A 72,089-nucleotide genomic window follows, 5' to 3' on the forward strand; every position below is an offset into this window, starting at 1 on the left:
ACCACTGTAACGCCCCACTTTCCCGGGCTCGTTATAAATTGGGACAATTCCGGGATAATATTTTTTTTTTTCGAACACTAAAGCTAAACCACATCATTCCTCAAATCCATCCCAGAATTCCCATACATTAATCTCGAAAGAGAATCACTATAAACATCAAATGCGGAAGCAAAGATCGAAACCTGATATCTTAACATTAATCATAAGTAAATGCTTACATCTTCAACATTCCTCAAAACTTTCAGAATCTAAAGTAGCAGAACTTAAATACAGGGGCTACGTAACATACATTCCATTCTTCATGCACTCTGATAAGTGCCATTTCATGCCTCAATTATCCTCGTATCTGCTACAATCTCCACCTGGATTGTTTGAATATTCCAGGGCAAAGTCCAAATTAGATGATGAATCATCTAAGTAAGGGTACATAATGCTATGTCATGTGTGTATGCAATGTCTTACCTCGTAGGTGTCAACTGCACTTCTCATGCTACCTACCATTTTAGCGGCCCCCTCTTTCGAAGCCGAGGTGTATGGGTGCACCTTTGGTAAAGTAGCGGTGCTAGTTCGTATTCCTTACGGCCTCAAATGCGAGTGATCAATGATATCAACGTGTATTCATGCATTTCATAGTCATGTCATGTATGCAGTCTACGTGATGGATACATATCAGTGCATGTCAATATGATGAAAACATTTTCGAGGAACATAAACCACTTACAAACTAAGTATTTTTCATAAAACTAACTTCAATTGAGGAGTACCACTTACCTTCTTAAGCTTATCGGGCTACCTCGATATCCGTGCCTTGCCTCGTGCATCGCCTCGATTTGCGTGTCAACCTCAAAATTTGCACCAGTCACTTCAACTTAAACTTCAAAGCATCCTAATCACCATAGGTATTTAAATAAATATTAAAACCTATTTTTCCATAATTTCTGGCATTTTCTTTAATTTTCTTTCTATTTCTTCCTAATTTTCCTCAATAAATCCAAACTAAATATTTCTAAAATATTTTCTCAAATATTCTTCTACGACAATTCATAAGATAATATTCTTTAATTTCTAGAATTTTCTAAGAAATTTTACTTACCTTAACTTAGCATCTCTGACTTCCTCGGTATGCGTGCCATATTCTCAAAATGCGCGCCCGAACCATTTTCTAGCCCAAAAACTCCGGGATATTACTGAAACATAATTTCCTATCTTTTGAATTTTTCTAGAATTTTTTTGATATTTTTTCCCCTTTCCTTTTTCCTTTTCTTTTCTTTTCTTTTTCTTTTATTTCTTCATCTTCTTCCTTGCTACTCCCCGCGTCTTCTTCCTCCATGGCTGCGTGAACCAGCCATCCCAGCCGCTGCCTGGCCCAGCTTTGCCGCACACTGCCACCCTGGCCAGCACCCCCGGTCGCCTTCGACTTCTGCCATCACCTTCGACCTCCCGCGCACAGCATCGGTGCTGCAGGCCGCGACCCTGCTCGCTGAACCGCCATGGCCGCCCCTGCAGCTTGCGCCTCCAGCTGGTCTTAGCCATTGCTGGCTACAACCGTCGACGCCTTTCCTGACCTCGCAATAGCTGCCTGCACGGCTTCCTCCACCGCCGCCATCCTCCCTACGACGCACCAGCTAGCTGGAGCTCGCGGTCGTGCTGCCACGGCTGCCATTGCTGACCTTCAGCGCCTCCAACAGCATCGCTGCGTCTGCCTTCGGCCATCGCGGCTCCTCGAACTCTCTTCCATCTCTCTTATCTTTCGGCTTCTGCTTCATGATCCCTTCCTCATTTTTGTTGCCATGGCCGATTCGGCCATCTCTCGCTTACTCTGCCACTCTCTAAATCTCTATTCCCTTAATTACTTGATTCTGCCAAGCTTTCCAATTCTTTTTCCTATTTATAACCAAGGAAGCTTGGCCACCACTCCAGCAAACTTGTCGTAAGAAACACTCAAATTGCTGCCATTCCTCTCTGCAACTTGGCCACCACGCGCACATAGCCACGCCTACATATACATATATATAATTATATATTACACTTTTAATTAAAGAAATTTACATATTAAACCCCAAATTTCGCCCCTATTACACTTGTAATTCCTTAATTGCAACTAGGCCCTTAAACCTCAAATTAATTTACATTACAATACCGAAAAATCACAATTAATAACTTTAATTTTACTCGATATAGATGATTTTGCCATTGTGTCCTCTCGGGACCTTTGTTTCTTCTCAAAACCACTGAAGGGTTGCTCATTACGCAAAATCGGACCCCCCCTAAGGTTTCGTTGATTTTTCGGGAGCCTCCTACGACGATTCGATTTTACAGCCTAATTAGCAGTTGTATTTTAGCTGTACCAAAAACTGTTCCCGATTCGATTTCTTTTGATACCATAAATCCTATCTCAGAACGCTCATCGAGACCATATAATTTTCCTTAGACAATTTCACTCCGAGGCATTCTCTATAATCAATTTGGTACGTATAACTGCTATCAAACCAATTTTTCGGTATTGAAATTACATGGCAATCTCATACAAATATGGGGTATTACATTAAATAACCCAAAAGAAGCGCTAAAAGTTTAATCTAATAGCAGTCTTATAAATTAGAGAGATCGATAAAACTAAACTACACAAGCACAAGTGGTTGCATTTAATTTAGTCGAGCGTTCTTTCTAAGATCTAATAATTTCTGACGCAACAAATTATTAAATCTTAGTTGCTTTACAAATTAGAGAGGTCAAACAATTACGGATTTGATATCTAACTTAGTAGTAGATTGCAACGAATAACAAACTAGTAGGCCTCCTAGTAGTCAAATGAAACAATCATGAAGATAGATACAGAAGAACATCTGATATTTAAAGTATAAATTGAATGATAAAAAGAAATTAAATCTCACAGCTTTATTGATTCTGAGGCTTCTATTTCCTTAAACGAAGTATAAAAACTTAGCCACACATGGCCATGAATTAAAACTCAAAAAAAGATAATGAAAATAAAAGGGAAAGAAAACTTTCGTGCGCCTCTTATGCGTCATTCCTGCGCGCCTGCTTGCTGCCTTTGTTCATATATAATATATTTACATTGCAAGCACTGATAGAGCGCATATTTTCATATTATTTAGCCCTCATATTTAGTCTTTTTGCACGTTAGTTGTGTCATTTTATTCATCTTGATTTTGTTTTATTTTATTTTATAGGAATTGGGCTTTACACTATTTTATCTTATTTTGGACAGATTAGGGCTTCCTGGGTCATGAGGAATTTTGATGGCAAGAAGGGAAACAAGGAGATTGGAGACAAAGAAGCAAAAGTGTGCTCACAGATTTGACCTTTTGTGCTTCTTTCGAGTTTTTGGCCAAGTTATAATCCCAGAACGTGAATGATGTCTTCAGAGATATTGTAGAGGACTTCTTGGTCTTTCCAGAATGGTATGATTTGTCAAATCCGAGTTCGTTTGGGCCTCCAAATATTGCTTCAAGTTAGGGCCGAAAAGCTAGGCCAAATCCTAATTGGATTAGAATTCTGCACAAACATGGAATCTTTAAAAGGCCATAACTTGATCTTCTTATGTCCAAATCAAGTGATTTAAAAGCCCAAATTCATCTACTCTTCCTGATGCACAATTGTTATGAAGGGGACGAAACCCAGAACGCACGTTATCCTATTCGAAATCGGCTATGAGGTGGCGGTAACCTAGGGTTTCCTCCCTAAGCTCTATTTAAGCACATTAAGTGGCCAATTTTGGAGAGCTTCTTTTCTCACGTGAACAGTAGCCAATTTTTCTTTTCTCCATTATTCTTGTCAAGATGGAAGGCTAAGGATTTTGTAACCGGTTGCATGCCATACTCCTTATTCGGTTTGAATCTTTGGACGTTTTTGTATATTTGTTTTCATCTTTAATCTTATGGTTTTGTTTCTTTGCTTCTTCTCAAGTGTGTATGTATTTTATGCGATCGTACGAATGCATGCATGATGCTTGGGCAGATTTGACTAATAGGCTCGATTGGGGTATTGGTTTGCAAGAAACAACATAAACTTAGTGGGCGATTGTTCATGTCGGTTTTAGATCTATGTGCTAAAAGAAATTGAAACTTGTATATTGATCAAGAAGATCTTCTGTGATTTTTATATTTGTTTCGATTTAGTCTTCGGCGATTGTCAAGCATATTTTGTTAGATCTGGGGATTAAAGATAAATAGGTTCTTTATATGGTGGATGATGATAACCGGGTAGGGAGGAAAGGTTGCAACTGGTTGCATCTCGGTTTACTGTTTTCGTGTTTATTTTGTTTTCTGTTTTTCACCAAATCCCCCCCCTCCATTTAGTCTTGTTTTGACAAATCCGTTTGAGGTTCGTTGGGAGACGACTTTGGGTTTCCCCCTTGCTGCAAATCAAAATCATTATTCATCTAATCTATCGGTGTTCGACAGCCCGATCAGATTTTGACGTCGTTGCCGGGGAACCGTTAAAACTATTTCTGTCATAACATAATACTAATTTCTAACCCTTTTCCTTTTTTCCTTCACTGATTTTCTTCTAATATTACTAACTTTCATTTTTTTTTTTGTTTCTGGTTTCTTTTTAGGTGATCAGTTGTGCGACACAATATAGAAGAACCGTCAATCTGTTCTGCCATAACAAGATTTGGTTTCTGTCTTTGGTTTCTTTTTAATTCTCTTTCATTCTTTGTTACTTTCTTTTGTTGCTTCTTTGTGTTTTGATCTTTGGTTTCTCTTATTTATTTGTTCATCCTTTTCGATTTTCTTTGTTCTTCTTTTCTTTTCTGTTCTCGGTTTTCTTGTTTTCTGTTTTTGCCATAACCAGCACTGTTCACTACCGACGACTATCTCGGAATGCCCTGATTTTTGGTGTCCAAAGGAATGGGGGTGTGGGGAGAAATAGTCACTGCAATGCAGTGAGGAGGCCGTATTTTGGCCAAAATTCAACGTTTATACCATTTTTTGGGCCATTTTGTGTTTTCTTGGTGTGTTTATGTGATTTTTCCTTGTGTGTTTTGTTTTGTTTTTTTTCTTGTTGATACTTAATGCATGACTTGAGGAATTGAGGTTAGAGGCATATGAGAACTCCAGGATCTACAAGGAAAAGACCAAAGCTGCACACGACAAATTGATTGCCAAGAAGGAGTTCAACGTTGGCAATAAAGTCCTCCTCTACAATTCAAGCCTAAAGCTGATGCCTGGTAAGTTGCGGTCTAGATGAGTTGGTCCTTTTGTGGTTACTCATGTTTCTCCCTATGGTGTAGTTGAGATCATGGACGGGTCGACTACGAAGAAATTCACAGTTAATGGGCAGAGGCTTAAACATTTCTACGAGGGCTTTACAGAACACACAGTGGAGGAGCTATCTCTCTTGGACCTTCCTCCGACTTGATACCACCAGGCTGTTTCTCTCTCCTTACTTTTCTTACTTGTCCTATACTTGATTCTTGTTGCATGCTTACATTGAGAACAATGTAATGTTTGAGTGTGGGGGGGAGTTTTAGAATAGAAGTTTCTTTTCAAAAAAAAAAAAGATTTTTGGCAAAATGAGGCAAATTGAGTTTGAAAGAATTTGGTATGATTAGAAAGTCGATCTTATCTTTTTGGGCTCTCAAGTAAATTGACAATGAGTTTGGCTTGGTGCGTTGATTGAGGTAGTCTTTGTGAGGATATTTGTGCTCATGCTTGTTCTTTCTTATGATATGCGTGCATTCACTAATTATGGGTATCACTCCAGAGCTTGTTTTGAATCTTTATTGAAGCTATCAGTGCTCGTGCATGTGAAAAGATGATTAAGGCATTCTTTCATTTTACTCGCAATTTTTCAAAAAAAAAAAAAAAAATGTCTTTCCCTTTCTTTAGGTTGAAGAACATTCATTGCATCCCTTGATTATGACAACATATTAAGCAAGTCCTTTGGAATCAAAAAGAAAAATAGATAGAAAGGCCAAAGGCCAAGGTGAGATGGAGCGTAAAACGCACTCGCCAAGGTGAGATGGAGCGTAAAACGCACTCACAAAGGTTGGGATGGAGCGTAAAACGCACCCACCTTTCAAAAAAAAAAAACAAATTGTGTCTATTTTCTGCTTGCTTAATAGTTCTTCATTGATCTTGGGTTGTCTTGAATGTTTTCTTCCTAAGGTTTACTTTACTTTTCATTGTTATCTTCCTATCCTTTTCAGAGCCATGAATAAAAGTCCTTTTGATTTGCATGCAAAAAGCATTGAGAGTGGAGATTTAGAAGATGAGCATATCTGGTAGTGGAATTGTGATTGAGTGGAGTGAGGCATAGCATTTGAGGAACTCGAGAGCATATTCTTATTCTATGAGGGTCTGCTTATTTTGACTTGTCTTGCCAAGTAAAATTGCCATGCTACTTGTTTGTCTGGGAAGTGTAAGAAAGATGATATTTGAGTGTTGAATTCCTATAAAACTTGCCGTGCCTCTCATTTTTCATTTTTCACATCCATTTTGTTATTGAGTGTTAGTGTCTAGTGTTTTGCCCAAGAGTGCAAAAGTCTAAGTGTGGGGGAATTTGATAGAGCGCATATTTTCATATTATTTAGCCCTCATATTTAGTCTTTTTGTACGTTAGTTGTGTCATTTTATTCATCTTGATTTTGTTTTATTTTATTTTATAGGAATTGGGCTTCACACTATTTTATCTTATTTTGGACAGATTAGGACTTCCTGGGTCATGAGGAATTTTGATGGCAAGAAGGGAAACAAGGAGATTGGAGACAAAGAAGCAAAAGTGTGCTCACAGATTTGACCTTCTGTTCTTCTTTCGAGTTTTTGGCCAAGTTATAATCCCAGAACGTGAATGATGTCTTCAGAGATATTGTATAGGACTTCTTGGTCTTTCCATAATGGTATGATTTGTCCAAATCCGAGTTCGTTTGGGCCTCCAAATATTGCTTCAAGTTAGGGATGAAAAGCTAGGCCAAATCCTAATTGGATTAGAATTCTGCACAAACATGGAATCTTTAAAAGGCCATAAATTGAGCTTCTGATGTCCAAATCAAGTGATTTAAAATCCCAAATTCATCTACTCTTCCTGATGCACAATTGTTATGAAGGGTCCGAAGCCCAGAACGCACGTTATCCTATTCGAAATTGGCTGTGAGGTGGCGGTAACCTAGGGTTTCCTCCCTAAGCTCTATTTAAGCACATTAAGTGGCCGATTTTGGAGAGCTTCTTTTCTCACGTGAACAGTAGCCAATTTTCCTTTTCTCCATTGTTCTTGTCAAGATGGAAGGCTAAGGATTTTGTAACCGGTTGCATGCCATACTCCTTATCCGGTTTGAATCTTTGGACGTTTTTGTATATCTATTTTCATCTTTAATCTTATGGTTTTGTTTCTTTGCTTCTTCTCAAGTGTGTATGTATTTTATGCGATCGTACGAATGCATGCATGATGCTTGGGCAGATTTGACTAATAGGCTCGATTGGGGTATTGGTTTGCAAGAAACAACATAAACTTAGTGGGCGATTGTTCATGTCGGTTTTAGATCTGTGTGCTAAAAGAAATTGAAACTTGTATATTGATCAAGAAGATCTTCTGTGATTTTTATATTTGTTTCGATTTAGTCTTCGGCGATTGTCAAGCATATTTTGTTAGATCTGGGGATTAAAGATAAATAGGTTCTTTATATGGTGGATGATGATAACCGGGTAGGGAGGAAAGGTTGCAACTGGTTGCATCTCGGTTTACTGTCTTCGTGTTTATTTTGTTTTCTGTTTTTCACCAAATCCCCTCCCCCCCGTTTAGTCTTGTTTTGACAGATCCGTTTGAGGTTCGTTGGGAGACGACTTTGGGTTGCACCCTTGCTGCAAATCAAAATCATTATTCATCTAATCTATCGGTGTTCGACAGCCCGATCAAGCACACCATATACACCCTAGCCCATCTCCAATTGCTCCATGGCCCACTTCCATTCCAAATGCACGCAGCTTCACTGGGCCTTTAATTTCCAATTGCAAGCAGCCTTCATAATATTACATTATTATATATACATGGTGCAATGCGTGGGCTTTGTTCTTCTTTTCCAATCCTAGCCCAATTTTACTTCGGGCTCTCACTACTTCACCTTAGAATTATTAATATATTATATATATCATATAATATTATATTATAAATACTCTTATATTTTGTCATGGCCCATTATTCAAGAATTTCTTTTCCAACTATGCAACTACAGTAAATTCAGGCTCCATTTCGTCCTTGATACAGATAGAATCTCTAAAAACTCAAATATGAAAGCTCTAGATCGTTTTCTTGGTTTTTCGTAGCATCTTGAATCATCTCAATCGGAGCTTGTACCAGAGAGTTATGCCCGAATTATGGAACAGTGTCGAAACTGTCCAAAAAAATGCAATTATCTACGTTTGTTCATTTAATGCCTCATTTTGCTTCCTAAATCAAAATATAAGAATAATGAATATATTTAGACACCAAATAAATATAAAAAACTAAACATTAATGGAGTAAAATATAACATTTTACATTCTCATCAAATTAGCCCGCACTTAACCTTTGCTCATCCTCGGGTAAAACTCAAATTCATTTCCCAAAAACACAAAAGTTGTAATGCCTTCAACAAAGAACAACTAAGCTTTTCAAAACTCATAACATATCATGAACAAACATTCTTAAACAACTTAAAATCACTCGGTAAGCATTTTCACCCGATGATGGAGTAAACTAAATACGTAGACTCTCACGAAAATAAACACTTGACTCTCATGTGTTTGAAGGATATGTGTTTCGCTCAAATTCATTCCAATGAAAATGATCTACCATAGACTTTCATATCTTCTCATTCTCCATCACTGGGATCACATGTATAACACAAATCATAAGGACTTTTCAAGGGTTGTAACGGGGTTTAGGACCAAGGTGGGAAATCTTTGGGAATGTAGCTCAAAAGCCATCGAAACTAGTGGAGTAAAAATGAACCAACTCAAGCTCAAACATATAAGACATGTAAAACCAATCACTCCAGCGGCTTCTTCAATTTGGCTTTAAAGCATTTAAACTAGTGTTGTTGCTATAAGCTCATATATTATTGTCCTTAAAGGTGGTTACTACTGTTGGATCTCAACTGTACCATCGACCCTTGATGATCTACTGCATTGAGTAGCAGGCACCTACAAAACTTCATTTAATCCCTTAATTGGAAGGGAATGGGATTGTAACGACCCGTTAGTGGGTCTAGAAGTTTATAAATATTTTTAATTGTGAAAATTTGGAGATTTGCCCTATTAAATTGAATGTTGAGAAATATTCTTATGTGTCAAAAATTATTTATTTAAATTCATGAATTGGGTTGCCCATTTGAGCCAAGTGTTTAAGGTCAACGAATGTGATGGGTTTAGCAATGACCCGTTAGCGGGTCTAGAAGTTTATAAATATTTTTAATTGTGAAAATTTGGAGATTTGCCCTATTAAATTGAATGTTGGGAAATATTCTTATGTGTCAAAATTTATTTATTTAAATTCATGAATTGGGTTGCCCATTTGGGCCGAGTGTTTAAGGTCAACGAATGTGATGGGTTTAGAGAAATCCCATGGGCCTAAAATGAATTGGGCAATTAGTAAAGTGGGCATGAGCATTATATATATTTATATATATATATATGTGTGTGTGTGCATATCTTGATGTGGCAAAAAAATTATATAAATAAATGATGTATTAAATTTATGGATTGGTCTTTGGAAACATGGGTTGAGCCCAAGGGGAGATTTTGTATATTGCAAGTGTTGTATGGTTGTGAAGCCCATTGGGCTTAATGTTATGTTGAGGCCCTTTTGGTGGGCTAATGGAAATGGGCCATTATATTTAATTGAGCCAATGAGTTGGGCTTGAGCCCATGTAAGTGTATGAGTGGATTTTTGAATTGGGCTTAGGCCCATGTGTAAAATATGAGAGATGGAATTTATTAAATGAAATTATATATATATATATTTGTATTTTGTGGATTAAAAGAAAGGAAGAAAAGAAGTGTAAAATGCAAAGTGACCAAATGGTCCTTACTTTATTGAAAAAGGTGAGGGTGAAATGGGAATTTCATAAATGGGTATTATTATAAATGAATTTATGAGTATTATGGAGTAAGAAAAAAAATGAAAAAGAAAAGAAAAAGAGGCAAAAGACCAAAATGGGTTTAATGAGTTGTGGTATGTTTGTAAAGGAGAGGGGCAAAGTGGTAATTTGGCTAAGGGGGTGGTTGGAAAGCTGGTTGGCGCCCATCCCTCCCCCATACTTCTTTCTTTTCCTTGTTTTCTTTTCTCTTTCTTCCCTCCTCTCCCGATGGGCCATTCTCTTCTTCTTTCTTTCTTCTTCTTCTTCCATTTTCAATCTCCATTGAAGCTTCAAAGGTGGGAGTTGCAGCTGGTTGTTCTTCTCGTTGGACCAAGCATCATTAAGGCAAGTTCTTCTTGCATTTCTTCTTGGTTATGCAAGTTCTCTTTCCTCCTTGTTTCATTTTGGAGGCAAGTTCTCATTCTAAATACAAGTTATTATTCCTTCTATGTTGTTTCATTGCAAGTTCACGTTGATTCTCCTTGATAATGTAAACTTTGGTTCTTTTTCTCTTGGGTAAAGTTGGTTTCCTTCTTGGTTCCCTTGCCTTCGAATCTTCCATTTTATTAGAAGATCAAATCATGAGTTTATATTAATTGGTGGATTATTTCCTCATTTCTTTAACTCTTGTGTTTTATCATTGATGGGTCTTTTTGAGAGTTTTCGTTAGGGTCTAGCTCACCCTAAATTCTTAAAGGAATGACACTTAATTGGTTAGGAATGTTAGAGAAGCAAGGTTTGGTGTATCTTGCTTGGGATGTTGAGTTTTGTGGGTTGTCGTTGTTATTTTTAAGTTTCAGGCCTCTGTTGGTCGACCAAGTATTTCTATCGGTCGACCAAGTATGTGTTTTGTTCTTCAGTTGGTCGACCAAGTAATAATTTAAGCTTCTGTTAGTCGACCAAGTGTTTTAGTCGGTTGACCAAGTGGGCTATTAGTCGACCAAGTGGTTTCAGTCGGTCGACCAAGTGATAATATAAGCCTCTGTTAGTCGACCAAGTATTTCAGTCGGTCGACCAAGTGTTTTAGTCGGTTGGCCAAGTGGGCTGTTAGTTGACCAAGTGGTTTCAGTCGGTCGACCAAGTGATAATATAAGCCTCTGTTAGTCAACCAAGTATTTCAGTCGGTCGACCAAGTGTTTTAGTCGGTTGACCAAGTGGGCTGTTAGTCGACCAAGTGGTTTCAGTCGGTCGACCAAGTGATAATATAAGCCTCTGTTAGTCGACCAAGTATTTCAGTCGGTCGACCAAGTGTTTTAGTCGTTTGACCAAGTGGGTTGTTAGTCGACCAAGTGGTTTCAATCGATCAACCAAGTGATAAAATAAGCCTCTGTTAGTCGACCAAGTGTTTCAGTCGGTCGACTAAGTGATTTCAGTCGGTCGACCAAATGATAATTTAAGCTTCTGTTAGTCGACCAAGTGTTTTTACTCGATCGACCAAGTCCCTATTTAGTCGACTAAGCCATTTTCATCGGTTGACTAACTCTTTTATTCGGTCAACCAACAGAATGCAATGATTCTTTCTTTTTGGTCCGATTCTTTTCTATTGCTTGAAATTCTTCCCCAAAGCTCTTGTGATGTTATAGTTGGCTTCAAAAATCATCTCGTGGATATGTAAGTGTCCAAAAAATGGGGAAGTTAATTAATGGTGGGAATTAAAGATGAAAATCATGAGTTTTTAAATGGTAAATTCATGTAATCAACTTGTTTGACCTTGAGAAATAGTATGAAATGAATCCCAATGAATAATGCTAAATCGCGTGGTGAAAATACCATTAGCTCATGTGAAGATATAATCTTGAAATGTCTAAATGTGCATGATGAGAATATTTCTAATAATGAAGCATGTCGATATGTTTACTTGAAAACCTTCATGAGCATTGCATAGTATTATTATTTATGGTATGGAAATGAATCTCAATGAATGATGCCAAATCATATGATGAAAATATCATTGGCTCATGTGTGGATAAAATCTTGAAATGGCTAAGTGCGCATGATGATTATGAGGAGAACATTGCTAATAATGTAACATGTTTGATATGTTTACTTGAAACCTACATGAGCATTGCATGGTATTATTATTTGCGCACTTATTATTTTGCGCGGCGGTTATGTACCGCAGGGTGAGAAAAGGATATCCTAAAGAGCGCCTGACGCGGGAAAGGTGGCCATAGACCCGGTAGGCGATGCTCAAGCCAAATGAATAGCTAAATGATTTTTCTATGTATATGTATGCATGCACGTGAATGAAAGGCCTTGAGGGCTGATATGCTGCATGGAAAATTATATATATTCATGAGAAATGAAATGATGCATGAATTGCATAACGCCAATGGCATGGAAATGATCATAATGATTGAGAAATGAAATGATGCATGAATTGCATAATGCCAATGGCATGGAAATGATCATGATGATTGAGAAATGAAATGATGCATGAAATGCATAATGACGATGGCATGGGAATGATAATAATAATGGGATCTAATGGGAAATGTTACTCGTACTTGGGAAGTCGGGTCTATTCCATTTTGGTTTATGCATGCCTTAACTCTATTGTCCTTATTGTTGTAATATATATATACTTGCTGAGCCTTGTGGCTCACCTTGCTTATTCATGTCATTCCAGGTAAGGGATAAGCTATTGCTAAGGGTGAGTCCAATGAGACTAGAGCCAAGGTTTAGTTGTGTACACAGATGTCCCAGCCTCAAGATCTATGGGTGTAATGTTGAGGGCAGAAAATAGAGGGTTTAAATTGTTGTTAGAACCTTAGTGCCCTTTATTTGAAAAATGTATGGGCGGTAAGCCCAAGATGATAATGTAAAGGGTATGTAATATTTATTTTGAGCTCCTATCGATAGTGAGAAAATGTAGAGATGTTTTATTTTGGCTCCTGATGATCAGTGAGCAAGTAAAAAAAAAAAAAGAATTGGTGAGAAATTCGAGTTATTATTTTTGTATCCATTTTGTGATGACTTCCTTTCGGATTTCCTATGCTAGCAGGATGATCCGGGAGAGTGCTGCTACAATATTGGTAACAGAGCAAAGGTTGGGACGAGAGAAGTCTTTGTACACATAGGAATGTTGGGTAGAGTTAAGACTAAGTTTAGTAGTCCGAAGTAAGGATTTAATTTAAGATTGTACTCTAAGTATGTAATGTGATATGGCTTGTTTAGGCTTGTATTAGCAATGGAGCATATGTTCCCAAATTCGGTGCTTGGGTGAGGAGTGATTTATTTCAGTAATTTGGTTGATGTTCGGCTTTGTATGTAGACTCCAAAACACCTTTACATGGACCCTAGGGGATTGAGTTCTTGAGTGCCAGACCCAAGTTTGGGGGAGCTAGACTGTAACACCCGGTGTTACAGGTGTTAAAAGAATAGGAAAGAAAGTGAGAAAAATTCTAAAAATGCCCTTGAGAAGGTGTTGGATCCTTGAGATTGAGGGTGCCCTATGAGAGGGGCATTTTGGTAATTTGGATAGTGAAGTCCAATAAAGGGTAATTTGGTACATTGGAGATAATTCCAAGGTGGAATTGAGTATGGAAGTGAATTAGTTCCCATTTTGCATTATGTGGAGATAAATGGGATTGAAAATTCACAAAGGGTGTTTTGGTAATTTTGGAGAGAAATTCCATAAAGGAATTAATTATGAGAAAAAGAGGAAATTAATTATGGGAGTGGAAATAATTAATTTTTCCTAAATTGGTATATTTATATGGGGGTGCCACATGGATGGTTTAGATTTAGTCTTGGAAGCCAAGGTTGGTGGCATGGAGTGACACTTGGCAAAGTGGTGTCCAAGATAAATGGAAGATTAAATTAATTACAAAAGAAATTGGAATATGGTCATTCTTGCAATTAATGGGAGACATGATTATGTTGCATAAAAAGGAAAATGCAAAAGAAATGGAAAATGGTCAAGCATTAATGATGGAAAATGGACCCATTAAATTAAATGGGAAAGAAATTATATATGTCTCTCAAGTGGTCACTCATGTGATGGGGTGAAATTAGTCAAATTAAATATATGAGAAATGGCTAATTTTGGTATTGGAAGACTACATGATCCAATGGTTGGGATCAAGCCTTGAAATATGGGGATTTAATAAATTGGAAAAGCCTTGAATTATGTCTTTCAAGGTTGATGGCATGAAAATTTCTCAAATTAAATAAATAGAAAAGAAAATCTATTTATGGAATGGAAGACTTGATCCAAGGGTGGAGATTAAGTCTTGAAAATCTAATGGTTGAGATGATTCAAGAGAAGTGGCATGGATTGCCACATGTAAAGGGATTTGAATGGTTGAGATCTAGTCTTCAAAAGTAAAAGAAATCTAATGGTGGAGATTAAAGAAGACAAGAGCACATGGATTGTGCTTGTTATGGAAGGCTAGGATGTATTCTTCCAACTTAAGTGAAATCCTAGGGCTAAGATTTATTCTTGCCATGGAAATAAAATAAGTGAATTAAAAGGGAATTTTGGCTATATAAAGGGAGGTAGAGAAGAAGGCTAAGCTTTTTGGCCAAATGCTTAGAGGAAGAAAGGAAAGAATGGAGAAGAAAGGAAGAAGGAAATGAAGAATGCAAAGGTAAGGTTTCTACCTTATAGTAATAAAGAGAAATCCTTTTATCTTTATTGTATGGTGGCTTAGCTACCTTATTTTTTTTTTAAGGTTTCTTGAGAAAGAGCAAAGGTTGAAAGCAATGAAGGCCTTGAAGTTAAAGCATGTGGAAACTTCAAAGAATGGAAAAAGGTAAGGGATGGCCCCATGGGATGGTGGCCTTGCATGGTTGTAAGTATGTTTATAAACTTTTCATGTTGTATTAAGCATGCTCCTTATGTACATAATAGCTATGGCCATAGGGATTGTTAAGATACATGGTGGAAAGGGGTAGGTTAAGGCTTCAAACCTTGAGAGGTTGTGAGAGCATGGAAGACCTAACTACATTTGCATGCACATGCCATTACATGATTTATGTTTATGTTAATACTTATTGCATAACCACCCTTATTGAGCTTAATGGCTCATGAGGTTTTTACCCTCATATGTAGGTTGTGAAAGCATGGTAAAGTCAAGACAAGGTGAAATAGCATGGGAAAGCATGGAAGAAGATTCAAGTGTATATTTTGGCTTGTGGAAACTTATGTGTTTGATTTGTGTAATGTAAATTTGTTGTTAGTTGAAGTGTATGTTGTATTTATACAATGAGATAGTGGCTTATGGCACGTTGGTGCCTAGGTCGAGTGAGGTCTCATTTGGTGTGTATGGTGGGAAGCACTAAGAAGTTAAATCCTATGATTTATGGTTGGAAAATAGTGGGTGTTTGATGTATGTTGTGGAGATATCAAGTATATTGTTTAGGCCTTAATTATGGAGAATTAAAGGCAAAATTTGGATGAAAGTGAGGCATTTTATTTAATTTATTTTCCTGGAAAGTTTGGGTTTAAATGCCCAAGAAAAAAAAAATGCAGAAGCAGCAAAAGGGGCAGCCAGCAGCAGCAGGCTGCTGGGCGGCCGCACGCGCGGGCTAGGGCGGCTGCGCGCGCGCGGGCGGCCGCGCTCGCGTGCGGGCAGGCGCGGCCAGCCCGCGTGGCCAGCACCAGCAGGGCCCCGAGCGGGCCCCGGGGCTCGTCGTGGGCCCCGCCGGCCAAATTTTTAAAAAAATTGAGAAATTTGGGGCATTTCTTAATTGAATTTGGGCCCCAGAGGAATTTTCAAAGTAAAGGGATTTTTCGAGCATTTTGAAGAAAATGCCAAAATTTTGGAAATTTGAAAATGATGAGTTTTTCCTCCAAAATTGGTGATCCATCAATGGATTGGTTTAAATGGTGATTTTTGGAGCGCGGTAAAATTCTTGGTCGAAAAAGAATTAAATTCAAATGAGAAAATAATGATTGGGCGTCTTCGCGAGATTTCTTTTTAACCAAACGCGGTGTGGTTTAAAGCCCAATCCTACTAGAAAATCCTGGGGTTTAAGGGAAGGGAAGGACGAGCCTAGTTCCCACCTAGGGCGTTTCTTCTTGAAACATAGTCCGCCCTTCATCTCAGACCGGGCAGGTGGACAATTCGGGTAATTGTTCGCGAGTAACACCCGTAAGTGGGAGCGGGGCGTTACATAGACCTACTTTGGTATCGCTGGGAAAAAAAATTGCTCACAGTCTGGGGAGGAAAACAACTGGAAAGAGAGCAAGTGGTGGACTATCTACATCAAGTGGATTCAGTGTTCCACTTTACCATCAGTGAGTACATGTGGAATGTGTGGGGCCTCCCAGAAAAACAAGTGTTATTCGTGAGAAAGTTCATGAATGAAAAATGAAAAGAGCTTACCCGAATGTTGATGCAAGATATGCACCTTTGGTTCTATTATGACGCTTTTGTCGATGCTATAGAGCGACAGGCGGAGGTATGGGATCCAAGTCAAACTGTAGCTTATGGCTCCGAGGAGGAAATAGCAATTTCTAGGAAATTTCCATCTGAAGTTGTGAAGTGGGAGCCAACTGATCGAAGAGAGGAGCTCATCGGGCTTGAGTCAAGTGTGGGCAGCGATGGAGGTTTGGGTTGCCTGGTAGATGAGGCCACATCCCATGCTGAGAGGGATGAGAAGAGTAGCACTTAGTAGAAATGTTATACTATTAAAGTTGTAAGTGCTGGCATTGTACTTATGTAGTAGGTGGAGTATGGATGAAATGTATTGTATATAATGGTGAAATGTACAAGGAGTTTTATTTTGTCACACATGAGGACCGTTTATAAACATTTGTGGTGTGAAATTATCTTACATGCTTGGCAGGGTGAGTGAATGATGTGACAGGGTATTGAATTGAATAGCTACAGTCTTGATAGACCCGTACACGTTGGAGTAAGCATGACCTATGGGTTTTTGTTGGATCCTTCAAGGCCTTAAAAAGGGAAGAATGTCTCCATGTGAGGGAAAGGCTTGAGGATTGAATTGTCATTGACCTATTGGTAAGAGTTAAGGATCACAATTTATGTGTGGTACGATGGCAATTAGTGAGAAGTGTAAATAGTTATGGCAGTGTTCATGTGAAAAATGTGAGCTAGGGATATTGCGGTAGCAAATTGTGAGAGTTCAAGAAATGTGTAGTACTCACAGGTGAGTTGATTGGGTGAGTACGCAACTGAATTAATGAGGAATTAAGTTGGGATTATATGAAAGACATGTGCAGATACTTGCCTGAATTTTTGGTTGGGTCTTAGGATGAGGATGTGCACAGTGAATTAGAGGAAGAAGAAAGAGTAAGAGCTACCATTTGAATGCATGCGTATGTATATATGTAACACCTAGACTAGGGTAGTCCATATAGAAATGTAATGTGATTCTATAGGCTAATGAGGAGCTAAGGGAAAGCAAAAAAAATGTGAGAGCCTATCTCAGCAGAGCAGCTATTGACCGATGGTGAGGAACTGTTGACCGATCGCGAACGGTTGCTCGTTTTCTTTCGTCTTTCGATTGTGTTTTTTCTTAATGTGGTTTTCTAAAACCATTAAAATAATAATACAGTCAATATAAATATATATGTATGTGTGTGTATTCTTATTCAATACGTGGTATTAGTATATATTGATAGCGTTTAGATGATCATGGATCAATTCATGAAGAAAGAAAGAAGTGTGGCAGAGTAAGGGAGTGCACAAAGAGTGGTGCCCGATATAAGTTATCATGACAAATAAGAACCCCGTCAGGAGTGGATGATTATGGGAATAGTTATTGCATTGGGCATTTTTCAAGATTCTCATGTGGTCCAAATGGTATCAATGAATAGTGAGATGGGGAGGTAGCCATCTCAAAATCAATATTTCAATTCTCGCCGAGTGAAGAGACCCGCCAGGAGTACCTGTGGATTACCTTGTCCAAGTTGGGAAAATCAAGAGGTATGCTATGAGTAGCAAATGCGAATGTTGGTCAAAAGAAGTAGTCATTGTGGATCTTGCTCAGGTCAGAGTGGTAGAGAAGTGATCACTATTTATGATCATTTCAAAATAAGGAGTCTCTTAGACAGCATGGTGTACCGTAGGGTACTAAAGAGAGATTTTGAGCATTGCTGCTCCGTTGTCTTGAATGACTTGGAAAAAAGGGTTAAACTTATTTGGAAAGACCATCAATAAAGAGTTTTTAAAACCTGAAGGTTGAGTGGCATGTGCTTGGGTATTAGCCACATCTATGACCTTGAAAAACGACTGTCACTATGACTTAGGGTCCAGGTTGAAGTCCAATGTTGTGTCTCATTCGCAACTATCAAGCAAATCATAGGGATTATTCGGTCATTAGAGAAGATTGTATATGAGGAGATGTCTATCTCTTCTCCTGAGGAAAGACCCGTTATGCATTGTATGTATATGAAGGTGTAGTCAGATTTGATTGAGCAAATTTGGGGACAACAGTCTAGAGATGAAGGACTAGCATATATCATGGTAGATTTGGAGAGATTCGCATCGACAGGATTCAACTGGAGGAATGATGGTTTGTTGATGTTCTAGGGACGGGTTTGCGTTCCTAATAATGCCAAGATAGATGAGAGATTTTGTCTGAAGTCCATAAGTCCAATATGCCATCCATCCTGGTACAATGAAGAGATATCAGAAACTCAAGCGACAATTTTGGTGGGACGGCATGAAGCATGATGTAGCTAAATTTGTTTTGATTTGCATAATGTGCAAGCAAGAAAAAGCGGGATATTAGAAGCCGTGGGTTTATTGCAGATGTTGCCTATCCCGGAAAGGGAGTAGGATAACATTTCTAAGGATTGGGTATCGAGCTTTCCTAGAACGACCAAGAGGAATGATTCCATTTGAGAGTTGATGGATAGGATGATGAAATCGGCCCACTTCTTGTCTATTAAAAGGATATATCCCTTGAGTCGTTTGGCAAAGACGTATATTGATGAAATAGCGAGACTGCACGGTATCCCGTCTAGCATTGTGTCGGATCAGGATCCCTGATTTACTTCTCATTTTTGGGAAACCTTGTATGTTGCTTTGGGGACCAAGTTGAAGTTCAGTATTGCATATCATCTGCAGACTAATGGACAAGCGGAGAGAATTATCCAAGCATTGGAGGACATGCTTTGAGCATGAGTCCTGGATTATCATGGCAATTGGGACGATTACCTTCCATTAGTGGAATTTGCCTACAACAACAGTTATCATGCATAAATAGGAATGCTGCCTTATGAGGCATTGTATGGCAGGCCATGTGGGTTGCCTATGTGTTGGGAGAAAGTCAGAGAAGATCAAAACCATTAGGGCTTGAATGAAAGCAGCCCAAGATAGAAAAAGAGTTATGCGGGCAAGAGACGGCGTGACTTGGAGTTTGATGTGGGCGATAATGTGAGGATGAAGGTAATGCCCATAAAGGGCGTGCATCGATTCAGAGTTTCAGGGAAGCGCAGTCCCCGTTACATTAGACCCTTTGACATTATGGAGCGAGTTGGGACTTTGCCATATAGGTGGGTTTTGCCATCTCAGTTATCCGGTGTTCACAACGTCTTTCACATGTTTATGTTGAGGAAGTACATGCCGGATCCCCAACACATAATTGATTATCAGACCATTGAGGTCAGGGTGAATGTTTCATACGAAGAGATGCCAAGTAGTATTTTGGAGCGAAAAGAGAAAGTTCTAAAGAATTGTTCATTTCCATTTGTAAAGGCCCAGTAGCAACGTCATTCTCCGAGCAAGGCTACTTGGGAGCATAAGGATGAGATGAGGCATTTATTTTCCCCCAGCTTTTTGATCGACCAGGAATGAATTTGGAGGACCAAATTCTTTTAAGGGGGGAAGAAACTATAATGACCCATTAGTGGGTCTAGAAGTTTATAAATATTTTTAATTGTGAAAATTTTGAGATTTGCTCTATTAAATTGAATGTTGGGAAATATTCTTATGTGTCAAAATTTATGTATTTAAATTCATGAATTGGGTTGCCCATTTGGGCCAAGTGTTTAAGGTCAACGAATGTGATGGGTTTAGAGAAATCCCATGGGCCTAAAATGAATTGGGCAATTAGTAAAGTGGGCATGGGCATTATATATATTTATATATATATGTGTGTGTGCATATCTTGATGTGGCAAAAAAATTATATAAATAAATGATGTATTAAATTTATGGATTGGTCTTTGGAAACATGGGTTGAGCCCAAGGGGAGATTTTGTATATTGCAAGTGTTGTATGGTTGTGAAGCCCATTGGGCTTAATGTTATGTTGAGGCCCTTTTGGTGGGCTAATGGAAATGGGCCATTATAATTAATTGAGCCAATGAGTTGGGCTTGAGCCCATGTAAGTGTATGAGTGGATTTTTGAATTGGGCTTAGGCCCATGTGTAAAATATGAGAGATGGAATTTATTAAATAAAATTATATATATATATATTTGTATTTTGTGGATTAAAAGAAAGGAAGAAAAGAAGTGTAAAATGCAAAGTGACCAAATGGTCCTTGCTTTATTGAAAAAGGTGAGGGTGAAATGGGAATTTCATAAATGGGTATTATTATAAATGAATTTATGAGTATTATGGAGTAAGAAAAAAAATGAAAAAGAAAAGAAAAAGAGGCAAAAGACCAAAATGGGTTTAATGAGTTGTGGTATGTTTGTAAAGGAGAGGGGCAAAGTGGTAATTTGGCTAAGGGGGTGGTTGGAAAGCTGGTTGGCGCCCATCCCTCCCCCATACTTCTTTCTTTTCCTTGTTTTCTTTTCTCTTTCTTCCCTCCTCTCCCGATGGGCCATTCTCTTCTTCTTTCTTTCTTCTTCTTCTTCCATTTTCAATCTCCATTGAAGCTTCAAAGGTGGGAGTTGCAGCTGGTTGTTCTTCTTGTTGGACCAAGCATCATTAAGTCAAGTTCTTCTTGCATTTCTTCTTGGTTATGCAAGTTCTCTTTCCTCCTTGTTTCATTTTGGAGGCAAGTTCTCATTCTAAATACAAGTTATTATTCCTTCTATGTTGTTTCATTGCAAGTTCACGTTGATTCTCCTTGATAATGTAAACTTTGGTTCTTTTTCTCTTGGGTAAAGTTGGTTTCCTTCTTGGTTCCCTTGCCTTCGAATCTTCCATTTTATTAGAAGATCAAATCATGAGTTTATATTGATTGGTGGATTATTTCTTCATTTCTTTAACTCTTGTGTTTTATCATTGATGGGTCTTTTTGAGAGTTTTCGTTAGGGTCTAGCTCACCCTAAATTCTTAAAGGAATGACACTTAATTGATTAGGAATGTTAGAGAAGCAAGGTTTGGTGTATCTTGCTTGGGATGTTAAGTTTTGTGGGTTGTCGTTGTTATTTTTAAGTTTCAGGCCTCTATTGTTCGACCAAGTATTTCTATCGGTCGACCAAGTATGTGTTTTATTCGGTCGACCAAGTAATAATTTAAGCTTCTGTTAGTCGATCAAGTGTTTTAGTCGGTTGACCAAGTGGGCTGTTAGTCGACCAAGTGGTTTCAGTTGGTCGAGTGATAATATAAGCCTCTGTTAGTCGACCAAGTATTTCAGTCGGTCAACCAAGTGTTTTAGTCGGTTGACCAAGTGGGCTGTTAGTCGACCAAGTGGTTTCAGTCGGTCGACCAAGTGATAATATAAGCCTCTGTTAGTTGACCAAGTATTTCAGTCGGTCGACCAAGTGTTTTAGTCGGTTGACCAAGTGGGTTGTTAATCGACCAAGTGGTTTCAATCGATCGACCAAGTGATAAAATAAGCCTCTGTTAGTCGACCAAGTGTTTCAGTCGGTCGACCAAGTGATTTCAGTCGGTCGACCAAATGATAATTTAAGCTTCTGTTAGTCGACCAAGTGTTTTTACTCGATCGACCAAGTCCCTATTTAGTCGACTAAGCCATTTTCATCGGTTGACTAACTCTTTTATTCGGTCAACCAACAGAATGCAATGATTCTTTCTTTTTGGTCCGATTCTTTTCTATTGCTTGAAATTCTTCCCCAAAGCTCTTGTGATGTTTTAGTTGGCTTCAAAAATCATCTCGTGGATATGTAAGTGTCCAAAAAATGGGGAAGTTAATTAATGGTGGGAATTAAAGATGAAAATCATGAGTTTTTAAATGGTAAATTCATGTAATCAACTTGTTTGACCTTGAGAAATAGTATGAAATGAATCCCAATGAATAATGCTAAATCGCGTGGTGAAAATACCATTAGCTCATGTGAAGATATAATCTTGAAATGTCTAAATGTGCATGATGATCATGATGAGAATATTTCTAATAATGAAGCATGTCGATATGTTTACTTGAAAACCTTCATGAGCATTGCATAGTATTATTATTTATGGTATGGAAATGAATCTCAATGAATGATGCCAAATCATATGATGAAAATATCATTGGCTCATGTGTGGATAAAATCTTGAAATGGCTAAGTGCGCATGATGATTATGAGGAGAACGTTGCTAATAATGTAACATGTTTGATATGTTTACTTGAAACCTACATGAGCATTGCATGGTATTATTATTTGCGCACTTATTATTTTGCGCGGCGGTTATGTACCGCAGGGTGAGAAAAGGATATCCTAAAGAGTGCCTGACGCGGGAAAGGTGGCCATAGACCCGGTAGGCGATGCTCAAGCCAAATGAATGGATAAATGATTTTTCTATGTATATGTATGCATGCACGTGAATGAAAGGCCTTGAGGGATGATATGCTGCATGGAAAATTATATATATTCATGAGAAATGAATTGATGCATGAATTGCATAACGCCAATGGCCTGGAAATGATCATAATGATTGAGAAATGAAATGATGCATGAATTGTATAACGCCAATGGCATGGAAATGATCATAATGATTGAGAAATGAAATGATGCATGAATTGCATAATGCCAATGGCATGGAAATGATCATGATGATTGAGAAATGAAATGATGCATGAAATGCATAATGACGATGGCATGGGAATGATAATAATAATGGGATCTAATGGGAAATGTTACTCGTACTTGGGAAGTCGAGTCTATTCCATTTTGGTTTATCCATGCCTTAACTCTATTATCTTTATTGTTGTAATATATATATATATATATACTTGTTGAGCCTTGTGGCTCACCTTGCTTATTCCTATCATTCCAGGTAAGGGATAAGCTATTGCTGAGGGCGAGTCCAATGAGGCTAGAGCCCGAGGTTTAGTTGTGTACAGGGATGTCCCAGCCTCAAGATCTATGGGTGTAATGTTGAGGCCAGAAAATAGAGGGTTTAAATTGTTGTTAGAACCTTAGTGCCCTTTATTTGAAAAATGTATGGGCGGTAAGCCCAAGATGATAATGTAAAGGGTATGTAATATTTATTTTGAGCTCCTATCGATAGTGAGCAAATGTAGAGATGTTTTATTTTGGCTCCTGATGATCAGTGAGGAAGTAAAAAAAAAAAAAAAGAATTGGTGACAAATCTGAGTTATTATTTATGTATCCATTTTGTGACGACCTGCTTTCGGATTTCCTATGCTAGCGGGATGATCCGAGAGAGGGCCGCTATAGGGATGCTCTTTCCTTTTTTGGGAGACACTTCCACAGTGGAATGCAATATTGTTGTGTTTTAATTGACCTTTGTTAATGGGTATTTCAAAGCTGTCTAGTAAGAGGATTTTGGCTAGGAATAGTTGGAGCAACTGACTTGGTAACAACTTGCTTACGACTGACACTTTTGTGGGCTCGATGATTTTCCATACTTGTTTGCCTATCTTGCAACATTGCTAAAGAAATTGCAACAATATCATAATGTGTGGTTGGTGTAATACCCAGGAATGATTTGAGGTTATAAATAATATTTGATGAAGGGTACAAGTGAAATTTTTGAAAAAATGAGGCTATAGGGTACACAACGCAGCTTTAGACAACCGAATTAGACGAAGAGAGTACCCCGGACCCTAAATAGCCAAGGAAAGTGGTATAGTATTATCGAGTGATTTAAGTTATGATTTTTGGTGATTAAAGAAATTGGATCAGGAAGAGTTTTCGGTATAACTGTCGACTGGGCTGAGAAAATCGAATCGACGTAGGGATCATCCGAGAAATCAATGGAGTGTCTTGAGGACCAATATTTTATATATAGAACAACCCTTAAGTGATTTTGGGTTAAAACGATCAATCGAGCTTAAGTGCAATTTTCTAAATTTGGCTGAGGGAGGTCAAAACGGTAATTTTTCAAGAATTTTGAGGATCAAATGAGAAGTACTAATCTTGTGGGTCTTAGTGATATAGTTGGATATGTCAGGGGTATCATAGAAAGGGCAGAAAAGTCATTTGAAGAAAATAGGGGGCTAAAGTGCAATTAAGCAAAACTTCAAAGTGTGAACGCAATGGAATTTCGGCCGCCGCACTGTCACCGCACGTGGAGGCTGGTTCCGGCGATGGGACGGTTGAGGGTGGCTTGGGGGAGGTCGTATACAGCGGTAGAAGGCTTGGGGAGCAAGGCTTGGCCACTGATTGGCTGGAATTTAGCTGGATTTTTGTTATAAATAGCAAGGGTTTTGGCCGAAAGTTAACAAAGAAATTGGCCGCGTTTTGGTGCAATTTTTGGAGCTTTGATAAAGGGATATTGGTCTCGAGGCATCAAGAAAGGTTTCTGGAGCATTTGGAGGGTTTTCATCAAAGTTTGGAGGCTGTTTCGAGCTTCGTCGGAAGCAAGTAGCGGACCGTCTAGGGCTGCCTGTAAATCGACTTTTAGAGGCTTTTCTGGTGGCCTTTCGACCTGAAACCGGTGGCGTTGTGATCGATTCTTCAAGGGCTTCAAGAGGGTGTCATCGTTTTGGCCATCGAAGTCGTCGTCGTCGGCCGGATATTTAGAGAAAATGGTGGTGCGTGGCTGCACGTGCCAGCCTTCACTCACACCCACGCGCTAGACGCGTGAGGGCGCGTCCGATAGGGGCAGTTTTGGTATTTTCTTTTGATATTTTTCTTAAATTATTTTAGGATTTATCATGTTGAAATATTTGAAAAAATATTTGGGGAGATAATTATTTTGGAATTATCAAGGTGAAAATTGGGAGAAAATAAAGAAAATTATGGAAAAATTAAGGAAAATGGATTTTAATGCTTCTTTAATTAAATATGGTGTTTAGGGAATATTGTGGCTCGAGGTTGACTATAAGTGCAAGAGTTTGAGATTTGGCAGGCAAATCGAGGCATTGCATGAGGATCGAGGCAATCCGAATACGTTCAAGTGAGTGGTCTGATTCTAGCTTTACCTTGTCTTGATAATGTGTTGGAATGTGTGTAATGGGTTTCGGTGAGCGGTTTTACCCTCCCAAACTTAGGTTACATGCCATTGGACCAGTTCTAGTGAGAGGTTTTACCCTCCGAAACTTGGGTTGTTTTGCAAATGCGTTTTACTTATGCATTTGTGGCATCATTTGCATATTGAACATGTGGTATATTGCATCAACTATTTTTACTTACAAAAGAGTCGGTGCATAGTGTGTGATTTTCATATCATCGGGGTGTCAATTTTAGTGTCGTTGTTGAGTCCGTATGGGATGGGATGGGGTCTTCTTGAGAATGGGACAAGGTTAATCCAAGTAAACGAGTGATACGGTAGGGCACTCGAGAGATTAAGTATGTTGCGGAAAGATCAACCCCAATGGTGTGTGGAATGGATTTTTCACGGGAGGTTGAGTATGTCAGGGAGATTTCTCAAGTTAGACGAGTTGTAGAATAGTCGAGCCGTAGGCTCCATCGGAACAGTCCTCCCATCTGAGACCTGTGAACTGTCGATAACCATACAATGCACATAAAAATGTAATGGTGTAATAAGCATCAACGTGATACATCGGTGCCCATACATCCAGGCATCAGGCCATACTCTGCCCACATAGTAAACCACACGTAATGCATATGCCCGTGCCAAATGCAAACTAACCACGCTAGAATGTCCGTGTCCAAGCATACTCAATAAATGAATACCCCAACATGCATCCCGAACCCATGTACATATCAAACCATAAACGGTAACACAACATATCAAATCATGCAGTAAAACACATAATGACAGAGCTAGTCAGTAGTATCTGCCACCGGTTAACGGTCAGTGACTAGGAATGTCCGCCCAATGGTCTACTTGAGGGCCATACAATAGTCTACTCCAATGTAATCAAAACAGTTGACCCCTGCCCCACTGCTCGATAGCTCTAGCCTACTCACACCTAGGAAATCCATAATCAAACTCGCACATCTAGGAACTTAGTCTCCAAGTTGGGTTCAGCATCATTTTGAAAAAAATGGGGGCGGTACAAACCCCTGTGAGTTTTCAACAACTAAAATTCTAGAAGTCCCGGATTTAATATAAATTATACTAAATCAATAAATAATGCTAGGCGCTGAATTAGCAAAATGGAGGGGATAAAATACGAGAAACCACGAAGACTCTCACATGAAATTAAGAACATGAGGAGAGAGTTAGGAGCTTGCCTTTTAATAGAAGATTCCCACCTCCTTGCTCTGTCGCTGCGCAATTTAATAACTTTTACTAATTACACAAAACTTCAATACAAGACCTATATGCGTATCTCCAATAATCTAGCTAAATCGGTATAAAATCAAGGTTATTACGGGTATAAGAGGTCACTAAAAATTAGAAAATGAGGAGGGCTTGCCTTATTTCACAGATTTTTTGCCCTAAATGTCCACGCACTGCGAAATAATAATAACACTAAAATAAGCCAAAATACAGCCTAAAAATAAGATTTAATTAGTTGAAAATGTTTAAAACTAGCTAATTAACCTACCTCGCCCTTCAGATCTTCACTTGCAAGGAATAAAAATCAATTTTTTGAATTTTCTCTTTATTTTCTCCCTTCTTCACGCTGTCTTCACGCCTGTTTCTTCTCCATTTCACTCTCTGTTTCTTCCACCAATTTAGCCTCAATTAAAACATTAAATAACAGCCTAAGCCCAAGAAAAATCGGCCAAAACACATGGCCAATTTGGGCTTAAAATTCGTGAAAATCAGAAGGCGTGGAAGCAGTAGCAGCATGGGCGCATTAGCGCGCGCCACATGGCCACGAATTGGCTAGCACTGGCGCCCCAAAACGGCGCCCTTTTGGCCCTCCTTGCTATCCAAAATAATTTCCTTCTCCCAGCACATGCATGCCAGGACTCAAACCCGCGTCCCAGCCTTCCTCCTTGCACCCGCATGCCAGCCACACTAGCTGCTCCTTCATACATATAATGCATTAAATTAAATTTAAAGTAACTCTCAGCCACTTCTAGAATTTACATTTTAACCCTATAACTTTCAAAAATTAACACACACACCCTACATAATAATAACTCTTTTAGCCCGAATTTGCAACAATTACTTGCCCATCTCTCTAACACCAAAATAAATTAATATTTCCTTTTAACCCACAAATATTCAATAACCACCACAAATACAATAATTAATAATGATTAACCATTCCCAAATAATTTAATTACTTACCCTTAATTTCTTATTTCCTCAAAATAACACAAATTATTATTTTTCCTTAAATCTCCAAATACCCAATAATGACCGCAACACTGAGATTTATAATTATTTGTTCTTATCTCCAATTTTTGGGATATTACAAACACTCTTAAACTCTCCAAGAGTCGATGTGCCAAAGTGTAAAGTTATGGTTCAGTACATAGTCTTGGTTCTTAAACTGTTGCCTTTGTTCTATTATGCTTGCTGGACCTTGCGGCTTACGTTTGCTTGCATCATTCCAGATAAGGGTAAGTCACTGATGATGGCAAGCCAGGTGGTGCTCGAGGCAAGGGTTTACGCATGTATCCAGCGATCCCAACCACAAGGTCCTGTTGGTTATACCTCGCTGTAGATATTTTGTAATTGGGTCGTATGTTAGCTTTTGTGTTGCTCAGTGTAATTGACTTGAATGTATGCATAAGAATGTGATAGATGATGTATGAGGCAATAATGAAGCTCTGTTATTAGAAATGCATATGCTAGCTGGGATATGTTTATTAAGACTCTATCATGTGCCAATCATTCTGACGCTTCCCCTTGAATTTCTCGGTCGGGGTTTTCAAGGAAGAAGTCTCCATTAGTTTTTGGTAACCGTGTCAGCGTTTGGTCTCCAAAAAAAAATATAAAATATATAGGTAAATTGGGGACTTTACAATCGGGGAAAGGCCCCGATGGCTATTTTCAAATGGTCCCAAAGAGGGTTTCGAGGTCACCGGATTGAATCGTGAGCCCAATGAGTTTGAATTCTTCAGGAGAACCCACACCAGGAAAGATAATCAAGGAGAAGAAGTGTGAGTCGATGACAGATCTAGGGCCGTCGCTGTAAGTGTGTTTTATAAATTAAATTAATTTTTTTTAAAATAATTTCTTAATTCATTTACATGAATGTTTTAATTTTATAGGAAAAATATGAAAGATTGAGTGCGGAGGCATCTTCATCATCCGCAAGTACCGGAGAGTCCTTATCGCCTACAGTTAATGAACACGACATCTTTTATCAAGCTGTTAGTGGTCGGAATAGAAAGGGTCGAATATACGGGCTGGGCTCCCAAGCTAATTTGTTATATCCATCTACCGTCAATCGTTCTAGCCAATCATCTTCAAATATGTCACTAGAGTTTGAACAAATGAGACTTAAAGTCACCAATTAAACGATGAGTTACTTGAATCTCGGGCTGAGAATCGGCAATTACGATAGTGGCAAGAACAAGTGACAGCGTGGCAGTCAGAAATGAATATAGTAATAAGTAGATTGACAAAACAATCTATTGTAGATGCTGGACCGTCGACTGTTCCAGGTGGATCTGACCCGATAGCTGATCAAGACAAGGGTGACAATGATGAAGATGAAAATGATAATAATAATGACGATTGATTGTAATTGAATGTTGTAAACATTGATGATATAAACGTGGTAATATTAATATTAATATTAAATTTTAATTTTCTTTTTAATGTTAAATTTGTTTTATTTTTAATGTGAATGTGAGTAATATTAATTTTTTTAAAGTTATTTTTAATATTTTATTTAAATTTTTAAAAAAATTCTTGTTATTTTAAATTATTTTATTCTTATAAAAGAAAATATTAATTTTAATTTTAATAAATATTAATTTTTAAAAATATTTTAATATAAATTTTAATTTTATAAATTTAAAAATTAAAAATATATTTTTTGAAATTAAAAATATATTAATTTCATAAAAATATATTATTGATTTAAAATATTAATATTAATTTTAATATTTATTTTTTAAAATTATTATTTTTTATTTAAAAATATTTGCGACAGGCTGTCTCGTCGCAGATTGGTCGTATTAATTTTATTATTTTTAAATAAAATTATTTATTTAATATTATTTTTTTTATTTAAGAATATTTGTGACGGGAGTACTGCCCGTCACAGATCTGTGATGGGGTACTACCCGTCACGAAGCTCGTCGCAGATTTAATTTTATTATTTTTAAATAAAATTATTTATTTAATATTATTTTTTTTTATTTAAGAATATTTGATCTGTGACGGGGTAATTCTCGTCACAGATCTGTGATGGACAGGACTACCCCGTCACAGATCTGTGACGGACAACACTACCCCATCACAGATCTGTGACGGGTGTCCCGTCACAAATCTGTGACGGAATTGCTTTCCCGTCACAGATCTACGACGGGTTACCCTCACCTCGTCACTAAAATTTTGTCACGCCCTCTTTTGTGACGGATCGTTACCCCGTCACTAAACTCGTCACAGAAAAATTTAATGACGGATTTTATGTTTTTAGTGACGGATTTTTCCGTCACTAAAACTGATTTTTCTTGTAGTGAAAGGTGTCTTCAAATGAAGGCTAAACCATTGCTGGGACCCAGGAGGCTATTGTCCTAGAAACTCTTCGGGGAAAGACTTATCAAGAAATTGCTTAAGACTTAGAAAAAATTTAAGGCACCCCACAATAATATTATAGCATTAATTTTAGAACAAATCATAAGTTAATTAGCAAACTAAAGTTAGTAATTGCTAAATTTTGTAATATTCATTGAATCTTGAGAATTTGGCAATAATTTAAGTGCAAGATTTGATATCGATATCAATCGATATATATCACATGTACCTGATAGGGTGACATAAATTCTTAAAGAATTATTGGTAATTTAAAGGTACTAGCCAACACCGTGAATGGAATGCATCCATTTTTCATTTTTTTTTGTCATCTTAATCATTTAAATATTTAAATTATGATATATGTATATGTATATGTATGTGCGTGTATTACCAATAATAATAACAATTATTATTTTATTAAGGTAAAAACTCAAATGTCGAAATAAATTACCAATAACGCTTAGACCCACTAACTAGTCATTAAAAGAAACCCTACAATAACCCTTTTTATACCTTGCCCCAAGGTAGTTATCGATTGTAGTACTTGATCTCATTGGATAATTTTTTTAATTAAATTTCAAAAATAAAAATGAAAAAGTGTTTATAAAAATTAGAAAATGTGGAATTTCAATAGATACACTACAAATTCAAAACGCTCATGTTGAAACAAGTGTATAAGTCGATAGATTTTGAAGAGTACAAATGCAAATTTTGAGATAAATATAACATATCGTATGTTTCTTGAAATTCCATATTTCCTAATTTCTATATCTAAATTCTCTTTTCATATTTTCTTAAAATTTAATTTAATAGATTAAAGGTAAACATACGTGCCAGGACCACATTAATTAATACTTTTACTCTTTTTACTATTTTATCCTAATTATTTTTGTAAAAATTTTATATCCTTTTTAACCTAAAAAGAATCTTATGATTAATTTTTTTATATAGTTTAACAAGATATATTTTGTGCAAATATTAAAAATAATATACATGATATATATATATATATAACATAGTCTAAAGTTTATTTAAATCAGATTGTTCCCATCCTATGAAAAAAGAATAAGGGTAAATTGACACATACCTCTTAGGTTTTGGGTTTTTGACCCAGACACTATCTGAATTTTATATTTCGTTAAATTAATTTCTAAACTTTCTCGAATTAGGTACGACACACTTCCAGTGTTAATGAAATTAAATAAATTGACTATATACCTTTTTGGTCTTTGGTTTAGACACCCCCACAAATTTTATTTTTCACTAAAGTAGTCCTTGAACTTTCTTGAAATGACCAGGATGTGCCCTATAAGAAATGACTGTAATTAAACTAAAGTAAGTTTAAATTATTCTTAATTTCTATTTAATTAAGTTAAATTAAATCAAATTTAATACCAAAAAAATTCAAAAACATTGGCTATGATTCGTTGGAATCCATAGATAGCTGATAACTAGTCTCTCTCTCTCTCTTCCTTGGTTTGTTAGAACATTTTCCATCAGTTAGAGATAATGACTGATTCGTTTTATTTTGTATTAAATGTTACTTAATTTAACTTATTTAAATAAAAATTAAGGATAATTTTTATTTAAATTATATTAGTTCCATTCATTTCCTACATAAGGTTCAGGTGTCGTCATTTTTTGGGGAAAGTTCGAGAACTAATTTGACAAAAAACAAATATCAGGGAAGTCCAAGCCAAAAACCAAAAGTTAAGAGGGTATATGAACAATTTAATAGCATATCGTTAATATCATGTAATGATTTATTTTAAAAGTTCATTGACTAATTGAGTGAATTTTAAAATTAAAAAATATTTAGATTAAATGACCAAAGTTTTATGATCTATTTATTCAAAGAATAAACATATTTTATATCATGTAATGATTTATTTTAAAAGTAAGGTATAGCTGCCACTTTGTGTTATTATTTTATCATTTCTTCTTGTTCTATTCTTTTTATCCAAACAAATTAAAATTATATAACATTCAATATTTTTTTCAAACAAGAGGAAAGGAAGATTCAACTATCCAAATAAGTAAAATGAAAATATCTCTTAAATCAATTTATTTACAATGATCTAAATTAATCCTTTTCACTTGCAATTCTTTAAAGGTACTAGCCAACATGGTGAATGGAATGCATCCATTTTTGTTTCTTTTCGTCATCTTAATCATTTAAATATTTAAATTATGATATATGTATATGTATGTGTGTATATGTGTATATATAAAAATGGTGGTGCCATTTGGAAATACAACATATTTGTTATTGTCAAACTATAACAATTAAATTTATTTGTTAAGGAACACACAAAGCAGAGTTATTTTTCAAAATTAAGGGTCCAAGATGCTGCTAACAAGGTCAACTAGGTCAGAGTCGGGGTCCTAAAGGTCGAATCTGGATGAACCCGAATAAGGGGTCTTCGGGGCCTTTGGGGCTATGTGCCTGGAAGGGCCTTTAGGGTGGTGGAGAAGAAAAACGAGACCCCGATGGATCTTCAGGGAAGCAGGGCTTACGGATCTTCGGGAAGGTAGGGTTGAGACTTAGCCTACGAGCATGAAAGATATTAGAAAGACACGCGGGAGACTCTCCCACGCAAGCCCTCCGATGTCTAAGTTAGACAATAGTCCATGAGAAATGTTCAAAATATGTAGATAAATTAATGTCTAATGTCAAATATATGTAACATGTAAATATTTTTTATCCCAAAGAATGTTTAGGTTCCTAAATGGGTTGTAAAGAGAGAGAGAAAGTTGGCTAAATGGCTTGTCAAGGTCGGGAAAAAGATCCAATTGCCTTCGAGAAGGCATGTATTTATAAACGAATGAGTGGGTGAGGGGCCAGCCAATTAACTCGGGTTCAATGGAGAGCAAGTGCACATGGAAGGGAAAATGGATGGAATTTTTCTAGCAAAAAGATGCTCGAAATGGCGTCGTTTCGATGAGGCAGTGGCCTCTTCCAGTGGTGGCTCCAACGGCCGCCACATGGTCTTCTCCTAACTTTTCATTTTGTCTATTTTAAGCCTCAAATCAGGCAGTTCTCGAGTAACCAACAGAAGGGAAAGATTGGAGGAAGAAAACAGTGCGACTAATGGCGAAAAATATGAAGAAAAGTGGGGAAAAATTAAAGAAAAATAATGCAATTGAAGTTTAAAGTAACTAGGTAAGTGGGAAAAATATTTATTTTGATTCCTATATGATTGGATTTAATTGCTGAGTTGTAACCTGATTGTCTTGGGTAAGAATATTACTTTGCAACATATGACCAGAACGATTGGTATATTTTACAAAAAAGGCAAGCTCCTAACTCTCTTGCGAGTTCTGAGTTATTCTTTCTCTCAATTACAGCTGCAAGTTTCCGTTGCAAGTCCTTCTTGCACTATCATCTTCAGTATTGAATAATCTGATCTAGTTTATTTATTTGAACTATAATATAAAATTCGGGTGAGTATTGCTCGTAATCTTAATGGGTTCTTGAATCACCCTTAGGTTTCTGAGGAATGATGCATTATTGTTAAGTTCAGATTATGTAATGATTTGTATCTCCTTGCGAAGGGATTGTTATGGGGTGTCTAAGGGTGTGGGGTACTAAGCTACTGGCTATCGACCGTTGAGTCATGACAGTCGTTGATTGGATGTATGGGCACCAGTTATCAGCTGTGATGACAAACGACGGACGATCCAGGGAAGCTGGTATCGCTAGTCACTCGTAAGGGTAATATTTATTAATACGTATGTGGAGATGGTTTTCGAAGCATGAGAAGCGACAAGAATGGTATTTTGACTGTTATATTTCTATGTGTGTGAAAAGCCATGGGAAAACTTGTGAAATGCTAAGTTTAACATTATATGTATGTATTGGGTGTGTCATGCACGTGCATTGCGTTAGATGTGTGTGTCTATATGGGCAAAACATAGCCTGATGTATGGCTTATGGGGGTCTTCGTATCACGTTTATGCTTACTATTAGGATTTGTGATTCAAAATATATTGATAAATGTTTGCATTTGATTTCCATTTTATTTTCATTACATTTGGCCTTAATTTCATTTGTATGTGGATTAGTTATTTGGGTTATGTATAATTAAGCTGGGTTGGGCCGTTGGTGTCTGCAGCCCAACAAGCCCAAGCTTATTGTGAAACTCATTAATCCCAGCCCTATCCCTTGGCCCGCATATATATATATATATATGGCTTTTGTGTAATCCTCTTCATTTTCTCTTCCTCCTTCTCTCGATCCTTCTTCTTTTTCTGCTCCATCAGCTCCTCTTCTCCATCTCCTTCCTATTGAAGCTAAAGAAGAGGTCGGTTGTTAAGGTTGAGGACTTGTTGCGAGTCTCAGAAGCTTGGTTGTGGCTTGTCTTCTTCTTCGGATTCATTCAACCATTGAGGTAAGTTCTTGTTCTATTTCTTTTCCATGTCAAGGGCTTCTTGTGGAATCTTGTTGATGTGTGCGTGACCCTCTTCTTCCTTTGTGATTCTTGAGTAAACCATTTTCGGGTTAAGTTTTCATAAAACCCTTCGTTGGAAGAAGGTTGTGTAAAAACCTGGTTGGTTGCGATTCGTGTCATTTTTCTTGTATTTTCGATAAACCATGCCTAGCATCTAAACGGGGACTTGATTCACCCCGTATTTCCTAAAGGAATGGCGTGTTATTGCTAGGGTATAGTTGCATGCAAGAATTTGGTGATTGCTTGCATGTATTTTGGGTGTTTTGGGGGTTGTTTGTGGCTTTTCGGGTACTGTTGGTCGATCATTTTCCCTTAATCAATCAACATATGGGTGTAGAGGGTTCTTCCGGTCAATCGTTGCCTTAAACAATTGACAGTTTGGGTGAAAAGCTCCTGTCGGTCGACCATTTCCTTCTCACCAGTCGACCATTTTTGGCCTGGTAGCCTGCGCATGCTCCACGGTTTTGGGCATAACTTCTTGTAGAAATATTGAATTTACGAACCGTTTGTTGATTTTTAAACTAAACTCGATAGGATTTGATTTGGTTTATATTTGAAGCTATTTGGATAAGTTTTGAGTGATCTCCTATTATTTCCATAATATATCTAGATGTTCTTGGCCAATTTGTGTATAATTATTAGCGTGTTTGCGTGTGGGGGACTTGGGTGCATTAAATGCATAGTGATAAACATGTTAGATGAAGAATATCTCATAAAAGCATCCTTGAATGGGACAATGATCACCAATACTTTGAGAATGCCTAGTTGCATGTTATGATAGAAATGAGAATACATATTTCATGCATTGATGTGTGTGTGCAAGTTATACTATGGCGGTGTGTCAGCTGATACTATGACAGTGAGTCCGTTAACACTATGGCGGTGTGTCTACTGATACTATGATGGTGAGTCCGTTAACACTATGGCGGTGTGTCCGTTGATACTATGGCGGTGTGTCCGTTGATACTATGGCGGTGTGTCCGTTGATACTATGACGGTGAGTTTGTTGACACTATGGCGGTGTGTCCTCTAACACTATGGCGGTGTGTCTGCTGATACTATGACGGTGAGTCTGTTGACACTATGGCGGTGTGTCCGCTGATACTATGGCAATGTGTCCACTGATACTACAATGGTGAATCCGTGACACTATGGTAATGAGACTGTTGGTGATACATTTGCATATTGCTAAGACAGTGAGTCTATTGATATTTCCCCTCATGGTAGAGATCCCTTCACACTATCTTATCTCTTTTATTAGCACTGTTGTTCCATCTTGGTGAGACAATCTTGTGAATGATATATGTTCATGCTATTTTTACTCCTGTGACTTATACTTGCTATTAGCCACTATGATTATCTTTTATTCATTTATGGTTATTGTGTTATGGTCCACTTTGTTATGATCCATGTTTGTTTCATAGACTTGCTGAGCCTTGTGGCTCATGTTGTTTCTTGCGCCATTTCAGGTAAAAATAAAGAAAAGCTAAGGATGGAGGACGGGTATAGCTGCTGGTGAGTCTTGTAATAGATGTGTATAGATGTCTTCCCAACTTGTAGATCCTTGGGGGTTGTTTTGAGGATAGGGAGCCGAGTTCTATTTTGTACTCTCCTTTAGCCCTTTTCTTATTTTGTAATGTATGGGCAGATGGGCCCGAACATAACACTATATTAACCTGGAGATGTATATGTGCATTAAGTGAAGTTTTATGATTTCTGTATTGTTTATGTGGTTGGCTCTTATTGGAGTATGTTATGTGCCTAACATTTAAAGACTCTCTCATGGATCTTCTTTCCTAGTGGGAGCTCTGGGAGGCGGGTCCAAAGGAAAGGAAAGGAACATTCAACTATCCAAATAAGTAAAATGAAAATATATAATATTCCTCATCGAGCGATAGAAAGGATCAGAACAACTTACCTTGATGGGTCTACGCGAACTTCCCAGGGGGTCATCCATCCTTGAGCTTCAACACGTTTAACCCGGGAGTTCCTTGCTTACATTCAGCCCAAAAGGTATCCAGCTAATGTTATTTTCTTCCTTACTTATCCTCGATATATACTACTCTTTTCTAGGCTCTTGGAGTATTACAAAATATCTCTTAAATCAATTTATTTACAATGATCTAAATTAATCCTCTTCACTTGCAATTGTAAAAAGGTACTAGCCAACATGGTGAATGGAATGCATCCATTTTTGTTTCTTTTTGTCATCTTAATCATTTAAATATTTAAATTATGATATATGTATATGTATGTGTACGTATATATAGAAATAGTGGTGCCATTTTGAAATACAACATATTTGTTATTGTCAAACTACAATAATTAAATTTATTTGACAAGAAACAAACAAAGCAGAGTTATTTTTCAAAATTAAGAGTCCAAGATACTGCTGGCAAGGTCAATCAGGTCAAAGTCGAGGTCTTGAAGGTCAAATTTGGATGAATCTGAATGAGGGGCCTTCAGGACTATGTGCCTGGAAGGGCCTTTGGGGTGTTGAAGAAGAAAAAAGCACCCCAATGGGTCTTCAGGGAAGCAAGGCTTATGGTTCTTGGAAAAGGTAGGGCTGCGACTTAGCTTGCAAGCACAAGAGAAGTTAGAAAGACATGTGGTAGACTCTCCCACCACTATAAGAAAAAACCTTTTTAACAACTGAATTTAAGAACAAATTAGCGACGAAATAGACGGAATTTAGTGATAGTTATTCCGTGGCTAAATGTTTTAATATTTTTTTAACTTAACAACGGAATTAACGATGAGACTTTCTGTCGCTCAATAATTTTTAATATTTTTAAAATTATTAAAAATTAGCGACAAAATAGACGTCGCTAATTTTTAACAACTGAATTTAAGGACAAATTAGCGACAGAATAGACGAAATTTAGCGACAGATATTTCATGGCTAAATTTTTTTAATATTTTTTAACTTAACAACGGAATTAGCCACGAGTCTTTCCGTCGCTAAATAATTTTTAATATTTTTAAAATTTAGCGACCGAAACACTCATCGCTAAATAATTTTCATGATTTTAATTTTAAAATTAATTTTTTAATTTAAAATTTTTATTAATTTTTTTATTTAGTGACGAAATAAATTCGTCGTTAAATGGGAAAAAAATTAAATTAAAATTAAAATCTTATAGCGATAGAATAATTTCGTCGCTAAAATAAAATAAAAATAAAACTTAATTTAAAAATATTTAGCGACGAAATAATTCTGTCGCTAAAAGAAATTAAAATTAAAACTTAATTTAGAATTTTTTAGCGAGGAATAAATCCATTGCCAAATGGGAAAAATTTAAATTAAAATTAAAATCTTTTAGTGATGGAATAATTTCGTCGCTAAAAAAAATAAAAATAAAATTTAATTTAAAATTATTTAGCCAAGAATCAAGGGAAGAAAATTTAAATTAAAATTAAAATCTTTTAATGACGGAATTCTTTCTTCACTAAAATTAAAATGTGAAATTCATATAATATTTAAATTAAATTTAAAATCTCATTTGACAAAGAAATTTTTCATAATTAAATGTAGAATTTATAAAAATTCCAATTAAATTCAAAATTAGTGACAAAATATTCTATCGTTAAATTGCAAAATTAATAAAATATGTAATTACAGATTAAAATCAAAATTGGGGTGAAATTTTTCGTAGCTAATATAATAATTTATAAAACTTTCATTTGAATTAGCAACGAAATAATTAAATTAATAAATATTAAAATTAAAATTGATATCTGTTTGAATTAATGACGAAATATTATGTCTGCATTAGATTATAAGATAAACAAAGAAGTCCATATTCAAATACAAGGCAGAAAAATATATATATATTCGGATATAAAACAAATATAAATAAAACATATCAAGATACAAGATATAAAAAGAAAACATCTTTGAATATAAGACATAAACATATATTTGCATATTTGGATATATATCATGGAAGACACTCGATCATTGTTTTTCTGTACAAAAATTATTAATACAAATAAACTTAGAGTTTTTTTTACAAAATTTATTAGATTTTGAAGATATTTTCTATCAAATATTTATAATTATTTACTTACAAAATTATATTTCTAACATATAAATTGTGAATAATTTTTTTCGCTTAACATTATGTTGGAGTCCAAAAATATTATTTATATATATTTTTTGTTTATCTAGTATAAATATTAATTTATATAGTATTTTTGATATATTATTTTTTTTGTTTAGTATATTATTTATACATGAATTAATTCTTCTATTTCAATAAGATCTCAATTTCAACGACGATTTCATTAGATATCTTACAATTAGAATTCCTCTTTTTTCGATCCAGTTTCTCTACCATTGCTGCGAACCCTATTTAGATTCAAGCATGTTACACTTTTTAGTTATTAGGAAAATCCAAGTATTTTCTTTCGGATTCAGGAAATAACTCTTAGAGATCATCTTTCTTTTTGGAAGATACAAGAGCAAAATAATCAATCTATTGATATTGAAAGAGCTAAAGGAGTCTTCCAATGTATTATTGGAAGAAGCGCTATGAAATAGAGATTTTTTCTTTGAACCATATTTCAATTGTTAATATGATATATTAGGACCGCTACTACAAAGAATATTACACTCTTGATTGTGAAATATCGATTGCTTGTTGAACCCTTTGAATTGCGTGAAAGTAGAATACTCTAAATTCGAGATTTTATTTATTATTTATATATATATTATTTATATTTTATAATTTTTTTAAAAAAATATTTGATTTTTTTTAATTTTTAAAATAAATAAAGAGGAGTGAAAATTGGGGGGGATAAGAGGGTTAGCGACGGACAAATCCCCCGTCCCCACGAATTTTCCCCTCTTTGAAATTCCCCATTTCCTGCCCATGCCCGTCTCTTCCCTTTTTGAATTTCCCCCATTCGGCCCCCCTTATAAATCCCTTCTCGTCCCTCTCCCCCCTTTTGCACTCTTTGTCTCCCCTTTCTTCCCCCTCTGCCCCCTTTGCACTCCCTGCCTCACTCTCAAAATTCTGTTTAATATTTTTTTGTTATAAAGTCTTCATTTAGAAGATACGAGTATCGCCAAAATTGATAAGGTATTTTCTTTTTTTTTTCTGTGCATTTTATTTTTAGTATTTTGTTATTTTAATTTTTAAATGCATATTTGAATATTTTTTAGATGAAAAATATCCATGTTAATTATAGATTGCTTTGTTTTAACTGATATGTTAAATAAATAAAATAGTCGCAACATATCATTTTTATCTGTTAATTTATAATAATTAGTTATTTCTTGATTAATATATCTGTTAATTACTTTTTGATGATTAATAGTTAATTTTAATTCTTTTTTATTTATATTTATTACATGTATATTATTGTTTATTTTACATTTATATAGTTTATATTATGTATATATTATTGTGTATTATGTATATATTATTGATGATTTAAACAACAAATCATTAAAAAATGTGTAAACTAGAAATAAAAACTTATTATGTCAATTTTTTTCAATGAAATATTAATTATATATAAAAAATAAAATGAATATACAATTGATTTGTAAAAATTGTTTTTAAGTAGTTATTTATTAAATATATTATGATGATTTTAAATCAAAAGCTTAGTATTTTAATTAGTTCTCATTTGTATTTTAAAATTAGAAATATAAATATAATGTTATAAATATTGTTGGTGAGTTACTTATTTATTAAATACAAGTTCTAAAATTAGAAATTCAAAGATAATGTTATAAATTTTAATAAAAAAATTTATTTATTTGGGAAAAAATTAAAACTATGTATGTTTGAAAGTGCAATAAAAAATAATATTTATAAACTTCAATAGTTAAAAAATAAATTATAAATTATTTTCCTTACGACGATTTAAAAATTAGTTAGATTTAACTAAATTATAGACTATTTGGCTTTTGTAATTATTTATAGATAAATTAAAAATTTTTATGTTATTTTAAAATAAGAAGTACAAATATAATGTTATAACTAAATTATAGACATCTATTTTCCTTACGACTATTTGGAGTATGATATACCAAAACTGACTCAAATAGATCAAAATGATAACCTTAGAAATATTTTATAAGATTTAGATGAGATAGTCGAGAAAATAGATGTCTCAAATGTCATTCAGCAAGAAGAAGATGATGTAGAGGAAGAATTTATATCAAAAGACGACAAGAAAGAGTTATTGTTTGATGACATAGATAGTGACGATGAAATCATGGATGAATATGTAGCAGGAGATGATTGATTTATTTTTAAATATGTGTTCATTTATATATGTTATGATATAATATTTTTTGTATTTTTGAATGTTTGTGATCTTGTACGTTTTATCATTTCTCTATTTTTCATGTAATTCTCGAAATAGATATTAGGACATTTATCTCCTGGACCAAGCAGGGCTAGGGGTAGTAAGGGTAAAGGTAGAAGTCGATCCTATAGGGACACACATTCTCCAGATCCCAGTAGTGCTGATTCGCAATCTTCTCCTTCTATCTCTACACATGTTATCCTTTCTACTCTTTTATATCCCCAGTCATCGCACCCACAGGCTTTCCTTCCCATAACTCAGTTCCAATAGCCTTTTGGCGCGATGCCATATTCGATGGGTTATACTACAATTCTACCCACATCCTACCCACCCGAGATTGCACCACAATTTGCCCCCTCTCCTAGGTCGACTTTTCATCACCTAGGAGGATCCTACCCATACTAATTTATACCGACACCCCATGCACATCATTCGCCCTCTTTTCCTATTCATAATGTTGAGTCGACTCTATCTGAGCTAACAGATACTGGCCGAGTTGATCATCGAGTTGAGTTATCCTACAATTTTAATTGTGATTAGTGAGTATCTTATATATTATTTTAAATTGATTGTTTGTAATTGTTATACATAGAAATGCATGTTTTTACTTGATAAATATCGATTTTACAGTTTTTTCCCTAAGATTGGCCCACCAAGTGTACAATCAAAGATTTGGAATAGATGATACACTAATGCTTAGCTTTATTGGGATGACGTGCCAGAAATAACACGACGGATGTGGTTGGAAGAATTTAGCATTAGTATAATTGCAATTCTTAATTATAGGAAGTTCCAATTTAAAATTTTATACATATTTATTCTTTTTTAACTTGTTGAAGAAGGAGTTCAAGTGACAACCTGAGGAGAGTGATCGTATATAGATCACTTGGAATAAGTCGGGTCGGAAAAGTTTTAGGAATAATTTGAGCAAGGTTAAATGTGGTGCTGATAAGGGTGACTGGATGGATCCAAATGTGCAGAGGGCATTGCAGGCAAAGTGGGATGATGATGAGTACAAGAAGAAGGCTGAACAAAAAAAAAGAATCGCGCCTTCGAGATTGGTAGGTTCATCCACACAAGCGGATCCATTCCTTTCACTGAGAGTTGCAAGAAAATGGTAATTAGTTTTCCTACTTAAATATTTCTAATTTTAAAAACTTATATAGTGTTTTGTTTTTATCTTATTTATTTCATACATTTGTCATGCAGGCAAAGGAATTAGATTGTGAGCTCAATGAATTTGAGGTTTTTAGGAAAACCCACACTCGGAAGGATGATCAAGGACAAAAAATGTGGGTTGATAATAGATCAAAGGGCATTGTGGTAATTGTATTTATTATGCACATAATTAAAATTAAATGAATTTTTTTATTAATTAACAACGTCAATGTTTTAATTTATATAAAAGGTGTTTGAGAGATTAAGTATAGAGGCATTTTCAGCATCAATCGGTAGCGATTCGTCCTCTTCAACTACAGTCGACGAGTACCACATCTTTTATCAGGCTATCTCTGGTAGGAACAAGGAAGGTCGTGTCTACGGTCTCGGGTCTCAAGCTAATCAGTCCTACCCGGTTGCATCCGGTAGCACCTCTAGTAGTTTATATGGGTCTATGTCACATGATTTAGAAGAAATGAGACTAAGGTTCACCTAGATGAATGAGGAGTTGCATTTCACTCAAAACGAGAATGAAGAAATGAGATAGACGATGACCTAGATGACAATTGAGAATGTGCAATTACGTTAGTAGCAACAAGAGATGATTGCATGGAAGAATCAGATAAATAACATGATGTCTATAATATTGAAGAAACCTACCACTGCTATTGGACCGTTGATAGACCCGTTGGGTAGAGACCCATTTTATAATAATGAGAGCAACGAGGGTGATGAGAAACAAAATGCAAATATCAGTAGTGATAATTGTTAATTGTAACTGAATATTTATGATTCATTAATTGAATTAATTGAGGTGAATTTTATATTTATTTTTGTTATCTTACATATTTATATGAATTTAAATTTAAAATATTTTAATATTTATTTTTGTCTCTAAATTATTGATTATATAAATAAAATTTTAATTTCTATTCAATTAATTAAAATAAATTGATAATTATCAGAAATCTATTTATATATATTTATATTAAATAAATATAAAAATTTACGTTCAAATTCTAATTTATATAATTTATATTTTTATATATATTTTTTATTTACGTTAAAAATTTTATTTTTTAAATTTTTTTTGAATCAGCGATAGAAAAATTCTATCGTTGATCAATGATGGAAAGATCCCATCGCTGAATTAGCGACGGAATGTTTCTGTCACTGAATCCATCTGTCACTAAATTCCAATGACAACAATTTTAGCGATGGAATCTGTCCATCACTAAATCCGTCGCTAAATAATTTAGCGACAGAATTTTAAATTTTAGTGATGGATTTTTTCATCCCTAAAAGCTAGATTTTTTATAGTGCACGCGGGCTTTCCGATGCCTAAGTGAGATAATAGTCCATAAGAAATGTCCAAAATATGTAGATGGATGTCCAATGTCAAATGTCTAAGACTTAGAAAATATATAGGTAAATTGGGGACTTTACAATCAGGGAAAGGCCCCGATGGCTATCTCTGAATGGTCCCAAAGAGGATTTCAAGGTCACCGGATGACTTGGGTCTGGAAGACCTAAAAGGTGTCCTCAAATATATGCAAAATGAAGGCCAAACCATTGCTGGGGGACCCGGGAGGCTATTGTCCCAGAAACTCTTCGGGAAAGACTTATCAAAAAATTGTTTAAGACTTAGAAAAATTTTAAGACACCCCACAATAATATTATAACATTAATTTTAGAACCAATCACAAGTTAATTAGAAAACTAAAGTTGGTAATTGCCAAATTTTGTAATATTCATTGAATCTTAAGAATTTGGCAATAATTTAAATGCAAGATTTGATATCGATATTGATCGATATATAGCACATGTACCTGACAGGGTGGCATAAATTCTTAAAGAATTATTGTTAATTTAAAGGTACTAGCCAACATCGTGAAAGGAATGCATCGATTTTCGTTTTTTTTTTGGTTTCATCTTAATCATTTAAATATTTAAATTATGATATATGTATATGTATATATATGTGCGTGTATATAGAAATGGTGGTGCCATTTTGAAATACAACATATTATAGCATTAATTTTAGAACCAATCACAAGTTAATTAGCAAACTAAAGTTGGTAATCGCCAAATTTTGTAATATTCATCAAATCTTGAGAATTTGGCAATAATTTAAATGCAAGATTCGATCGATATAAAGCACATGTACCTGATAGGGTGGCATAAATTCCTAAAGAATTATTGGTAATTTAAAGGTACTAGCCAACATCATGAATGGAATGCATCCATTTTCGGTTCTTTTTGTCATCTTAATCATTTAAATATTTAAATTATGATATATGTATATGTATGTGTGTGTATATAGAAATGGTGGTGCCATTTTGAAATACAACATATTATAGCATTAATTTTAGAACCAATCACAAGTAAATTAGCCAACTAAAGTTGGCAATTGCCATAATTTGTAATATTCATTGAACCTTGAGAATTTGGCAATAATTTAATTGTCATATTTTGAAATATATAGCACATGTACTTGACAGAGTCGCAAAGAATTATTGGTCCGGGAGACTCAAAGGGTGTCCTCGGACATATGCAAAATGAAGGCCAAATAGTTCTCAAGGGACCCAAGAGGCTATTGTCTTTAAGACTCTCCAATAAAGGATTTATCAGGAAATTATTTAAGATTTAGAAAAATTTTAGGGCACCCCATAACAATATTATAGCATTAATTTTAGAACCAATCACAAATTAATTAGCAAACTAAAGTTGGTAATTGCCAAATTTTGTAATATTCATCAAATCTTGAGAATTTGGCAATAATTTAAATGCAAGATTCGATATCGATATCAATATATAGCACATGTACCTGAGAGGGTGGCATAAATTCTGAAAGGATTATTGGTAAATACATGTTTCTAAAAAGGAGAAAGGTGTAATTAATGTACATTTGGTCCATTAAACGGCTATAAATACCGAAAGGTGGTCTCACCATTTTTTATAGACGCACCATCGATCCAGAACTTATATAGAGACCATGAAGAAATTCCAAGTGTGGTTCGCTCTTGTCATCTTCATCATCATCAGCACACTCACCAACTCAAGGTATATATATATAGATACAATACAATGCGTATATAATGACTAAATTCATGCATCGATCCAGACATATATGTATGTATGAATGATATTTTGACATTACTTGGGGTTGTTCGTTGTAGCAAAGGAATAAATTTCTGTCCTCGAACGGTGAAATTGGAAGGAGGATGCGGGCCTAATGCAGGTATGGATTGCTTCCAGTATTGGAACGGGAAATGCGGAGCAAGTGCGATGGCTTCCAATTGCACATGCAGTCCTATCGGCGGCGCCAATCTACACTCTTGCACTTGCAATGTTGTTTGTGGCCAATGTCCTGGTTAAATACAAGTATGCATCCATGCAGTGGCAACAAATATAAGCAAGCACTGGAGGATCAGTAATTATAATAGATTAATGAAAGCATCGTCTTTCCAACTCCAATAAAATAATAATAATATTATCATCTATTATGTGTGTTATGTGTTGTTGCTATAAGCCTATATATTGTTGTCCTTAAAGGTGGTTACTACTGTTGGCTCTCAACTTGAAGAGATTTGATCTCTTCAAGGGAAATGACCTCCAAATCAGCCAAAATTTGGAGCCAAAACTTGGAATTCTATTTTTGATTGCTTCAAATAATAATAATAATAATAATGCAAAGGCAATTACATATATAGTATTCCTTAATTACCTTGAATCTCTAATATAAAAGGAAATAGATATGTATCTATTGTAATATATTCCCTTAATTTAAGGAAACATAATAAAAGACGATGAGGGTCCTTTACTTCTTTTTTTGTAGCTAAGCAATCATAGGGTGACACATGGTTTCCATTGAAAGGTACCACATGTCACGATCTCCCTTGCTATTGGAAGAAATGGCCTTTCAAGCCATCCTGGAATTTTGGGTTGGGTATCGCTTTAAGCTGTCCCAAAAAATCATCGAAGAAATCCTAACACAAATCACACTCGGTGATCCTTGATTTTACGTACCATTGACCCTTGATGATCTATTGCATTGAGTAGTAGACACCTACCAAACTTAATTTAATCCCTTGATTGGAAGGGAATGGGATGCTCTTTCCTTCTTTGGGAGACACTTCCATAGTGGAATTTAAGATTGTTGTGTTTTAATTGACCTTCGTTAATGGGTATTTCAAAGTGGTCTGGCAGGAGGATTTTGGGTAGGAATAGTTGGAGCAATTGATTTGGTAACAACTTGCTTACGGCTGGCACTCTTGTGGGCTCTATGATTTTCCATACTTATTTTCTTATCTTGCAACATTGCGAAAGAAATTGCAACAATCATAGTGTATGGTTGGTGAGTCTTAACTTCACTAGATGAATACCTTCAATAAATGTTGTTCTAAGCAACACCGTTTTAGTCTAATCTTTGGCCTGGTTGGATAGTTGCTCAAATCAACTTTGATACTCCGAGCTAGAAGAGATTAAGGAAAAATGAAAGGGAGTTGATCTCTTCAAGGGAAATGACCTCCAAATCAACCAAAACTTTGAATTGTATTTTGATTGCTTCAAATATTAATAATAATAATAATAATGCAAAGGCAATTACATATATGGTATTCCTTAATTACCTTGAATCACTAATAAAAAAGGAAATAGATATGTATCTATTCTAATATATTCCCTTAATTTAAGGAAACATAATAAAAGACGATGAGGATTCTTTATTTACTTCTTTTTTTGTAGCTAAGCAATCATAGGGTGACACATGGTTTCCATTGAAAGGTACCACATGTCACGATCTCACTCATTTTTGAAGATCATTCATTGCACATATTGCATATCCAAAGCATTCAAAAGATCCAAATACTCTCAAGTTAACATCTAAGCAATTTGAGACTCTCGAAGTATTATCGCATATCAATCGAAAAGCCACAAGGTAAGAGAAGAAAAAAGATTCTCGAATCTACTCCAAATTTCTCTGTCAAATCTGATATCACTAATTTATTTATTTAAATATTATTATTTTGTATATTCTATGCTTAATTGCTTATTTATTTATGTCCAATTATTTATAAATATTTAAAATATCGTTGTGGATTGTATAGGTTTCCTAGAACTATTAAAATCTAGGTAAATCTCGATGATTTTCCATATTTATTTTCCCATCTTGCAACTTTGCAAAAGAAATTGCAACAATTATAGTGTGTGTTTGGCGAGTCTTAACTTCACAACCAATATCTATATGAATATCTTCAATAAATGCTCTAAGCAACATTCTTTTAGAGGCTATTTAGCTTACCATTTTTTTGTTTAGCTTAAAAGTCTTTCTATTTATAAGTTGTGTAAAACTTAAAAGTTAACTAGTGTTTAAATTGATAACGTGTTTGAATAAATATACTTTAAGTTGTCATTTATATAGTTATTTGTTTGATTTGAAAAAAGTGATAAGTTATCAAAAGTTAACAAAAATACTAAAATGAACCTGTTACTTAATAATATAAATGAAATTCATAAAAATATTAATTTTTAATAAAAATAAATTCTAAATTGATGTCCAACTGATAAAATTTTTACCATTAAATGTTGATCAATTACAATGTTAAATATATATGTTGAGACATTAAAATATATATATACAAAGATGGAGGAGGCGGCGATGGAAGTGGTAGTGACAGATGAAGATGGAGGCGATGGATGGAATGCACAACGATAACAATGAAGGTGACGGACGGAGGGCATGGTGACAATGATGGGGATAGGGATGGGGCTGGAAGCGACGGCTACCATGGAAGAGATGGAGGCAGCAACGGAGATGGAGGTCATGATCATGGAAGGAGGCGGCGACAAAGAAGGCATAGGGATGAAGAAGAGGGATAAGGTTGGAAATATGATTGTTGTTTGAGGGTAAAATTATAATTAACTTGGTCAATGAAATAAACTGGTAACAACGTAGGGAGAAAACAGCGCAGAGGGAGATGGGGGAGAAGAGAGAAATCGCAGAGAGAGATAGGGAAGAAGAAAACATTGCGGAGGGAGATGTAGGAGAAGAGAGAAATCGCAGAGGGAGATGAGGGAGAAGAGAGAAATTGCAGAGGAAGATGGGGAAGAAAAAAACAATGCGGGGAAAAGAGAAGGAGGGCAGGATTTTAAAGTCGTTGTTTAGTGATGGGGCTGACAGCCCGTTACTAAATCTATGACGGGGGCTGACATCCAGCGAGTTTAGTGACGGGGATGTCAACCCCCATCACTAAATTTGTGACGGGCCTGATAGCCCATCACTAAATCTGTGACGGGGGCTGATAGCCCCGTTACTAAACAATGAGTTTAGTGACGGGGCTGACAGTCCGTCACTAAATCTGTGACGGAGGTAGACAGCCTCGTCACTAAACAACGAGTTTAGTGACGGGGTTGACAGCCCGTCACTAAATCTGTGACGGGGGCTGACTTCCCCGTCACTAAACAAAGAATTTAGTGACGGGTCTCTGTCACCAAATCCGTCACTAAATTTAAATTTTCTTGTAGTGATCGGAATCTTACATCTAATCATCGATACAAATATATATCAATTCACACTCTAAATATTCACTGTTAGAATTATTTTTCTATCTCTCCTTAGTCATAGTTAATTAGAAAACAAGCGATCTAATCAACCCTAACTATTAAATAACCCAAGAGAAGCGCTAAAAGTTTAATCTAATAGCAGTCTTATAAATTAGAGAGATCGATATATAAAACTAAACAACAAAAGCATAAGTGGTTGCATTTAATTTAGTTGAGCGTTCTTCCTAAGATCTAATAATTTCTTACGCAACAAATTATTAAATCTTAGTTGCTTCACAAATTAGAGAGGTCAAACAATTACGGATTTGATATCTAACTTACTAGTAGATTGAAACGAATAATAAACTAGTAGGCCTCCTAGTAGTTAAATGAAACAATCATGAAGATAGATACAGAAGAACATCTGATATTTAAGGTATAAATTGAATGATAAAAAGAAATTAAATCTCACAGCTTTATTGATTCTGAGGCTTCTATTTACTTAAACGAAGTATAAAAACATAGCCACACATAGCCCTGAATTAAAACTCAAAAAAAGATAATGAAAATAAAAGGGAAAAGAAAACTTTCGTGCGCTTCCTATGCGTCGTTCCTGCGCGCCTGCTTGCTGCCTTCGTTCATATATAATATATATACATTGCAAGCACACCATATACACCCTAGCCCATCTCCAATTGCTCCATGGCCCACTTCCATTCCAAATGCACGTAGCTTCACTAGGCCTTCATAATATTACATTTTTATATATACATGGTGCAATGCGTGGGCTTTGTTCTTCTTTTCCAATCCAAGCCCAATTTTACTTTGGACTCTCACTGCTTCACCTTAGAATTATTAATATATTATATATATCATATAATATTATATTATAAATACTCTTATATTTTGTCATGGTCCATTATTCACGAATTTCTTTTCCAACTATGCAACTACATCAAATTCAAGCTCCATTTCGTCCTTGATACAGATAGAATCTCTAAAAACTCAAAATATGAAAGTTCTAGATCATTTTCTTGATTTTCCGTACCATCTTGAATCATCTCAATCGGAGTTTGTACAAGAGAATTATGCCCGAATTATGGAATAGTGTCGAAACTATCCAAAAAAATGCAATTATCTACGTTTTTTCATTTAATGCCTCATTTTGCTTCCTAAATCAAAATATAAGAATAATGAATATATTTAGACACCAAATAAATATAAAAAACTAAATATTAATGGAGTAAAATATAACATTTTACATTCTCATCAAATTCCCCCGCACTTAACCTTTGCTCATCCTCGGGCAAAACTCAAATTCATTTCCCCAAAACACAAAAGTTGCAATGCCTTCAACAAAGAACAACTAAGCTTTTCAAAACTCATAACATATCATGAACAAACATTCTTAAACAACTTAAAATCACTTACTAAGCATTTTCACTCGATTATGGAGTAAACTAAATACGTAGACTCTCACGAAAATAAACACTTGACTCTCATGTGTTTGAAGGATATGTGTTTCACTGAAATTCATTCCAATGGAAATGATCTACCATAGACTTGCATATCTTCTCATTCTCCATCATTGGGATCACATGCATAACACAAATCATAAGGACTTTTCAAGGGTTGTAACGGGGTTTAGGACTAAGGTGGGAAATATTTGGGAATGTAGCTCAAAAGCCATCGAAACTAGTGGAGTAAAAATGAACCAACTCAAGCTTGAACATAGAAGACATGTAAAACCAATCACTCCAATCAGCGGCTTCTTCAATTTGTCTTTAAAGCATTTAAACTAGTGTTGTTGTTATAAGCTTATATATTATTGTCCTTAAAGGTGGTTACTAGTGTTGGCTCTCAATTGTACCATCAACCCTTGATGATCTATTGCATTGAGTAGCAGGCACCTACCAAACTTCATTTAATCCCTTAATTGGAAGGGAATGGGATGCTCTTTCCCTTTTTGGGAGATACTTCCATAGTGGAATGCAATATTTTTGTGTTTTAATTGACCTTCGTTAATGGGTATTTCAAAGCAGTCTGGTAAGAGGATTTTGGCTAGGAATAGTTGGAGCAACTGACTTGGTAACAACTTGCTTACGACTGACACTCTTGTGGGCTTGATGATTTTCCATACTTGTTTGCCTATCTTGCAACATTGCGAAAGAAATTGCAACAATATTATAATATGTGGTTGGTGTAATACCCGGGAATGATTTGAGGTTATAAATAATAAATAATATTTGATGAAGAGTATAAGTGGATTTTTTGGAAAAATGAGTCTATAGGGTACACAACGCAGCTTTAGACAATCGAATTAGATGAAGGGAGTACCCTGGACCCTAGATAGCCAAGGAAAGTGGTATAGTATTATCGAGTGATTTAAGTTATGATTTTTGGTGATTAAAGAAATTGGATCGGGAACAGTTTTCGGTATAACTGTCGACTAGATTGAGAAAACCGAATCGACGTAGGGATCATCTGAAAAGTCAATGGAGTGTCTTGAGGACCAATATTTTATGTATAGAACAACCCTTAAGTGATTTCGGGTTAAAACGATCAATCGGGCCTAAGTGCAATTTTCTAAATTTGCCCGAGGAAGGTCAAAACGGTATTTTTTCAAGAATTTTGAGGATCAAATGAGAAGTACTAATCCTGTGGGTCTTAGTGATATAGTTGGATAGGTCAGAGGTATCATAGAAAGGGAAGAAAAGTCATTTGAAGAAAATAGGGGGCTAAAGTGCAATTAAGCAAAACTTCAAAGTGTGAACACAATGGAATTTTGGCCGCCGCACTGCCACCGCATGTGGAGGCCGGTTCCGGCAATGGAACGACCGAGGGTGGCTTGGGGGAGGTCGTATACGGCGGTAGGAGGCTTGGGGAGCAAGGCTTGGGCGCTGATTGGCCAGAATTTGGCTGGATTTTCATTATAAATAGTAAGGGTTTCGTCCAAAACTTAGCAAAGAAATTGGCAGCGTTTTGGTGCGATTTTTGGAGCTTTGATAAAAGGGCTATTGGTCTCGAGGCATCAAGGAAGGTTTTTGGAGCATTTGGAGGTTTTTCGTCAAAGTTTGGAGGTTGTTTCGAGCTTCGTCAGAAGCGGGTGGCGGACCACCTAGGGCTGCTTGTAAATTGACTTTTGGTGGCTTTTTTGGTGGCCTTTCGGCCTGAAACTGGTGGCGTTGTGATCGATTCTTCGAGGGCTTGAAGAGGGTGTCATTGTTTTGGCCATCGGAGTTGTCGGCGGCGGCGGCCAGATATTTGGAGAAGATGGTGGCGCGTGACTGCACGCGCCAGCCTTCACTCGCACCCACGCGCTAGGCGTGTGAGGGCGCGTCCGACAGGGGCAGTTCTGGTATTTTCTTTCGATATTTTTCTTAAATTATTTTAGGATTTATCATGTTGAAATATTTGAAAAAATATTTGGGGAGATAATTATTTTGGAATTATCAAGGTAAAAATTGGGAGAAAATAAAGAAAATTATGGAAAAATTAAGAAAATAGATTTTAATGTTTTCTTAATTAAATATGGTGTTTAGGGAATATTGTGGCTCGAGGTTGAGTATAAGTGCAAGAGTTTGAGATTTGGCACGCAAATCGAGGCATTGCACGAGGATCAAGGCAATCTGAATACGTTCAAGTGAGTGGTCTGATTCTAGCTTTACCTTGTCTTGATAATGTGTTGGAGTGTGTGTAGTGGGTTCCGGTCAACGGTTTTACCCTCCCGAACTTAGGTTACACGTGATTGGACCAGTTCTAGTGAGAGGTTTTACCCTCTGAAACTTGGGTTGTTTTGCAAAAGCGTTTTACTTATGTACTTGTGGCATCATTTACATATTGAACATGTGGTATATTGCGTCAACTGTTTTTACTTACAAAGGAGTCGGTGCATGGCGTGTGATTTTTATATCATTGGGGTGTCGATTTTCGTGTCGTTGTTGGGTCCCTATGGGACGGGATGGGGTCTTCTTGAGAATGAGACAAGGTTAATCCAAGTGAACGAGTGACACGGTAGGGCACTCGAGAGATTAAGTATGTCGCGGAAAGGTCAACCCCAATGGTGTGTGGAATGGATTTTCCACGGGACGTTGAGTATGTCAGGGAGATTTCTCAAGTTAGACGTGTTGCATGTTGTTGTTGTCTATGTATGCCATGCTCATATGTCTTTCATGCATTATGTAAACTGTTTCATGCCATCACTTAGATATTTTATCATGTAACTTGGGTTGTGCCCCTGAAACATTCAACGTTCCATCCATGGACTGCTGCAAGGGCGAGGGCGACGACGTGGCCAGTTGAGGGCCAATGGTGTTTAGTTTGATAGTCATTGTATCTTTCTGGAGGCTTTAGTATGTAATTCGGTTTATGTATGAACAATTGTAAGATAATGATGTTATCATTTGGTAGTTTGTAGTACGTAGTCTGGTGTGGAAACGCCTTGTATGGAACTCCTGGTTGGCCACGATATTAATGTTAATGTATCCGCTGCGTTATGATATGTCTCGTTTAGTTGTTAAGATTATTGATCTTGTTAGTTAAACGGGCAAGACTGGGGTTCTTGGGATTCGTTATTTGCATGTAAAGATTGTTCTTGAAATCACCGCGCGTGATGAACTTGAAAAAAAAAAAAGATTCCCGAAAATACCCTTATAGTGACACGCTCGGCAAGGCAGGGTGTTACAATTGGTATCAGAGCCCTAGGTTTAAAACCCTAGGATGGTTAAGCTAGGTTGTTGAACTTAGCACGGTTAGAACTGTTAAACGAGAACTTAGAACAAGGTTATGGATTCTAAGAGACATTCGGAACATAGATGAAAATGGTATGGAGGTGCTTGAGATGTGAGATTTAAGGTTTTTAACTTGAATATACTTTCGGTGATAAGAGGAGACGGACAAATTCTATTCACATTTTGGGTACATCAATGGGAGGTGAGAGATCCAGTAATAAGAGTCGTCGAAAGGACATAGATATATGATCAACAAAATGTTAGAAGAGTGAATACTTTGGTGATTCTGGTACAACTTGAAACATCGTATAAAATCTCTTTTGGAGGAATTTTAGAGAATCATCTTAGTATTTCCCGAATGGGACGTGTTAATAATGGTGGTATCATGCCTTGACAAGATAAGTGAAACGACTGAGGTTATTTGGAGAACTCATCAAGGGATGTGGGAGAGTAAGAGTGACTCATGGTAAATGTTACAAGCTCGAGTGGGAAAGATGCTGGACTTGTGGTGAATGTTACAAGCTTGGGTGGGCTATACGTCGGACTCATGGTGAGTAATGCAAGCTTAAGTGGTTGTATGCTCGACCAGTGGTCGTTATTATGTTACAAACGATCTCTGCTAATCTTGGGTAGGCTAAAAGCCTGACTCGTGGTAAACTTGCTTGGCTAGATTCCTTTCCTAGTTGTTTGTGAGTGAGGCACACTATAAACACCCCTGCTCGGATATCCCCAACCACTCGGACTACCCGAACAGGAGCACCTACGGAAGTAGAAAGAATGAGACACAAGACAGGAATTACCCAGGCATGCATACACAAGAATCAAAATAGTGGAAGCTAAGCTATACACATGCATGCACTACGAGTACACCGCTAGCATAGGGGTCAAATAATAAATAAATACATATAGACTCTTATGCCCACATACATAAGACACGAGGAATGACCTGGCACAGTAAAAAATAATAGAGGAAATCCCTCTCAAATATCAGAGTTGACGGGGACTGACGGAACTGCCTGTACTTCATATCGACTCTGCCACCAAATGCTAACTCCCTTGCCCTTGACCCACACTACCACTACCTGGAATGATGGAAAACAAAGTAAGTCGGGAGACTCAGCAAGCATAAGGAAATGAAGGTTATAGGCTGAATATATCCAGTAAACTCTCCCTATTATACCAACCCCTAAGTACACACAAGCCATGAGACGCCCGAAATGACGTCATTTCGATGAGGCAGTGGCCTCTTCCAATGGTGGCTTCAACGGCTGCCGCGTGGTCTTCTCCTAGCTTTTCATTTTGTCTATTTTAAGCCTCAAATCGGGCAGTTCTCGAGCAGCCAACAGAAGGGAAAAATTGGAGGAAGAAAACAGTGCGACTAGCGGTGAAAAATATGAAGAAAATGGAGAAAAATTGATGAAAAATAATGCAATTGAAGTTTAAAGCAGCTAGGTAAGTGGGAAAAATATTTATTTGGATTCCGATATGGTTGGATTTAATTGCTGAGTTGTAACCTGATTGTCTTGGGTAAAAATATTACTTTGCAACGTATGACCAGAACGATTGGTATATTCTACCAAAAGGCAAGCTCCTAACTCTCTTGCGAATTATGAGTTATTCTTTCTCTTGATTATGACTGCAAGTTTCCGTTGCAAGTCCTTCTTGCGCTATCCTCTTCGGTATTGAATAATTTGATCCAGTTTATTTATTTGAACTATAATGTAAAATTCGGGTAAGTTTTGCTCGTAATCTTAACGGGGTCTTGAATCACCCTCAAGTTTCTAAGGAATGATGCATTATTGTTAGGTTCAAATTATGCAAGGATTTGTATCTCCTTGCAAAGGGATTGTTATGGGTGTCTAAGGGTGTGGGGTAATAAGCTACTGACTATCGACCGTTGAGTCATGACAATCGTTAATTGGATGTATGGGCGCCAGCTATCAGTTGTGATAACAAATGACGGACGATCCAGGGAAGCTAGTATCGCTAATCACCCATAAGGGAAATATTTATTAATACGTATGTGGAGATGGTTTTTGAAGCATGAGAAGGGACAAGAATGGTATTTTGACTGTTATATTTCTATGTGTGTGAAGAGCCATGGGCAAACTTGTGAAATGCTAATAACTTTGAGATCAAACCAGGACTCATTCAAATGGTTCAGCAAGGGCAATTTGGTGGAAATCCAACTGAAGACCCTAATGCACATTTAGCAAACTTTTTAGAGATATGCGACACCATCAAAATGAATGGCGTCAGTGAGGATGCAATCAGACTAAGGCTGTTTCCTTTTTCGTTGAGAGATAAAGCTAAGGTGTGGCTAAACTCCAAAGCTCCAAATTCATTTACCACATGGGTAGACGTATCACAAGCATTCTTGAGTAAGTATTTTCCACCAGGTAAGACTGCTAAACTCAGGAATGATATTACTAGTTTTGTTCAATTTGATGGTGAATCCTTGTATGAGGCATGGGAAAGGTTTAAGGAATTACAAAGACGGTGTCCACACCATGGTTTGCCTGATTGGTTGATTGTGCAGACATTCTATAATGGTCTATCTCATTCAGTTAGAATCACTATAGATGCTGCCGCAGGGGGTGCACTAATGGGTAAGTCTACAGAAGATGCTTATGAGCTGCTTGAAGAAATGGCTTCCAACAATTATCAATGGTCTACCGAAAGAGGTATGCCTAAGAAAGCCTCAGGTATGTATGAAGTTGATGGCATTAATATGTTAAACGCCAAGGTGGACAATCTTGTAAAAATGTTTGGTAAGTTGGGGAATGTCAATGCTGTTTATTCTAATTTCAATTCTGCCAGTAATTGTGATTGGTATGAGAATTCTCACTTGGGTTCTGATTGTATGCAGGTTGAGCAAGCGTAGTATATTTCAAATTCTAACAGGCAAAACCAGCAAAATAACCCATATTCTAACAACTATAATGCAGGTTGGAGAAATCACCCCAATTTTTCCTGGAAGGATCAGGGCGGCAGTAGCAATTCTAGGCCTAGCAATCCTCCTGGTTTTCAACCAAGACCTCAAGGAGTGATGCAACAACAACCAGAAAACAAGCCGTCTTGGGAGTTGGCAATTGAAAAGTTAACGAATGCCACTGTGGATAGATTTGAAAAGCTAGAGGCAAAAGTAAACCAGATGGTTAGTTTCAACAGAAATTTGGAGGTTCAATTGGGGCAGATATCAAATGCCATAAATTCAAGAGATCAAGGTAAATTACCCAGCAAAACTAAGGTGAATCCAAGAGATGAGGTTAAGGCAGTGACATTAAGAAGTGGTAAGCAACTTGGTGAGGTAAGTAGCGAACATATTATAGGGGATGTTGGTAAAAAGAATAATATTGAGATTAGTGATGAGAATGAGCAGAACGAGATGCCACCCCTAACACCACCTGTTAAGCCTTATGTGCCTCCTATCCCTTTTCCTCAAAGGCTTAAACAAAACAAGGTTGATAAACAGTTTGAAAAATTTCTTGAAGTTTTTAAGCAATTGCGCATTAACATTCCATTTGCAGATGCTTTAGCGCAGATTCCTACTTATGCAAAAATTTTTAAAGAAATTATGTCAAACAAGAGGAAGCTGGAGGATTATAAAACCATTGCCTTGACTGAAGAATGCAATGCTGTGATTCAAAAGAAGCTGCCACCAAAACTGAGAGATCCAGGGAGTTTTTCTATCCCTTGTACTATTGGTGATATTGATTTTTCTAAAGCTTTGTGTGATTTAAGTGCAAGTGTTTCATTGATGCCTTTATCTGTGTGCAGGAAACTTAGATTGAAGGAGATTCAACCAACTACCATTTCTTTACAGTTAGTTGATCGGTCGGTGAAGTACCCATCAGGAATTCTAGAAAATGTGCTTGTGAAGGTAAAAAAAATTATTATTCCAGTTGATTTCATTATTCTGGATATGGATGAAGACATGGAAATCCCTATCATTCTTGGACGTCCTTTCTTAGCCACAGCAGGAGCTGTTATTGATGTGAAAAAGGTAGGTTAACATTGAAAATAGGTGAAGAAGAGGTAGAGTTTGATTTATTTAAAGCAGGTAAATACCCTTCTTTCACTGATCATGTGTTAAGAATAGATTCTGTTGATGAGCTAACTATAGAGGTTTTTCAGACAGAAATGCCTAAGGAACCTCTCGAGAATTGTTTAGTGTGTGCAAGAACAACGAGAGATGACAATGTGGAGATTGCACAAGTAGCGACTGCTTTGGAGAGTCCATGTGCCAAGTTTAAGCACAAAGGTAAGTATTTTGAAGAGTTAAGAAAAGGTAAGCCACTCCCTCTCCCTTCTAATGTGCAGGCACCAGTTCTTGAGTTGAAACCATTACCATTGCATCTCAGGTATGTGTTTTTAGGAGAAAATGATACTTTACCTGTGATTGTAAATGCTTCTTTATCTGATAGTCAACTTGACAAACTGTTGCGTGTCTTGAGATTGAGAAAGAATGCCATAGGATGGACAATTTTTTACCTTAAGGGAATTAGCCCTTCAGTGTGTGTACATAAAATATTGATGGAGAATAACCATAAACCTGTCATTGAAAATCAGAGACGGTTAAATCCTAACATTAAAGAAGTAGTGAGGGCTGAAATTCTGAAATGGTTAGATGCAGGAATTGTTTATCCTATCTCTGATAGTGCATGGGTTAGTCTAGTGCAGGTAGTATCTAAAAAGGGTGGGATGACTGTTGTGCATAACGAGAATAATGAATTAATTCCCATGAGGACAGTAACTGGTTGGAGAGTTTGCATAGATTATAGAAAACTAAATAGTGCAACCCTGGAAAGATCATTTTCCTTTACCGTTTCTTGATCAAATGCTTGAAAGACTTGCTGGGTATAACTATTATTGTTTTCTTGATGGTTATTCAGGGTATAACCAGATTCCAATAACCCCCGAAGACCAAGAAAAAAACCACTTTTACTTGTCCATACGACACTTTTGCATTTCGTAGGATGCCTTTTGGATTATGCAATGCACCTGCTACATTCCAACGTTGTATGATGGCCATTTTTTCTGATTTCGTTGAGCGGATTATGGAAATTTTCATGGATGATTTTTCTATTTTTGGCTCTTCTTTTGATGATTGTTTAGCTAACTTGTCTCAAGTTTTGCAGCGGTGTGAAGAAACCAATCTAGTTTTGAACTGGGAAAAGTGTCATTTCATGGTGCAGGAAGGCATTGTTTTAGGTTATAAAATTTCTACGAGGGGAATTGAGGTGGATAGGGCAAAGATTGATATTATTGAAAAACTGCCACCACCTACTAATATGAAGGGAGTTAGGAGTTTCCTTGGGCATGCAGGATTTTACCGACGTTTTATTAAAGATTTTTCTAAAATTGCTAAACATTTGTGTAACCTGTTGAATAAGGACATTGTCTTTGATTTTGATATTGACTGTTTAAATGCTTTCAATAGGTTGAAAAAGGAGTTGGTGTCAGCACCTATTATGGCGCCGCCAGATTGGAGCTTGCCATTCGAATTAATGTGTGATGCAAGCGATTTTGCTTTGGGAGCTGTTCTTGGTCAACGAAGAAACAGGAAGTTGCATGTTATTTATTATGCTAGTAGAGTTTTAAATGATGCTCAATTGAATTATGTAACTACTGAAAAAGAATTGCTTGCTGTTGTGTTTGCTTTTGATAAATTTCGATCTTATCTTGTAGGTTCCAAGGTGATCGTGTATACAGACCATTCAGCAATCAAGTACTTGTTAACCAAGAAAGATGCCAAACCACGTCTGATCCGATGGGTTTTGTTGTTGCAAGAATTTGACATTGACATCCGGGACAAGAAAGGCATGGAAAACGTGGTGGCAGATCACTTGTCTAGATTGGAGGTGCAGTCCTAAGCCAATGAGGTGCCAATCAATGATTACTTCCCCGATGAGCAGTTACTGGCACTATCAATGGTTCCATGGTATGCCGATTTAGTAAATTATCTGGTGAGTGGTATTATTCCTCTTGGCATGAGTTACCATCAAAAGAAAAAGTTCTTGTGGGATGTGAAACAGTATTTCTGGGAAGAGCCACTGTTATACAAGCATTGTGCTGATGGCATGATTAGAAGATGTGTGCCAGAAGAGGAGATTCGAGATATCCTTGATCATTACCATTCCTTAGAGTGTGGTGGACATTTTAGTTCCCCCAAGACGGTGGCAAAGATATGGCAGTCCGGGTTCTATTAGCCAACCATGTATCAAGATGCTAGGCAGTATGTGGTTAATTGTGACAGATGTCAACGAATGGGTAACATCACAAAAAGGAATGAGATGCCTTTGACTAGTATGATAGAGGTGGAGTTGTTTGATGTGTGGGGAATAGACTTCATGGGGCTGTTTCCATTATCTTTCAACAATCAGTACATTTTAGTCGCTGTGGACTATGTCTCCAAGTGGGTTGAAGCTATTTCGACCCAAACAAATGACTCTTGGGTAGTGATGAAATTTATGAAGAAGAACATCTTTTCCAGATTTGGAGTTCCTAGAGCCATTATTAGTGATGAAGGTTCTCACTTTTGTAATAGGTCTTTTGACATGTTGTTAAGCAAGTATGGAGTAACACACAAGGTTGCACTCGCCTATCATCCGCAAGCGAATGGGCAAGTGGAACTAGCCAACCAGGAGCTAAAGCATATTCTGGAGAAAACTGTGAGCCGTTCAAGGAAAGATTGGGCTACTAAATTGGATGATGCACTTTGGGCATACCGGATAGCTTTTAAGACACCTTTAGGCATGTCACCATATAGACTAGTCTTTGGGAAGTCTTGCCACCTACTAGTTGAGTTGGAGCACAAAGCATACTGGGCTATTCAAGAGCTGAACATGGATTTGAAGGCTGCAGGAGAGAAAAGATTATTACAGTTGAGTGAGTTGGAAGAGTTTAGGTTGAATGCTTATGAGAATGCAAAGCTCTACAAAGAAAAGACTAAGTATTGGCATGATAAGCATATCTTGAAGATAAATTTCGAGATTGGGCAACAAGTACTCCTTTTTAACTCACGATTGAAATTGTTTCCTGGCAAGCTTCGGTCTAGGTGGTCTGGGCCATTCATGGTGACAAGAGTGTACCCTTATGGAGCAGTTGAGGTTCATAGCGAAGCCACTGGTGCATTCAAAGTAAATGGGCAACGATTGAAGCCGTATTTTGTGGGTGACGTGGTACCCAAAGGAGTCACTTACTCCTTGAAAGACTCCATTTCTGGTTGACCTTGCAACAGTCAGCTAATGACTATAAACAAGCACTTCTTGGGAGGCAACCCAAACTCTTTTTCCTTTTTGTTTTTATTATTTCATTTTCCTTTGTTGAATAAATATGGCCAATAATCCATACTTATGATGTTGTGTAGGTTCAAAAGAAAGGAAAATAAAGCTGATTCAATTTAGACTAGCATGGGTATTCGTAACACTCAATTATGTGGCCAGGGGAGTATTCATTTTTCATTCTAGTTCTTCTTTGTCTTTCACATTGAGGACAATGTGTTAAATAAGTTTGGGGGGTGGAATTATTAATTGTTAATATATGCTATTTGTTTTGCTTGGGTGTTTTTGATATGAAAATTTTTTACGAAACTTATATCAGGTGTATATGTGGCCAACCCCTAAACTAGGAAATTTTGTGAAAGAGAAAATAAGCAAAACTTGTTATTTGGAATCATGATTTGCATTTGGGTTCTTTATTTGTTTAACATTTAGTCTTTGATTTGGAATAAGCAATATCTTATAAACCAAGATTAAGCATACTTGGGTTCTAAGATCATTGAAGTACATGTTCTTTGTGAAGTTGCGTGAGTTATGTGACTATGCCTGAAAGATAAATGCAATGTTTTTCTTATGACTATTCCTTTTGAGCTAGGCCTAAACAGGGTTTAAGTAAATAGGGTGAATAATGTTGAGTGAGATGGAGCATAAAATGCACTCGTTCAGTAAAAAAAAAAAAAAACAAGATGGAGCATAAAATGCACTCGTTTAAGAAAAAAAAAAGAAAAAAAGAAAGAAAAAAAAAAAGAAAGAGAGACAAGAGAATAAAAACAAAAAAAAACCCTACTTTGCTACCTTTGTTTGTAGTAGTGAGAAGGGATGGTTGCAAGAATGGTTGTTGCACTATTCGATCATGCGAGTTACATGACAAAACATAATTGAGCTTAGAATTTTGTATGGATTCTTGAACTGAGGAACGTAAGTATGCTTAGTTTCTTTTATTTGCTATTGTTATATTTTAAATTGAGAATTTAAATGTGGGCATAACAAAGGATTTGAATGTGATAAATGATTCCAATCATAACTTTTGTGTTTGAGTATAGAATTTATTTTCTTTGCTTGAGGACAAGCAATAATTCAAGTTTGGGGGTATTTGATGTGAGAATTTATTTACACATTTATTGGTCATAATTGAGTAGTGTTTTAAGTATTTTATATGTGTTTTATCTATAATTATCTAATATTTTAAGTTTCTTTTATATATATATATTTAATTTTTAGTATTTTGTGTTATTTTACATAAATGTTACTTTGTGTTTAGGTTGAAAAAAAAATTAAAATAAAAATAAAAAGATATTATAAAGTTAATACTATAAATTAATATTACAATATAAATAAAAAATAAATATTATAAATAATTAAAATTAATATAATAATAGTATATTAAATATTAATTATTATATTATATATTATATTATTTATATATAATATATATTATAGATTATATATATTATATATATGTGTGTGTGAAGTGGTGAATGCATGAGTGATCAGTGTGTGCATAATAATATATTATAAAATAAATGAAGTCCAATTGCAATGCAATTGGAACTCCATGCCCTAAGTATTTAAAGAATAAAATTGCAGAAGCTTGGGGGGCCATTAAGAAAATTGATTTGGCAAGAGGGCGACGGACTCAAGGAAACAGAAGGAACCAAAGGTAGGAATTGGATTATGCAGAGGCTTGCACACGGAAGTTGAAGAAGGCTACGGCAGAAATTGGCAGATTGGAGATTAAAGAGTGCAGCAGAAGCAAGCGTAGGGAGATGCGAGCGAGAGACTGTTTAACCCAGATCTGATTCAGATCTGGGCTAGGGAATTTCTGACTTCTCCTTCCTTGTTTAATTAACTTTCTTATGCTTTCGTTGTTACTTTGGATTTTAATTAATTCTACCATGAACTAATCTATTGAACTAAGGCCATGTATTGGCTGAAATTATGATGATGCATTTTTTATAATTTTATGTGATTGAATAATTTGGGTTATGTTGAGTTATGTGGTATTGAATTTAATGCTTGTAAATAATTGGCCACTATTTACATGATTTGATGCCTAATCTTGAGACCGAAAGGAAATAGCTTGGGGATTGCATCGTAAGTACCATACACCATAAAGTAAAATCGACTAGAAATACAACTCGATTTCTTTGTGAGGCTTTTAGTGATATGCTAGGAATTTCACAAATTGTAATGCGTTTTCATTTAGTTAAATTTTTATAGAAATATAAGAAGTTATTGAATGAGAATAGACTCGTTATAACCTAAAAATAGGGTAACGAATGCGTTAGGAGATTTCGCCGTCACATACTCAATTTACCAATTCATTCACATAAAAATATATGATTTGCATTGCATAGTTAGGTTTATACATGTGCCTTAGTTATTAAAATCCACTTATTTCTTTGATTCAAGTTTTCTTCCAAATCAATTTTATTTTATTAATTAATTAATTTTTTTTATTTTTTATTAAATTTGAAAATTTTTATTATCTAAATAATAAAGAAAGTTTATAAATTTGGTATTTGAAATCTTTCCTCGTGGGAACGATATTCTTACTTACTATTATATTACTTGTTCGACCCGTACACTTGCGGTATATTTTAGGGTGATCAATCCAGCATCAACACAGTCACCAAACGGAAGAAACACTGGCGACCGTTCGCGACTGGTCGATAGCTCCTTACCATTTGTTGACAGCTGCTATGCTGAATAAGGCTCTCACCTCATTGCTTATTTCCCTTTAGCCACGCACTAGCCTACCATTTTCGTATTACATTTTTTCCCTCTTATTATAGGCTAACCTATATTTTACATATATACATAATCGTATGCATATGTACTCTCGATCCAAACCCAATTAGTTATTTCCATGAGTAATTACACAAGCCACTCCTAGGGTCCCAATCCTAGTTTTTCATTAATACAGCTACATACTCGCTTTGGTAGTTCACTTCTGGGTACTATACTTCCCTCAAAATTTTCATCATTTATTACCGAAATATCTCCTACTCACAGGCTTCACAAGTATCTACACTTCTAACAGATTACAGTTATACTATTCATATATCGCGTCTATTATCCCATGATAATAATTTAATGACGTTCGTTTCCTCAAGCCCCCTTTCTCATGAGAGTGGTCTTTTCCTTTTTAAGGCCTCGAGAATTAACATGATACCCTTAGGTTGATTGCTCCAATACATACCAGTCAACTAAGGACATAATCTATCCAATCCAACACCATGACATACCATTCATTCACCTTGCCATACATGTACGATAATTTCTACACAATTAATATTCATGAATGTCTTAGTTGCGACAAAACAAAGTTCTGAGTACATTTCGCTTCTACATTCAATACATTCCATTCATACTCCCATTACTACATAAATTCACGATAACGCTTACAACTTTGCTAGTACAACACCTTTACTAAACAATGCCCTCTGTGTCCCCCTCAACATGGGATGTGGCTTCATCTGCCCAACAATTTGGGTATCCATCGCTGTCTACACTTGATTCAGGTCCAGTAGTTTCCTTCCTCTGATAAGTCAGTCCCTACTCCACAGCTTCTGACGGAATTTCCCCACAAACGGTTTTGCCTTCGACCGAGTCATAAGGTAGGGTCTGACAAGGTTCCCATAGCTCGGATTGTTGTCTCACTACACCAGCAAAATCATCATAATGGAACTGAAGATACATATCCAACATTAGGACTCTAGTAAGTTGTCCCCACGCTTCATTCATGAACTTCCTTGTGAACAAGACTTGCTTCTCTAGCAGGCCCCACAGGGGTTCATGTCTTCTCAACCAAAATATTGTCTTCACTCTGTCTAGATAACTCACCATGAGCTCATCCTCTCATTGCCTTCCTCCATGTACCAAGAGTAGCTCTTCCTCCTAGCGATGCCAAAGAAAATCTAGTTCCCCAAGACTTGGGTCTAGCATCCACCATCTCAATTCTCCAGAATCCATGGTAAGGGGTTCCAAAATCTACACGCAAGGTCGAATGTCAGTTTCCTTACCAAAGTAGACCATTCTTCACCCAAGCACCATAATTAGAACACATACGTTTCATTGTTAATACATTTCTAGCAATTCCTATGGGGTGACAAGGATACTTACATATATATATGCGTATATAAAAGGGTGTTCTAACCTTGACCTCAAGTCAGTGGCTTTTTGCCACAAGCACCCATTTTTCTCATTCCTAGCCATTTTTGGACATCATTCTAATACACTTCTAACTTTTTGGACTACTAATCACAATCCTAAATCTACCCATCACTCCTAGGTGTACAAAGACTCCATTTACTCCTAACTTACGCTTTGATACCAAAATTGTAAGGCCCGCTTCTGAATATTCCCGTTTAACATAGGATATTCGAAAGAATGTGATTACAAAGATGATATAGAACAAAACTGAACTCAATTAACAACTCATTTCATTTCTAGCAGCGGAAATTAAATTAAGGTTCGATTACATTTTCAGAATCTCATAACCCTAGGCTCAATGGCCATACAAAATAATAAAAGGCTCAAATGCTAATAAACATAATAGATTCTCATCACTATAAAACCTCACCAAATCACTAACTAGGATCTTTGAAGTTAGGACGCGTCTCCCTACACCACTATCCCTGAACTGTTGTCCTACTGGACTCGCCCCCAATAACATTCTTTCCTTCACCTAAAATGGAAAAGAATATCAAGTGAGCCACAAGGCTCAACAAGTTCAAGAAACAAGGAACAATGTATAGGATCCAAGTACATGATGACACCAAGAAGAGTAATCAAGGACTCCACAATTATATACAAGATTCATAATTCATGAATTTATCAATTCAACTTAATATATATCATGTCACCATATATCACTATGCAAATGTGCATAAAATTTCAATGTCATTATCAATTCTCATAGGCTCGCAAGCCATCAATCAATACATGCAAGAATGCATCATCTCATTATCAAAATCGATCTCCCTGGCTCTCAAGCCATAAATCAATGTATGCAAAAGTGCATAATTTAAATAAAACCTCACAAACAAATATGGAGCCAACCTGCAGGGCTATGGCCACCTCGTCCTACGCCAGGTGCTCTAGGGTACCCTTTCTCCCTCCGCACAAAATAATAGGTGCACAAAGATGAATAATACAAAGTATCATAACATGCACATGCTGAACGTGTACGGAACATATCATGCATTCCTTTCCACATATATATATATATATATATCACGAAATCTCATCTCACAAATTATTGCCTTGCTTATACAAATAATTTCTGCCCATCCCACAATACTGGGTAGCTTCTCACTCACATCAAGTTTGCACACGCTACAGTAATTTATTCAAGAATTCATTAAATCAATTGATAATTTACTCTTGAAAAATAAAATAGTTTTGATAATGATTATATGAAAATCAATCTTCAAATCTATAAATGAGTTTGAAGCAAAGTTATGAAAATAAATCTTTCTTGAATTCTATAGGAAGTAAGGTTGAGTGTTAAGATTCAAAATTAATAACCTTTTGATAATCTCAACTTGCTTTCAAAAGAAATGAAGTTAGGAAATGTTAAGTGTTCAGATTTTCCAAATGGATAGTCGACTATCGAATTATGGTCTGTCGACTATGCCCAAGCTTTTGTCGACTATGAATTTTCTCTGTCGACTATGTATGTGGGCTTTGAATATATGTAAGTGAATGTAAATGGGTTTGCTTTGAGCAGAGCATCCAATAGCTTGGGTGTGGGTAATTATATGTACATATATATATATATATGTGTGTGTGTGTGTGTGTGGGCTTCCAAATATGCACAGGGGCTTGGGCATCCGAAGGCTGGTTGGGTATGTATATACGTATAGATATATATATATGTGGGTGAGGAGCTATTCGGATCGTGGGTATATATACATACCTCAGGTGGCTATTAAAATCAAACAGGGAGTATACATACGGTTATCCCAATATTATAGGAGGTTGCTCGAAACAGGGGAGATCCCAAACTTGCGACTTCTCTGGTTACGCATATGTATGTATATATATATATAAGTGGGCAGTTCAAATGGGGTGTTGAATATGTGTATATATATATATATACACAAATCGAATAGGGCATGGGGGGTTCAAATCGGTACAAGGGCCTTGCGAACTGAGTATATACGTGCAGATATATATAAGTGGGTCAAGTGGCTGACTGAAATAGAGGGGGCATCCAAATGGAGGCATGCGTATATGTATATAAGTGGGTGGCCAATTAGAACATGTGGGATTTACATGAAGTTGTATATACGTATATGTATATGATTCAATGAGGCATGGGGGGAAAAGCATTCAGTTGTAGCTTAAAACTTACTTTTACATAGATACAGAACAAGCAAAGATTCTGTATCGATTCAAACCCAAATAAATGCCATTCACTAAAAGAACTTGGAGATGATTAAATCCCCTTTAGAGACATCAACGAGACCCACAACTCATCGATAATCAAAGATCTAAGTGTATGAAATAATATAACAGTAAACAATGGTAGCAAACCTATAAGGGCCCACTCTCGGATATTCCTGCTAGCATAGGATATTCGAAAGGAGGTCATCACAGAGATGATATAGAACAAACCATAAATAAATAGATAGCTCATTTCATTCACTAGCAGCGGAAACTAAATTTAAGTTCAGTTACACTTCCAATATCTCGTGAGTTTGGGTTCAAAGGCCATACAAAGTAAATAAGAGACTCTAATGTTACTAACAAAATAAAATTCATTTCATCTCAAGTCTCTCCAAAAACTAATCAGGATCTTCAGTTATGATGCATCTCCGTACACCACTATCCTTGGGCCTTAGTCCCACTGGGCTCGCCCTCAAAAATGGTCTTCCCTTTACATGAAATGGCAAGGAAAATCAAGTGAGCCACAAGTCTCAGCAAGTTCGAGAAGTAATGAATAGAGAATAGGAATCAAGAATATGATGATACCAAAACGAGTAATCAAGAACTCGACAGTTTTATACAAGATTTGTAATTTATGACTTTATCAATTTCAAGTTAAATGCATCATGTCACCATATATATTACTGTGCAAATGTGCAAATAAAATTAAGTGTCAGAATCAAATCTCATAGGCTCGCAAGTCTTCAATCCACACATGCCAAAGTGCATCATGTAAATAAAAATTCGCAAATAATATGGAGCCAACCTGCCGGACTATGGCCACCTTGTCCCGTATCAGGTGCTCTAGGGTACCCTTTTCTTCCACTCAAAATAATAGGTGAGCAAAGATAAATAATAAAAAGTATCATAACATACATATGCTGAACACGTACGAAACATATCATGCATTCCTTTCCACATATATATAGATATCACGAAATTTTATCTCACAAATTATTGCCATACTTATATAAATAATTTCTGCCCATTCACATTATTGGGTAGCTTTTTGCTCACATCAAGCGTGCACACGCTACAATAATTTATTTAATTAAATCAATTACTAAGATTTACAATTTGCTGGGTGCGTAAGAAGTATTCATATATATATGTGTGTGTATATATTTATACATATACCTTGAGCTATTAAAATTTAGAACATCACCAACCATATAAGATATTTTCTATTATATATATATATATATATGAATATGTGGGTAAGGATAAGGTGCAAAGTATGGGCGTTCAAATGGGCTTTTAATATATTTGAATGGCTTTGAATATATATATATATATATAAATGGGACTTGAATATTTATATAAGTGGGCTTGAATATGTATATATAAATGCACTGTAATAATTTGTATGGGTTGGCTTGGAACATCCAGTAGCTCATATTGGACATGTGTAGATATATATATATATATATAATTATAAATGAGTTTAATTGGGGCATCCAGTGGGTGCGTGGGTGCATGTATTTACATATATATATATATATATATTATTTACTTGGGTGCTTTTAACTTATAGTGGGTGTGTATACATAAATATATATATATATATATATATCACTTAATTGGGTGCCTTACATCCATAGTGGGTGTTTCAGTGTGCCCGCATATGTATACATATAAGTGGGTGAGGATTAAATGAAACATGGAGGGAGAGAGAGAGAGAGAGACTACACTGCCGCATATAGATATATGATATATATGAATATGTAAATGATGGATTGGCTAGGACAGAAACAGGGCATTCGAAATAGAGTGCTATATACATATGGATATTTACAGGAGATTGACTAAAATAGGGCAACCGAACAGGGGCGTGCATATATATATATATATATATAAGGGCTGTTAGCATATATATATATATAGATATACAAATGGGTCATTCGACTAGGTAACAACAGAGGTTGTTTGCATATATATATATATATCTAGATACACAAGTGAGTCACTCGACTGGGTAACAATGGAGGCTGTCCGTATATATATATATATATATATAACATTTACTTACCTCATGGAAGAACAGACTCTTGAAAAAAATATAAGTAGCCATTCCAGAAATAAACTTAGGAGTAAATCAAACCCCATTTCAATACATCAAGGGACAGCAAGATGCTTAGGAGAAATTTCAAAAGAAAAAAAATGCTATAACAAGAAGAAGAAGAAGAAGAAATTACTCGTAGAGAGAGAAACAAATATATACTTATATATATATATTTACAAACGTCTAGGAGGCAACCGGGAGCTTGCCCAAGAATTAGATGAACATTAAAGAGAATGTGGGAAGGAGCTTGCCTGAAGAAGTCGCTCCAACGAAAGAGAAGCAACTGTGACTCTCCTTCGCAGCTTCAGATGCCAACAGAAAATGGGAGAAGAAAAAGGCAAAGAAGAAGAAAAGAAAGTGACGGCCAAATGAAATAGGAGACTACATCAAGCAGCAAATCGTTTTGTAATGGTACAATATCAAGTGCACAGAAAAAAATAAGGAAAAAGTGAGAAAGAAGACTGCAGGTTGCACCTATTTTTAGAAATAAGCAGATCTGCCCTTGTAATGGACAGCCATTTTCTAAGGTATTTCAGATATTAGATGCTTTTATTATTATTATTATTATTATTATTATTATTATTATTTCTTTTTCTTTTTCTTTTTTCAATAGAACCTAAATTTCTTTTACCATTGGACCCATGCCCAACTCAACAATTTATTGACCCATCTGAAAGCCCATAACTCATCAACTAACTAAATGGAGTCCAAAACATTAGTTTCCTAAATTCTTAAAAATTAAACCCATATACTTAAATTCATGATCACATGCACCAAGAAAATTTTATATTAATCTAAAATCATAATGTGCCATCAAAAAAATTTATCATAAATTGTTAAAATACTTCGACCCACAATTAAAATGCCCTTGAGCTAAAATTAAATATTAAAAACACCTAGACCCAATTTAAGATCATTACAACACTACATAAAAATTAATTTTTTACTGTGGTTTTTTGCGGTGGTTTTAAAAATCGTCGCAAAACATGGTATTTTGTGACGGTTTTGAAATTGCCGCAAAATATGATTTTTGCGGCGATTTTTTTAAAATTTTGCAGCAGTTTCATAAAATCGATGCAAAATTTAGTAAAACATTTAATTTTGCGGTGGTTTCCAAAAAATCGTAGCTAAATTTAAAAAATAATTAAATAATTAAAAAATTAAATTCAATTTCGCGACGATTTTTGAGAAACTGCTGCTAAATTCAAAAAAAATTAAATAATTTAAAATTAAAAATAAAATAATATTTGCGGCAGTTTCAAAAACTGCCGCAAAATTCACTAAAAAATTAAATTTAGCGATGGCTTTCAAAAATCGCTGCTAAATTAAAAAAAATCAAAATTAAAATTAAATTAACATTTGCGACAATTTTCAAAAACCGCAGCAAATTCAAAAAAAAATTAAATTTAGCGAAAAATCGCTGCTAAATTCAAGAAATTAAATAATTCAAAATTAAAATTAAATAAAAATCTTAAATATTAAAATTCATTATTTTCATTAAAAAATTAAATTTAGCTTAAGAAAATAATTAAAAATTAAATTAATAAAAAATAAATTTAAAATTGCATTTAAATTAATAGCAAAATTCATTAAAAATCTAACTTAAAAAAAATAAAAATAAATTTAACAAAATTTTAATATATAAAATTTTAATAATTTTTAAAAAATATATAAAATCTTCTTTTTTATTTTTAATCAATTAATTTATTTAATTTAACTCAATTAATTTATTTTTAATTTATTCTATTATTCTTTTAAAAATAATCAATTAATAAATATTTTAATATATATTAAAAATATAAAATATAATTCTGAAAATTAGTTGTTAGATTAGTATATAATATATATATATGTCCATATATGTCAAGGGGTGTTTCGCAGATCAAGTGGTTCGCGTGCGCGCGCGCGCGCGCGTAAGGGTTGGGCGAGGTGGGGGCTGGGCTGGCCCACACGGGTAATTAAAAAATAAAATTTTTAATTTTAGCGGTAGTTTTGAAACCGCCACTAAAATTAAAATTTTAATTTTTTTATTAATTTTTGCGACGGTTTCAAAATCGCCGCTAAAATAAAAAAATTATTTTTTTTTATTAATTTTCGCGGCGATTTTGAAACCACAGCTAAAATTAAAAATTTAATTTTTTTTAAAATTTTTTGCAGCTGTTTCGAAACCGCCGCTAAATCACTTATTTTGCGGTGGTTTTTAAAACCACCGCAAAAATATAATTAGCGGCGGTTATTCCAACGGTTGTTGAAAACCATCGCTAAACGCTCCACAACGGCTGACTTAGCGCCAGTTTTTTAACCGCTGCTAAATGCCGATTTTTTTGTAGTGCAAAACCAATATATATATATATATATATATATTTCTTCCATACAAAAGCTCAACAAAAGACAAAGATGAGATAGATGAAGAGAAGAACTTACCTGATGAGACTCCTCTGTTGAAGCTCCAGTCGCGAACAGGCAGTGGGAGAAGAAGAAGAAGAAGAAGAACGGATGGAGAAGAAGATAAAGGGCAATGGAACAGTGGGGGACAAAAAGAGATATGCAAATCGGCCTTGAAATGCAACAAACCATAGTGCGCAGAAGAAAAGGGGGTTGCGGCACCAGGTCTATACACCAGCCTTCAAAAGACTCAATTGCCCCTACTTTTTCTTATAACAAACAAACTTTTTAGGGCATTTCTGACATTTGACACTTATTTTCATTTTCTTTTTTCTTTTTCTTATTTCGCCTAATTAAAAGCTAAATTTCCTTTACCAAGCCCAAGCCCAACCCAACAATTTATTGGCTCACTTATAAACCCACGAACTCATTAACTAATTAATGTGGCCCATTTCATTATTTTCCAATTTCTTAAAAATTAGACTCATATACTTATTTTCATGATCACATGCACCATAATATAAAATCATACAATCCAAAATGATTTCTATGCCATCAGAGCAATTTATCATTAAATATTAAAATACTTAGAATCACATTTAAAATGCCATTGAATTGCCATTAAGTAATAAAACACCTAGACCTATTAATAATATAACTAAAATTCTGAACACATCTCAATGGCCCAATTCATTTGAATTTTTCCCACATTTTTGAATCCCATTTGGATGGGTTACCAAATTCTTATTTCTCACTTACACTTTATTCCATAAATAAAATAAAAAAATATATT

General features: G+C 35.8%; 3 protein-coding genes and 1 non-coding gene across 4 annotated transcripts; 3 read left to right on the forward strand and 1 right to left on the reverse strand.

Moving 5' to 3' along the window:
- The first annotated feature begins 19,440 nt into the window (after positions 1-19,440).
- LOC127788178 (uncharacterized) lies at positions 19,441-19,764 on the forward strand. The gene has a single exon (XM_052316291.1). The coding sequence runs from the start codon at positions 19,441-19,443 to the stop codon at positions 19,762-19,764; it is 324 nt and encodes a 107-aa protein (XP_052172251.1).
- Positions 19,765-41,662: 21,898 nt separating this feature from the next.
- Positions 41,663-42,354, forward strand: LOC127788179 (uncharacterized). Its single transcript, XM_052316292.1, has 3 exons — positions 41,663-41,761; positions 41,910-42,023; positions 42,109-42,354. The coding sequence occupies exons 1-3, from the start codon at positions 41,663-41,665 to the stop codon at positions 42,352-42,354; spliced, it is 459 nt and encodes a 152-aa protein (XP_052172252.1).
- A 12,932-nt stretch (positions 42,355-55,286) lies between these two features.
- On the forward strand, positions 55,287-56,273 carry LOC127788182 (uncharacterized). Its single transcript, XM_052316293.1, has 2 exons — positions 55,287-55,902; positions 56,001-56,273. Exons 1-2 carry the CDS (start codon positions 55,287-55,289, stop codon positions 56,003-56,005), a joined length of 621 nt encoding a protein of 206 aa, XP_052172253.1. The 3' UTR covers positions 56,006-56,273.
- LOC127789465 (small nucleolar RNA R71) lies at positions 55,542-55,648 on the reverse strand. Its single transcript, XR_008020608.1, has one exon. It is a non-coding gene; the product is annotated as a small nucleolar RNA R71 (small nucleolar RNA).
- Positions 56,274-72,089: the final 15,816 nt, after the last annotated feature.

Source organism: Diospyros lotus, chromosome 13 (assembly GCF_014633365.1).
Source record: "Diospyros lotus cultivar Yz01 chromosome 13, ASM1463336v1, whole genome shotgun sequence".
Classification (NCBI taxonomy): Eukaryota; Viridiplantae; Streptophyta; class Magnoliopsida; order Ericales; family Ebenaceae; genus Diospyros; species Diospyros lotus.

Excerpts from the sequence above, each read along its gene's own strand:
- LOC127788182 (XM_052316293.1), top strand. The coding sequence starts at position 55,287 with ATGGTTCAGCAAGGGCAATTTGGTGGAAATCCAACTGAAGACCCTAAT.
- LOC127788178 (XM_052316291.1), top strand. The coding sequence starts at position 19,441 with ATGAAGGTAATGCCCATAAAGGGCGTGCATCGATTCAGAGTTTCAGGG.
- LOC127788179 (XM_052316292.1), top strand. The coding sequence starts at position 41,663 with ATGGATCCAAATGTGCAGAGGGCATTGCAGGCAAAGTGGGATGATGAT. Across the intron at positions 41,762-41,909 it reads GAATCGCGCCTTCGAGATTG|GCAAAGGAATTAGATTGTGA; the intron begins GTAGGTTCATCC and ends TTTGTCATGCAG. Across the intron at positions 42,024-42,108 it reads ATAGATCAAAGGGCATTGTG|GTGTTTGAGAGATTAAGTAT; the intron begins GTAATTGTATTT and ends TTTATATAAAAG.